Source organism: Cryptomeria japonica, chromosome 5, assembly GCF_030272615.1.
Source record: "Cryptomeria japonica chromosome 5, Sugi_1.0, whole genome shotgun sequence".
Taxonomy (NCBI): Eukaryota; Viridiplantae; Streptophyta; class Pinopsida; order Cupressales; family Cupressaceae; genus Cryptomeria; species Cryptomeria japonica.
The window spans coordinates 88,184,453-88,247,990 of NC_081409.1; the positions used below are offsets into that span (position 1 = coordinate 88,184,453).

Below are 63,538 nucleotides of genomic sequence, written 5' to 3' on the forward strand. Positions count from 1 at the left end.
TGCACCACCTGATAGATGATGAAGCATACTGAGTCTCATGTCTTCAAGACTTGGAACTACTTGATGAAAGGTGACAAGTTGCATACAACCACCTCAAAGCCCATCAACAGCGAATGAGGAGAAGCTATAATCATCAGGTTAGACCACGTACATTTGAGGTAGGTGATATTTTTCTCAAAGATAATCCTCATAATCAACCAGACAAAGAACATTAGGGCAAGTTTGAATCAAACTGGCTGGGTCCATATGTTATCACTACTGTATTTGGGTCTGGGGCATATCAGCTAGCTACTTTAGAAGGCAAACCGCTAGCAGATCCTATCAACAACATGCACCTCAAATGGTTTCATACATAAGCTATATAGAGAATTAGACTCCAATACATATCAGAAAAAACACCAAAAACATTCAGAAAAATGTCCCGAAGAAAATACAAAAAAATCAAAATAGTAAAGAGAAAATCATGCATCAAAACGGTGAACAACCACTCTGGTGGCACCTTGGGTAAGTGCAATGGTGAAAACCTGGCAAACAAGCACCACTCGTAAAGGCTATGGCTTCATTGTCTTTCAGACTTGTTGCGATCACATACATTTATGCATCATTCAAACCATGGCTTGTTATTGATTTGTAAACAGGGTTAGTACTTCATGCGTCTTACATCCCGCTTTTTCATAGTAATATCTAAACTGGGGACAATACTCTTAACCTATTGATGGAAGTGGATTCTGCATTACTTGTGATTCATTAAGTTCTTTATTCAAAAATGGTCTCACAAAATACCAAAAACATTCAAAAAATGGTCTCACAAAATACCAAAAACATTCAAAAAATGGTCTCACAAAATACCAAAAACATTAAAAAACACTCACAAAATCCAAAAACATCATAAAACATCAAAAAATATAAAAAATCAATCCAAAAACATGGCAATGCATAAAAGCCTTTGTACATACACATCAAAACCGACATCAAACAAAATTTTTGAGCTACTCAAACAATGATCACTTATCAAATCAACCAAACAATCAACATCGACACACAACTGTCTTAACAAGGATGCATCCTTCCTTACCAAAACAAAAGACATGATAACATTTTCTTTGACAAGAAAATTTTGTTTAAGCTATCAAGTACTTGGTCGGTTTGTTTAGTTATTCATTCATTTATATCAGGTTCCTACACTACTCTAGGATATCCACAAGTGATTAGAGTAGCCGGGATGGTTCCTATGTATCATTTTGTTTTCTTGTCTGCAATTTGTTCCAATGAAGTTCTAGGGCATGTACTAATGGTGTCTACGTGGGAAGTTCACAGAGCTATGTGATAATATGCAAAAATATCGTCATGAATCACTATGGCTTACTAACTACAACTTATACCTCGACCATCTGCACATGAACCAGAATGGAGGGTGCATATTATTTTATCTATGTTGCTTGCCTATAGGTACAGTGCTCCAAACTTGGTGTGTCAACTTGAATTTCATCATCTAGATGCTACCTGCAACAAGTTAGTTTCACAAAATACAAAGGAAATGCTACAGGAAATCCAAATTCAAACAATGAAACTACATGAAATACATAAAAAATCAAAATACTATTATTACCTTCATGATTTATGTCTCATTGTGTCCTACCTCTAGTCCTAGTTGCAGATGGTGTGCTCTCAAAGAAGCACTAATAGCCTCTAAGATGACATATGAAGAATGGACTAATAACTGATAGCTCACTAATGCTATGATATACAATGCTAAATGACAATGCTAAAATGATTATGCTAAAATGCTAATTGCTTCAAGATTAAAACTCACAGATGCATAAGTTTTCACAAAGGATTAGCTTGGAAATTCACTTGAAGTCTAAATCTTCCTCAAATCAAACTCCTAATTTTATAGACTTTGAGAGGATAAGATGATGTGGCCCAGATCAATGACCATGATCAGATCTACAGATTTTAATGGTTGTGAGAAAAGGTGAAGGTTGAGAGAAAGGGGGAAGGAGAAGACAAGTGTCACTCATCTCACCTTGACTGGGTTGCTGACTGAGGGAATCTAGGGATGGTTGGAGAAAAATATAGGCATGAGAGGACAAGTGGACTCAAGTCCTTCCTAAGATGTAGGTATGTTGGAGAGAATATAGAAGAAGGTTATGAAATATGTGTACGTACACAATATTTCATTAATTTTGGAGGTTGAAGATAAATGAAGAAATATTAATTTCCTTAGCCACATGATGGATGAGTTGGCAAAGGGAAGATGAAGTGGAGATGGAAGGTGAGTTGGATAAGAGATTAAATAATTTAAGAAATCATTTAATATTTGAGACTATAGGATAGGAGAATAACCATTAAATATTAGATATTTAATTGATTGAAGGAGATAATTAAATATTAGATATTTAATTAATTAGATGAATAGAATTGATGAATTAATTAATAAAATATTTCAATTAAATTAATTAATAGAAAGACATGAAATGAATTAAATAAATTAATCTTTTCAAATTAACTATTTAATAGAAGAATATTAAATAAATATAAAATATTTATTTAATCGCTTATAGCCAATTTTTTATGTGTATACATTTTGCCCCACTTTAAAAAAATGTCGAGACAACATTGTTTCAAAGATTAAATCAAGTCTTGATAGTGTGCCTGATGGAGATAAAAGAGAGAGACACAGCTATTAGGAGACAACAAGATACTCAAGGCCTTCTTGATTAGATTCAGCAGGTTGGATCGAGCACTCTCTCAGCTAATACTGTTAGAGCACTAGTTCGGGCAGGGAAGGAGACTTCCCATTGGCGACGACTATATGAGGATTTAGTCATAGAGATCTAGAGAACAAGTAGTTATCATACCACCATGTTGATGGATACTAGCAGTGGTGGAGTCATGGGGCCTCCTGAGAGGAGTGGTGATCATGGGAGACAGGCATCTGGAGGATCTTCTCGCCCATAACCACAGAGACGAACAAAGTCAGGTGGTAGTGGTACAGGACAGCCATGACTTGACTTTGTATTGATGAGGCACTTGTATTTTTTATCTGATATCATTGTATACTTGGACTTTTATTGTTTATGATGATCTATATGTAGGCATGGACTCTATATGATGATATTTTATTATGCATGTTATTCTATATGATGATGTTCTATATGCATTGATGATTCTTTTTCTTTCTTTTCCTTATGATTATGATCTATATGATGTAATGATAAGTGTTTTTAATTTTTGATGACCTTGGATACAACTGAAAATGATTACTAACTTAAATGATGTGTAAATGAAATGACCTATATGGGAATGCAAATGAATGATTATGCAATATGTTATTCAAATGTTTTTGATTTTTTATTTGTAATGCTTATATTGATTATGAATCTAAGTGCAAAGATGCAACTAAATGATCTTTAATGAAATGATAATGCAAATAATAATGATGATTACTACATGATTAATTAAATGCACTTAATTGAATGCAAACTAATGCAATTTTTGAAATGCAACTAAATGAGATAGATGACGATTAAAATGATTCTAAAAATGAACGCACCTATAATGATCAAATGCAATTTTTTTTTATTTGTCCAAGTATACCCAATCTTTATTCATGACTGTTGATCTGTGAATGAAATGAGATGCTTATAATGCAACTGACATTGAATGCTTATAATGCAGATGAATAATGAGCTAATCTAAAATGATCTAACTAAAAATGATATTGCCATTCTCCATATGTTATCTTGTAACAGTGCTTGATTTCATCATTGAGCTTTAAAATGTTGTAAGAAAATACAAACAACTTGACATAATGATTCAAGATGACCTAGGTATTTCTTACATGGATTTTGATATAGCAAGTTAATACAAGCAACTTGATACAATGAATCAAGTTGGCATGAGTATTGCTTGCAGAACAGACAAGGATTATCTCCTTTCATGCATGACTTGGAATGTCCTCCTTGATCTTTTGCCGATTATATCCCAAGACAAGTACATACTTTAGTAAGAGATAAACCACAAACAACAAATAAAGAAAATAATCATGCCCCATCATATCTTCTCTAGTCATGGACATCCTTGAGTCGCATAGAATACATGATTAGCAATAAAATCAATATATAAACATTGAATCTTGTATGTCATTCATATGTTCTTATGGTCATTAACTGATATAATCATCTTGATAAATGATCTTTGATAATCCTTTATTACTTGTTGGTTGATTCTTTGTTTTTTGAGTTTCACGTTTCAGTTGCCATGAAATGCCTTGATCTTTGTTGTTTTGTTGCTTGTTATCTATTTCAAAACCCTAAGTGTTTTTGGTTTTTCTAAGTTTTCCAAATGTTTTAGATTTTCAAAGATTCAAAAGACCACTTTAGAAAAAGGAATTAGGATTTTGCCCCCAGCGGAAATAAAAACTTATTATGGTATATGAATTGATCAAGATCCAAACCATGGCGGGATACAAATGCAGATTGATTGATTCTGATAAAATCTAAGATAGTGACTATGACAAGTGTGTCAAAGATTGATAATTGTTGGTAAGCTACATATTTTCTGCTAATGGTTCAGAGCAATGGATGCAAAAGATGAAATGGATAAGCTAGGAAGTGATAGATTGGATATGATGGAGTGGATAAGTGCGCAAAGAGATCTGATAGATGGAAGAAATCACTTTTTAGATAGTGCATGTTTACCAGGTTTTCACCATCTAAATTTATTGCATTTTTTTTATTTTCATTGTTTTTTTGCTTTTATCTGTTTCATGCTTTTTAGGGATTTTCTGCTTTTATGATTTTTACTGATTTCTTCAGGACTTTATATGCTTTTTATTGATTTTTTCCAGGACTTTATATCTCAAGCATAGAATTTCTTGAGATGAATAGAATTGATAGGTTCATCAAACCAATCACCTTCAGGGGTAGATAACTTGTATGCTCCTGATCCATATGTTGCTACTATGACAAAAGGTCCTAGCCAATTTGGTTCAAATTTTCCCTTCTTTTCTTGGTCTTGCCGATTTCTTGGATTCTCCCTTAGAACTATATCTCCAATCTGAAAAATGTGTGGCTTTACTCTGTGATTATAACTTCTTTCCATTCTTTGTTGATATACTTTCAAATTATCCATTGCATTTTGGCAAAGTTCCTGGATTAGTTCAAGTTCTTGTAGTCGAGACACTCGTTGCTCTTCTTCTGGTATAAGACCTTTCAAGGATGCTCCTAGAGAGGGTATCTCTACTTCTATAGGTAATATGGCTTCTGATCCATAGACCAAACAATATGGAGTTTCTCCTATTGGAATTCGGATGCTGGTTCGGTATTCCCAAAGAGCAGGATTCAGCTGAATGTACCAATCTTTTCTAGCTTCATTGACTATTTTCTTTAAAATTTTCAAGACAGTTTTGTTTGATGCCTCAGTTTGACCATTTCCCTATGGATAATATGGAGTAGAAAACCTATGTTGGATATTAAATTGTTCGCATAGCTCCTTCACATCTTGATTCTTAAATGGTCTTCCATTATCAGTGATAATGGTCATAGGAACTCCATAGCGATAGATTATATAATTCAAAATGAGTGATGATATTTGTTTTCTTGTCACTTTTGTTAGAGGTACTCCTTCAATCCATTTAGTGAAATATTCAGTAGTAGTCAGAATGAACTTATGTCCATTAGAAGATGAGGTATTTATCTTTCCTACCAAATCAAGGCCCCATTGAGAAAATGGCCATGATCCTGTCATAGGATATAATTCTTGTGCTGGTGCATGAATGAGATTCTCATGGATTTGAAATTGTTTGCATTTCTTAGCATATGTGAATTAATATCTCTCCATAGTAGGCCAATAGTAATCCATATGAGGAAGTTTCTTAGCTAGTGTTAAGCCACTTAAGTGTGTGCCACAAATACCTATGTGAACTTGGTTAAGAACTTTCTCAGATTCTTCTTGTTCAAGACATCTCAATAAAGTACTATCTAGACCTTGCCTATATAAGGTATCAACAATAATAGTATAGCGGGATGACTGATGGATAAAATTTATTCTTTGATTGTGAGATAGGTCAGGAGGAAGGATATTCTCTTTTAAGTATTGATAGGTTTGGTTGTATAAGGATTGACTGGTTCCTGATATATGGCAAATTCGGTAGATATGTTGGGATTGAATGGTAGGGGTTAAGATATCTTCCATGAGAAATTCATAATGATGTTGATTGTCCTGATTTTGCAAGAGAGATGCTATTGTAGCCATTGCATCTGCTGCTTTATTCTCATTTCTTGGAATTTGGGTGAATGATATTTCTTTAAAGTGTTCTTTAAACTCCTCTACCAGCTTTTTGTATGGCATGAGCTTATTATCCTTAGTTTGATAATAATCATTTATTTGGTTGATGATAAGCTTTGAATCACCATAGACATGCAATTCTTTGACATTCCATTCAATGGCCATTTTAAGCGCAATAGTCAATGCTTCATATTCTGCAGTATTGTTGGTGCATGGAAACCATAGTCTATATGATTTCAAAATTGTGTGTCCCTGAGGTGTGATGAAAAATATTCCTATGCCTGATCCATATTGTGTGTAAGAACCATCAAAGTACAATTCCCAAAATTTTGTACTTACTATCAAAATGTGTGCATCAGGAAATTCAACGTGCAAAGGCATGTCGTGTTGTAAAGGTGCTTCAACCAATTGATCAACAATGACATGTCCTTTGATAGATTTTTGGTCAGCATACTCTATATCAAATTCACTCAGTATCATAACCCATTTGGCTAGTCTTCCTGTCAAGGTTGAATTTCTCAACAAATACTTTAGTGGATCCATCTTTGCTATTAGTTTCATGGAATGAAACAACATATAATGTGGCAGCTTCTGAGTTGCAAACACAACTACTAGACATGTCTTCTCTATTGAGGAATAATTCAGTTCATATCCAAAAAGTGTTCTACTAATATAATACACTGCTCTTTCTTTTCCTTCTTCATCATGTTGTGCTAGGAGAGCTCCTAATGATACATGTGTCACTGAGATATAGAGCAAAAATGGTTTCCTTTGGTTGGTGATGCCAGTGTTTATGGTAAAAATGGAAACAACAATATTGAAAGACTAAATAGATTCAACCACAAAAACCCTAGCCTAAAAACAACAAATATCCACCATAACGTATGAAGATTACCTAAGACAATGCAAATCAAATGAAATCACAAAGATTATACCATCACATGTCCAATAGGATTTGGATCTCCATTGATCTTGCTTGATATATTTTCTCTCAGATTTTATCTGTGCACAAGAGCTCAACAAAGAATGGAAATGTGGTTTCAAGTAGGCTTGATCGCATATGAAAGTTCAAAAGTGTAGTTGAGGAGTCAACTAATTAGGGTTGATAATGAAGGAATCATATCCTTATATAGAAGACACCTATAAGAAATGGAGGGATAAGATTGAGTGGTGTAAAAGATAAATGGTCGGCTATGATTAGAGGGTAGGTAGAGGAAATAAGAAAATAATGAGAGGGTAGGTAGTGTAGGAATTAAGAGATGAGTGAAATGTGTCATGGGTAGAAAAGGCTAATGAATTAATTAAATAAATAAAGATTTATTTAATTAATAGAAGGAGTGTGATCAATTAAATAAATAAGAGTATTTATTTAATTTAGAAAAGGATAATTTAAATAAATAAATGTATTTATTTAAATGAGAAATAAGGCTAGAAGAGGATAAATGAATTAATTAAATAAATAAGATTTATTCAATTAATAGAAGAATTAGGCTTAAAATAATTAAATAAATAAAGATATTTATTTAATTAGACAGGACAATTTTAGGTGCCTACATTTTGCCCCTCTTTGAGACAATGCAACTTGTCACGTTGTTTCAAAGAAGATAAGATGAACTGATACAAAGTTGCCCCAAGATGGGAATGATATGCCCCCTCGAGAGATTGGATGAAAATGTCTAAAAAGATCATAGACAATCTCTTGATAAGAAAGAAAGGGTAGAATGGACTGACCAGATAGGATCAAGTGACAAAGTCACGGGATAAAGAAGACTGACTTGGGAGACTAGGGCTACGGTAGTCTATAAGATAGACTACGAGGGAAAACATCCTCATTGTCATCCACACATCCAAGAGATCAGAGTGCAGAGAGAGCAAAGAGTAGTCAGCAACGATGGCATTGGTTCACAGATTCGATTGCTTTTGTCGATATCAGAGGCCAACATATGCAGGAGAGCTGATGAGTACCACAAAACCTCTTTGTACTTTGTTGCATTAATTGTTGTCATAAATGCATGTTAGGTAGTGCAATAAATGAGCATTAGGTATGTTGCAAAAAATGTCAAGCGGGTCAAAAAACACTAAGGCGCATCTACATTGGTGCCAAGTGAGTCTTTTTTTGTGCTAGGTGCATCTATGATTGTAATAGCATCCATGTTCAATGCGAGCACATCTATGTATTGCAGGCGCATTTGTGTAGGACATGTGCATTTATGTCTTCAAGGTCGAATTGACAATTCTGTGATAAACATACGTTGTCGATTAGATAAGCTGCTGAGAGGATACACTCAAGCAGGTCCTCTAGGGAAGACTAGGATAACGGATAGGGATGGGATTGACAATTCTATGATAGAACATACGTTGCCAATCAGGAAAGTACTCAAGAGGATACACTCAATCAGAGCCCTAGGATAGGATAGATCGAGGCACTTTGTGATGAACAAGGAGTACCATAGAAATTGACAATTCTGTGATAGAACATACGTTGTCAATTTGATTAGGCTAAAATTGACAATTTTGTGATAGAACATGCGTTGTCAATTGGATTAGGCTAAAATTGACAATTTTGTGATAGAACATACATTGTCAATTGGATAAGCTACTCAAGAGGATACACTCAAGTAGGTGCCCTAAAGACAGGATAAAAACAACACTTTGTGATGAACAGGGAGTACCACTAGGATAGGAAGCAACACTTTGTGATGAATAGGGAGTACCACTAGGATAGGAAGCAACACTTTGTGATGAACAAGGAGTACCACTAGGATAAGAAGCATCACTTTGTGATGAACAAGGAGAACCACTAGGATAAGAAGCAACACTTAGTGATGAATAGGGAATGCCACTAGGATTAGAAGCAACACTTTGTGATGAACAGGGAAAGCCACTAGGATCGACACAGTTGATTTGCTTGACTCCAAGAGGACCTACCGATGTCCAAGTCACGGGAGAGATTCCCTTCAACTCAGAGTTTACGACCAGAGCTGACACTCAAGGATAGAGCAGCAGTTGAGGCCATGGGATTGTGATACATTATGTATATGCCTGAGTTTCGGTCAAACATAGGATTGTTGACTGCATTAGCTGAGAGATGGCACTCAAAGACTTGCATGTTTCATTTGCTGATGGGTGAGATGATAGTCACCTTGGAGGATGTGTATAGGATACTGCGGATACCAATCGATGGGGAGTTAGTTCCTTATGATCAAGAGGGAGACATGGATGCACTGAGACAAGTGTTTCAGGATCTAGGACTGGAGATGAAGATTGGAAACGTAGCTTGGGATACCATGATAATGATAGGATTGGCGCTACCAGCAGTGCTGGGAGGAGTGATCAATGGATTCCTCTGTCCGGATAGGGCGACACGAGGGTTGGCTGTGGGATGGGGGAGGACTCTATAGATATTGGTGATAGAGCACACCAGGTTTGCATGGGCGCAGTGTTTGCTGGCACACTTGTATTATGAGCTGCATCAGTTTGTATATCACGGATCAGCAGGATTGGGATGTGGGGTGACACTATTGCAGGTATGGGCATACGAGAATCTTCTGGTTACATGTCTGATACATTTTAGAGGCAGGGGACATGGGTGCATCTATTTAAATTTATATGATATGATTACATCACAGCCACAGATTGGGAGACTGGAGTATTGGTGAAGGGTTATCGATGAGATAGACAGTGTGGTATGGAGGCCACACTTAGACTATGAGGAGTGTGAGGATGATGCAGTGGAGCTGCCATATGTATTCAAGAGCAGGTATCTAATAGGGAGGACACCATATGTGATTGAGAGGCAGTTGATAGATAGGGTGTGCAGGAAATTTGGTAGGATACAGCAGATGCCAAGGGGTTCAGGGATGTATGCACGGACAGTGAGGGATCAGGTGCATTTGGCGCCATTGCTTTCTTATGATCAGGCTGTGACACAGATGGTAGAGATGGTTCCCATGCCTTGGGATATATGGGCAGATGTAGAGGATGCAAGGATGGATGTAGAGTACACTGCATATTGGGGAGATCATCCCTTACCATGGCTGATGGATCCAAGTGAGCTGATAGAGGGAGACAGTGGAGGTGATGGAGATGATAGTGGGGATGGCGGAGGTAGAGGCCGATGATGAAGGAGAGGTGTAGTGGTAGAGAGGAGAGTGGATCCAAGGAGAGAGGGCAGAGAGGAAGACAGGCTCAGTAGGATCATGTAGTGAGGGGTAGAGGTGGATTGTCATTATAGGTGCCGAAAGCACAGGTTCCCAGACAGGTACAGGCTCCTAGATAGGTACAAGGATGGGGACAAGGATAGGGATAGGGTGAGGGGGGAGAGGAGGAGGATGAGCTACTATCCTTGAGGGAGATATGTCAGGGAAAAGCAGATGAGATCTAGGATCTGGAGAGGGATGCGGCTAGGCTCAGGAGACAGCTAAGGGACACTGAGCGGGAAAGAGATTAGGCTATTCAGAGCTATACAGAGGTTGAGACAACACTGAGGGAAAGGAGATAGACAACAAAGGACACAAGGGTCAGATACACCTATGTTTTGCGGGAAGGGGAGGAGATAGGCTACTGGAGGGACCCGTACTATGCAGCAATGCCAGTAGATTAGCGGGCTAGGAGCTTCCAGATACCATCACGAATGACGATGACCACTGGAGGGAGGAGCAAGAGACAGGCATCTAGTAGTGGGGTTATGGGTCCTCCACCACCACCAGATAGAGGGGGCAGGAGAGATGATCCTAGGACAGGTCCTTCCAGGTCTCAGACTCTATCGAGGCGAGCTAGCAATGAGGGAGGGAGTTCATCATATCCTTAGAGGGCTCCCTATGTATCTGTTTTTGTATGATGATGTAGACACCTTCGGGTGATTGTAGCTATATGTATTTTGATGTCATTGTATCATGACACTTATGATTATATATATGAGATGATTCATCCTTGTGGAAGCTATATGCATGTGTACCTATGTGATGTATGCTTCTATGTGATGCTTGTTTCTATATGATGCTTATGATATGGATGCAAATATGTACATGATGAAATGCAATATTTTTGTTCTTTTATGTCTTTATGTTATGCAAATGCAAATGTGAATGTACGAAATGCATATGAATATGATAAAGCAAATTACTATTTACATGATGAAAAATGTCAAATGTGCTAACATGTGTTGTGTGCAGGATGTGATACAATTTTGATAGATATATTTATGTATGAAATGCTAATATGTGGTAATGCAGGTGCAAAATTACATGAGATGCAAATATTGTTGGTGTTTCATTATACTCAGTCATGTGATAGCAGGCTATGAGGACTCAAGAAGGATGATGGAAGTCAATCAAGAAAGGGGAATGGAAGATAGAAGATATGGAAGTGAAAGAGCTTCTTGTGCTTTATCATCATTGAGCTTTATTATGGAAAATAGGTTATGACAATCTAGGTATATGTTCGACCCAAAAAGTCATTGTACTTGTTTGCATGGAGATCAGACAGTCACAAACAAGGAATGCCCTAATTCACACTAGACTCATAGTGTCCTCATATCCCTGGACAAGTCATACAATTACTAAGAGACAATCCACAGACAACAAAGAAAAATAAATAGGTGATGATACCCCATCCTCACCTTTCTAGTCAAAGACATCCTGGAGATACAATATTTAGTTAGAGACATCTCAGAAAAGCTAAAAGACATGTCACCAAAAGATAAAATCAAAAGAAAACCAAGACTCGACACCAACATCCACTATAGTCCTCAAGTTTAGTGTCTCTTGTCACTTGTATAAGTCTATTTGATTGTGGTCACAATGTTTACTTTCACAAAAGGATAGATAGCACTGAACCATAATGTTGTCTGAGTGTGTTGAAAGATTTGATTTGTTGAAGCCCATTGTTGCTACTATGTCTCATTTGAAACTGACTGAATCCATGCAACTGATACTTTATTGTAGGGAAGATGGAACTTTATTACGGATTGGCGATGCAAATGTTGCTTTATTGTGGATTGTGAATGGATAGACTGAAGAAAACTGGAAGAAACTGTACTCCTCAAAATGTGTGATGCTCTCAGTTCCACACCCATCACTTGACATAGGATTTTCCTTAGCCATAGATAGGAACTAATTTATTATGGATGGAAAGGGGTGAAAAGGAGGGATTATTATGAATGGCTAACCAATCTTGGGTAGATCAATAACAAGCCATGATGGGAATGGGTAAGTTTATTATGAATGGATAGGCTGTGAGTGTGTGCAAAGTGAAAGGATGAAATGGAATCCTGAAGGAGGGAGATGCAATGTCTCTACACATGGCCTCGGTGACCCGATCTTCACCATGGTAATTTCCCAGGGCGCCACCGAAGTGGTTTTCACTATTGGACGAATTTATTTCTCTTTACTTTTTCTTTTTTTTTCAATTTTCTTCTGTCACAAGGTGCCTGTTTACCAAGTTTTCAACAAGTAATGATTTTTTATGTTTATGATTTTTTTTGTATTTTTGAATTAGGATATTCTGAAGAGCTATGTGTAAAACCTACAAAGGTGCATGTTGTTGATAGGATCCTCCAAAGGTTTGCCCTCTACGGTTGAGAGCTGATATACACCGGATCCATAGGCTGTTGTGATGATGTAAGGACCAAGCCAATTAGGTTCGAATTTGCCCTTCTTCTCTCTTTCTTGCTGATTTTCAGGATTTTCTTTTAGAACTAAGTCACCTACCTCAAATGTGTGAGGCTTCACTTTGTGATTGTAACTAGATTGTTCCTTGATTGAATGATGTGAGCTTTAGTGATTGTCTTCCTTGATAAAGGAACTGAGATAGAATTACTAGCCTGTGAACTATGTAGGCCCATATGCATGTCACCTAAATAAGTTTGGGCATCCCTGATAACAAAGTACCTCGAGGAAGCTCCATTAAAGGTCCATGATGTATCGCCAAAAGGGGATGGATGTGTGAAACAAGTGGATGAGTTATGAAGGTTTATGACTATGAAAAAGAAGTGAAATTAGGATAGCATGATGGAGACTTAGGATCAACAAGTATTCTTTTTGACTTAAAATTGTAGAACTTTTGCTCCCAGTTATTTTGATATTAGGGGAGATCATCTCTTGTTCTTTTTCTTTCATAGGATTTTTATCCTTGACCTTGATTTTTTCAGAGTCCAATAGCTTTTGATTTTGATTTGGACTAAAGGCCTTTTCTTTATTTTTGACTTTAAGATTTTTCTTTTCAAGGCTTGATTTTTCATCCCCAATGAATAAGGGATTTTCTGATTCTTGTTCATCCCAGTCTAGGAGAGAAGTGGAAATGGAATGAGTGGATGAAATGGTAAGGCTATGTGAGTTCTCAAGAGGGCTGGCGATACACTTAATAGATTCTTCACTAGAACCACACTTAGGACTATTGATATCAAGAGTTGCTTGCACCACTAGAGGAGATTTGCATTCAGACTTAGTAGCCATAACACTAGGTGGTTCACACCCAATTCCTTAATATTGCAAATTTCTTATAGATTGTTCCTGTCGACAAAATGTGTTAGGAGATAGTGGGAGTTGATCAACATGAAAGATATACTCACCACATCCCATGTCTTTAAACTTGATTTTTTCTTTGATCTCTGCTTGTTTTGATGTAGAAGCTTTCAAGGATTCTGGATCAACATATGTTGATGAAGGAACAACCTCTTGATTGATTGAGATTGTTAGGTCGTAGATTGTTGCAATATATGAATGGATTTGGGTTAGCTTTTGACGGTCAGTTCAACTCCATTGTGTGGGAACTTGATACATCGATGATATGCTGACGAAATAGCTCTCATTTCATGAATCCATGGGTGTCCCAAGAGTATGTTGTATGTGAGATCCAGGTCTAGGACTTGACAAACCACATCCTTCATAACTGGCCCCACTTTGAGAGGTTAGGTGACTATACCATTGGATGAGCGCTCTTCATCATCGTATGATTTTATGGTGATAGCATGTGTAGAATTCATAGCCTTTTTAGAATATCCTAATTTTTTAATAGTGTTCAATGTACAATTTTGAGACCAGCTCCTCCATCTATAAGGACTCATTTTATTTGATGTTTGTGTAGGAAGGCTTCAATGTGTAAAGGTGCATTATGTGGTTGGCTCATGGAGGCGTCATCAGCTTATGTTAATGTAAGCAAGTGCGGAACGGAAAGGTATCCTGCCATGTCTTGAAACTTGTCCATGTTCAGATCAGTGGGGACGAAAGTGTCTCTCAAAGTTTTCTCAAGAATGGCTTTATGTGCGGGGGATATGCGTAAAATTTCAAGGATGGAGATAAGTGCGGGTTTTTTCCCTAACTATTCGACAAGGTCATACTCAGGTTTGGTTGCTGAGGAAGCGATGTTTTTAGCTGGAGCACCTTGTAAAGTGAATTTACCTCGATGAATTGTAACATTATATTCAGAGGTGGGTTCAGAAGAAGGTCCAATGCCTTTTAGGACAACCTTGGGTCTTTGGGTAGAATTTTTAGGCGTTTTGTCCTTTATGATAATGGTAGAGACATAATTGTCCATCCAAATGTGATTGACAATTGAATCATAGTTATAGGAAGCTCTAGTATAGTTGGTTTGGTCATCTGTGGCTTTGGCTTTTCCCTTGTCATGTTTTGGGAATGGTTCTTTAAACATTTCATGTTCTTGGTTAGATGAGTGTCCCTCGATCTCAATGTCACCTCTATCAATAAGATCTTGTATAATGTTCTTCAAACAATGACAATTTCCTATTTTATGTCCTTTTCTCTTGTGATATTCACAGTATTCATCGTCATTCCACCAATTTGGTTTGACCTTTGGCTCATATGGAGGCATATCTGGAATTGTTATTATTTTGTTTGCCACTAGCTTCTTGAAAAATGACTCAAGTGGTTCTCCCAATGCAGTGTATTTCCTTCATGGTTTTGAAGTTGTTTGAGTATTCACTTGATTGTTTGTAGAGCTTGATCCAGAAAAAATGATTTTTGGTCATACTGTATTGGCATCAACAACACCATCATTGATTGTTTTCTTGTTTTTATTCCAGAATCTTGGCTTGTCTTTTCCTTTAAAGTACTCTTTGTTTTCTTTGAATATTTTGATGATGCCTTGCTCAATTAAGACCTTCTCTATTGCTAAATCTTTTTCAATGACGTCCTTAAAAGTGGACAAGCAAGCTTTTCTTAGATCATAACCAATTTCTCTATGGACATTCTAGGTGAACATCTCTACCATTTGTTTTTGTGGAATTTCATAAGAGCATCTGCTAGCTAGATTCCTCCATCTTTGTAAAAATGATGAAAAAGACTCTCCATCCTTTTGCTTGGTGTTGCACAAAGTAGTGACTGATATGTCTGTATCTACATTGTATGAGAAATGTTGGATAAATGCCTCTACTAAGTCACCCCATGACTTAATTCCAGGTGGGAGTTGGGAGAACCATTCCATAGCTTGATCACCTAATCTCTGTGAGAATAATCTCATCAAATATGTCTCTTCTACTACTACCTCAATGCAAGCTATGAAAAATTGTCTTATATGTGCCTTAGGATCCCCTTTTCCTTTGTACTTATCAAACTTAGGAGTCACAAAGTGTGTAGGAAATGGAGGCATTGGAATGATTTTGTCAAATGGATAGGGACATGTCTCTCATTGTGTAAGTTGGCTTTAGTGTATTTATGTCCTCCATTTTCTTTTGTAAGTCCTTAATTTGTTGTTCCAAATTGTTCTTAGGTGGAGAACGACTTCTTGGATCATACCCCATGCTTGAACCATCGGGTGGAGGAGCATGTTGCATATATGGAGGGTATTGATCATACACATGTTCATATGGAGGAGGTCTATAGTGATTTTGCGTATAAGGACCACTTGGTATAGAGTCATGATGAGGAATAGAATATCTGTTGTGTCCATGTATACCATAATCTACAGCCATGTCATGAGTTTGTTCTAATGTGTTGCCCCCAAATTTGACATGAGGTTTCCTTGTGTCCAATTTTTTATCATGCCTTTGGTTATTCAATTGCTTTGATGGTTGGTCCTTAGTATTGGTATGTGATTGAGTATACTTTTCTGCATAAGACTTCCATAATGGTTTGCGAAGGTGAGTATCATATGCTTGACCATGTGTATGTGGGACCTGAGGTTTTTGAAACAAAGATAATGGTGATTTAGGCACCATATTTGGTCCTCTGTTTCCTCCACTATTAGGCCTCCTTTGATCCATGTCGAGGTGAGGTTGTTGCAAAGGTTGATGTTCCATTATTTGAGACATATCAAAATCATGAGGTATCTTGGTTCCACTTTGTGTCGTCGCTTGTAAGAAATATTGTCTATCACTTCTCATGATTTCCTCAACCAATCTATTAAAATGGAGATCCATGATGGAGTCTTCCACTTCTATTGAATGTACGGAAAAGTTGTCCATATTGTCATTGTATGTATCATTGTTGTTTGTAGTGTCCATGTTCTCAATATTTGGAATGTTTCTATAGGCATCCATGTCAGGTAATGTGGTATGATCAGAATTGAAAAAGAAATCATTGTCATACTCATAGGCACTCACGTTTGTGGATTCTTTAGCCTCTTTAGTTTCTCTCCTAGATCTTTGGGAATGGCTTTCAACCATGAACTAGGTATTGACCAAGATGTGGGAGACTAGATGAAAATGGAAAGCAGTATGGAAGACCAAGAGTTGGATGGAATATAAATGAATCTGAGGTGTACTTGCAATGTCCAAAGTGTATGACCAAGTATGTATGTAGTAGAGTAGGTGTGGCTTCCAAAGAGATGATAGTTTCTCTTGATGAGGTAAGTTGACCTTGACTCTAAGTAAGACCAAATGAGACCCAAAGGTGATAGACCTTGATGATGGACCACTTAGAAAAATGTTGTTGTATGTAGTGTGTTGACAAAGCAAGATGAGGACAAGCAAGTGACCTTTTGACTCAAATTTTAGACAAATGTGCATGTAATATAAGGTGTAAAGCAATCATGAACTTTGTGAGACCTAGAAATAGGCTGAATTCTAGATGAAAACCCGAAGGGATAACCTAGGAAGCTCAATAAGTCTGAAATTGACTGCTCTTGTTTGCTGGACTATAAATTTTTCCAATTCTGAACATAGATGTGCCTTTATACTTCACAGATGCAGTTAAATGACACAGACATGCCTTTATACTTCACAGACGTGGTTAAATGACACAGACATGGTTGAACACTACACATACGTGTTTCTTGAAACTGAGTGCAATTTTTCCAATTTGTGAAGTTGTTGTTGTGACCAAATCTTTATTTGTTTGACTGTTTTTCATGACATGAGGACACAATGTTGATGAAGATTCAATGTTTGTAAGTGTTCAGACTCAAAATGACTCAAAGAAAAGTGTGTCGTTTGATGTAAAAATGTTTTGCATACACTTGAAGACACAAAAAACACAATGTTTTGATGTTTGATCTTGAATGTTTGAATGTTCAAAATAAGACAAGCACACTTCTTATGGTTGGCAAGACAATAGTTGTTGATCCCACATGGGGTTTCCCCTGAGGCTATGCTATTCAGAGCAGATACTTAGATTCTTGACCCCACTGGCTCCACCCTTGTCACTCACTTCTCCGGGGCAACCAAGCACCAATCCCCATGAAAACTCCCTGTGGCGAACTTTGTATCTCTATTAAGAACCATATGTGTGTGGGTTGCTTCAGAGGTCCAACCTCCCACCCCAACAACTAGAAGGATTTTGGCTTTCTAAAACAAAAAGGTTCTAGTAAGGGTATCTGCTCATGTGGCCATACATGTAGCACTTTCAGCTCTGTAAATACAGAAGGCTCCCAGCCGGTAGGGGTTACACTGTACAACTGATCAAATAAATTTGATCAAACGGGTTTATGGGGAGACATAGTGTCGGTATGAACTAATCAACACACGTTACCCATGCCTTTCACCATGAATACAATTGTTTATAGTGGTTCAGAAGAGCTGGGTTTTCCTCACTACCACTTGGGTCATTCTCTCCTCACTAGTAGTCCTAATGACCACACGGGGAGATAGGCCCTCTAGAGATTAAACAAAAAGAGCCTATTGCTCAAGACAAAAAAGACACTGGTTCAATTTTAGTGCACCAATTGAAGTGTTTACTAGTCTATGAAAACAAGGCACAAAATAAAGATCAAAAACTCTTGCCAAAGTTCTACAACAAAGATTTGTTAGTAGTTTTGCAATAATACCCCTCCTACAAGCACACAAGTTAGGTAAATTTTAGATCCAAAAGACTTTGTGAGAAAGGGGCCTTCAATAATGCTATTTACTTCAAGGACAAGCTGCACCAACTTGTTAGCTAGATCACAAGATATTAGCCCAAATAAACCAAATCTAAAATAAAATGACGAAATAAAGCCTTGAAACTGGACCAAAGAAAAAAAATAAAAAATTAAAAGATGTAAAATCCAAAACACGAACGTGATTAAACCTAACGCAGATGCGGGAAAAAATCACAAACATGCCTAAATCCGTCGCAGATGTGCCTAGATAACACAAACGCAACTCCCAAACACAAATGTGTCTTAAAGGTGCACAGACGCGATTTGAAAACAGAGACGCAACCCTGCAATCTGCAAAATAAAATAAAATAGTGTCAAACGTAGACACGATTACGAAGGTCACAGATGCGATAGAAAAACAAAAACACAGTTCCAGAATGCGCAGAAGCGAAAATGTCAAAATGTTGTTGTAAATATTGGATCTATAACTTCCAAGACACAAAATCTACAACAAAAGATATTAAATGCAAAAGGGACAAGAGTCCCACTGGGCGTGTTAAAATGTTTATGATAAAATGGAAACAACAATATTGAAAGACTAAATAGATTCAACCACAGAAACCCTAGCCTAACAACAACAAAGATCCACCATAACATATGAAGATTACCTAAGACAATGCAAATCAAATAAAATCACAAAGATTATACCATCACATGTCCAATAGGGTTTGGATCTCCATTCTTCCTATCTCCATTGATCTTGCTTGATATATTTGCTCTCAGATTTTATCTGTGCACAAGAGCTCAACAAAGAACGGAAATGTGGTTGCAAGTAGGCTTGATCACATATGAAAGTTCAAAAGCTTAATTGAGGAGTCAGCTGATTAGGATTGATAATGAAGGAAGCATCTCCTTATATAGAAGACACTATAAGAAATGGAGGGATAAGATTGAGAGGTGTAAAAGTTAAATGGCCGGCTAGGTAGAGGAAATAAGAAAATAATGAGAGGGTAGGTAGTGTAGGAATTAAGAGATGAATGACATGTGTCATGGGTAGAAAAGGTTAATGAATTAATTAAATAAATAAAGATTTATTTAATTAATAGAAGAAGTGTGAACAATTAAATAAATAAGAGTATTTATTTAAGTTAGAAAATGATAATTTAAATAAATAAATGTATTTATTTAAATGAGAAATAAGGCTAGAAGAGGATAAATGAATTAATTAAATAAATAAAGATTTATTCAATTAATAGAAGAATTAAGCTTAAAATAATTAAATAAATAAAGATATTTATTTAATTAGATAGCACAATTTTAGGTGTCTACAACCAGTACTGGAGGATTCATAAGATATTATTTTATTTGCAAGAAAGCTTCTTCACATTTTTTATCCCATTTGAATGGAATATACGACATCTATCTGCTAATTACGAGACAAATCTCTTGATTGATTGCAATCTTCCTTGTAAAGATCTCAATTGACTTATGTTCCTAGGTGACTCCATTTCCATGATGGCTTTGACCTTTTCAGGATCTACTTCAATTCCGCGAGCTAATATAATGTACCCAAGAAGTTTTCTAGAGGTTACTCCAAATGCACATTTCTTTGGATTTAATCTCAACTGATATCTTTCCAATCTGTCAAAAATATTGCTTAAGATATTCAAATGTTCTTGTCTTGTATGATATTTTGCAAGTATATCATCTACATAATCTTTCACAAATGTATGCATCATATCATGGAAAATTGTCGTCATACCCCTTTGATAAGTTGCTCCTGCATTCTTAAGCCCAAATGGCATAACATTCCAACAATAATTTCCCCATGCACAGGTGAATGTTGTATTTTCTTGATCTTCAGGTGCAATTCTTATTTGATTATATCCCGAAAATCCATCCATTAATGAAAACATCTTATGTCCTGCTGATAAGTCCACAATTATATCAATGTTTGGTAGTGGGAAATCATCTTTGGGACATGCTTATTCAGATCTCTGAAATCTGTACAGACTCTTATGCTCTTATCTGACTTTGACACTAGTACAATACTTGAAACCCATTCTGGATAAGCAACAAATCTTATGAAACCCACATCTAATAGTTTCTTCAGCTCGATTTTTACAAGAAGAGCAAAGTGTGGATGCACCTTTCTTAGCTTATGCTCAACTGGTCTTGCTTTTAAATCCACATTAAGATGATGCATGATAAGATCTGGATTAAAACCTAGAAAAGATAGACATGATCATTGGAAAAGACATCTAATTCTGGGTTTTCTAAATTATCCCAATCAATTAGTTCAGGGTGAAGAAGGGGTAAGTCATAATCATTGTCATCGTTAGGTGTTTCAAAGTTCATGACATAATGATCATAATTTGGCATAGAGTAGGTAATGTCATAGATCAAATGATTTTGAAAATTGTCTCTCCCAAGTGTCTTCCAGTTAGTTCTAACAAAATCAATATTAGTATTTTGTAGCTCACACTCAAATGATTCTTCAGCTGACGTTTGTCCCTTAAAAGAATGGATTATATCAACACACATCTTTAATACTGCAAATTTCTTCTTGATTATTTTTAATGACTTCATTTGCATTTTGAAGTTGACATACTTGTGTACATGATAAAGAGGATTCTTTTGCTAGATTTTGTCTTCTTTCAAACTCAACTTCTTCTAGACTAATAGTCAATCCTACTTGACTATTTCTTAATTCTTCTATGGTTCTGCTTGCCACATCTTGATACATCTTGTTCCTTATTTGATAAAAATCTGATATTTCCAGATGCTTGATCTATCTTTGTTTGTACTTCTTTGTCTTTGCCATTCCCTTTCCTTTGTTGTTTTGTATATGTCTCTTTTATCTAAATTCTGATTTCTTCTCATCTTCTTTCTAACTCCATCTTTTGTTTTGTAATAGACAAGTCTTCCTCTGTAATAGTTGTTTGTTCTTCATTGTTTTCTTTACTTGATGTACTAGATAAGACATTTGGACCCCATTCATATTCGTTTGAATCTGTCTTTGAACCATGGTCTAGGACTACCCCATTATACCATACAGGAATGTTGTATGGTGTAAAAAGTTCCCTAATTTCTGCCATCTCTATTTTCATTACTTCTGGAATATCTTGTTCAGATTCTACATTTGCTTGTATTTCTTGAACTTGTTGAGAATATTCTTCTTTTCCTTTAATGGTAATCTCTTCTTCTTTCTTTTCATGTTCTTATTTCTTTTGTTTATTGGTTACTATTTCTACTGCTTGATGTAGCTTTTCTTGCCAATTTTCTTCTTTAGAGACTGATTTCTTTCTCCACTTTGATTGTTGATAATTATGGTGCTTTTGATTTGACTTTAGATATCGAAGTCTTGACTTATCTTCTTTAGATTGTGAGTGGGGACAAATTGGTTCTGAAATACCTTGATGTCATTTACCAATTGGTCATTTTCCTTCATATCCCATTTTTTGCATGATTTCATAACCTTTGCCATATTTTTTTATGGGAATATTAACTTCTTCAGCTGTTGCTATATTTTCATTTTCATCCTTATACAACTAACCAAGAATGTGCTTGTCTTCATTTTCTTCATCAAGAGTTCCAGCTCTAACAAATGTTCTGTTAAACATGTCTTTTGATCTCTCTGAGGTCTTTGATTGGATATTTGTAGGCTTTCCATATGACTTAGGGGAAAGTGGAAAATTATGCAAAGAATATTTTCCCATTCCTTCATCATTTAATTTGAGCTTTTTCTCAAAGGTTTCCCATAACTTTTCTTGAATTTTTTTGGTAGGATATACTGATTTTCTGTTATGTGGAACTCTTGTATCTTGTGTTGGCTTCAAATTATTGCAATATTGACTAGAATCTGCAATTATAGTGATCTCTTGTCCTTCATGAGGAAATTTTACACATTGATGATACATAGAAGGAACTACTTGCATATTGTGAATCCATGGCCTTCCCAGAAGAATGTTGTAAGAGGTTCAAATCTAAAACATGACACAATGTATTCCTTTCCACAGGTCCTATTTTGATTGGTAACACAACCGTTCCTTTAGAAGAACGCTATGCTTCATCATAAGCTTTAATGGTTATTTTCTTCTTTGGTTCCACTGCATTTTCTGAATATCCCAAAGCTTTTATCAAACTTAATGCACAAATGTTTAAGCCGACTCCACCATCTATGAGTACGCATTTGACATGTGTTTTATTAATGGTGACTTCAACATGTAAGGGAGCATTATGAGGATGTTGTAAGGACATGTCATCATTTTCATAAAATGATAAGCAATGAGAGGCTATAAGGTGTCCCACCATGTTTTGGAACTGATCTATATCCAAGTCTTTTGAAACTGTTGTTTCCACTAAATATTTTTCCAAAATTTCCTCATGCATAGGTGAAACTTTGAGAAGTTCCAAAATTAATATTTGAGCGGGTATTCTTTGTAATTTCTCTACTAAATTGTATTGTTGTGAAGTGGATGTTAGGTCTTTTGTTATACCTGGATATGTAACCTTTGCTTTGCTTCTCGTAATAACATTGATTGGCTTCGAAGGTGGATTATCTTTAACAATGATAACATTTACCACATCATCATATGTATAAGTGTAGTTCACTTTGGCTTTTCCTTTGTCATCTTTTAATTGGGATGGTTCACCTTTGTCATAATTTGGAAGTGGAGTTTTGAAAGCTAGGTGTGATTCATTTGTCTTGTGGCTATCCACTATGATAGTTCCATTATCGATTAGATCTTGGATAAGGTGTTTGAATCTTTGACAATCATTTGTTTGGTGTCATTTATTCCGATGGTAATTACAAACATGATTGCCATTCCACCAATTTGGCTTGACTTATGGTTCATAGCCTCTTGCTTCTGGTAACACAATCAGTTTGTTGGCAAGAAGAGTTTTTAAAGCTGATTCCAATGGTTCTCCAATGTTTGTGAATTTCCTCCAAGGATTGGAGGACTTCGTTTTATTGTTTTCTTGATTGTTATTGCTTGGGATTTGACTTGATAGATTAAAAATTTGTTGTTGTTGTTGTTGTTGTTGTTTTGTAGCACTATTATCATCATTTCCTCCATTGCTGACATTCCTATTCTTTGACCAGAAATTGGGTTTGTCATTGTTGCCATTGTTGTTGTTGTTGTTGTTGTTGTTGTTGTAAGAATTATTGTAAAGTTTTAGCTCTCCTTTCTTTACCATTGCATTCTCTATTTTCAGACCATTCTCAATCATCTTGGCAAAGGAGGGAGGACATTGCATTCTTAGTCGATAACTCATTTCACTGATAAGATTATCAATGAATATGTCCATTTTTTCTTCATCAGACAAATCTCTTGGATACCTATTAAACATGTGTTTCCATCGCTGTAAGAAGATCATAAAAGATTCACCATTCTTTTGTTTAACATTGTATAAATCCAGGATTGTTATCTCATTCCTTACATTGTAGGAGTATTGTGAAATAAATCTATACACGAGTTCTTCAAAAGATTTGATTCCAAATGATAATCTTGAAAACCACTCCATTGATTGTCCATTTAAACTCCTAAGAAAAAGATGCATCGGGTAAGTTTCATCGTGGGCAAATTCCATACTCATAGTAAAAAACTCCCTAATGTGATCCCGAGGATCGGATTTTCCATTATATTTGTCCTATTTAGGAATCTCGCAATGTTGTGGAAATGGTACCATATTCAAATTTTTATCGAAAGGATATGGGTAGATATCTTTTAATGAATACTTCTTGGAGCTTATTCCATTTTGCATATCTTGCATCTGTTGTTGTAGAGTTTGCATTTGTTGAGTAAGGTTTAACAACAGATTATCCATATAGCTTCTCTTTATTTCTTCATAAGTTCTTTTATCACTACATTCTTTTCTTGTCTCTTCATGACCTTCTTTGTTTAGATCTTCATTGTTTGAATCATCTATTTTTTGGGTGTTACTTGTCTCCACATCTTGTTTTAAGCTTTCTATGTTAAAATCTTGTGGCAATTTAGCTCCAGATTTTGCCAACATCAAGAGATATTTCTCTTTTTGTTTTTCCAATAATTTTTCCATTAGCCTATCAAATTTGAAATCTTTCTCAAGGTCTCTAATAGTATTATTGACTACTTCTTCATCAACAACGGTATACCCAAAAGTTTGGAATGCAGGATTATCTTCTTCCTCCATTTGTTTTTGTTGTTTTCTAAGTTGTTCATATTGAGCTCTAGTCCAAACTGGCATGTGATTATTTCAATTTTTTTTGAAATTTCCAAAGGACAAAGTCAATAGGTGATTATTGGTTTAGGAAGATATGCTTTGTTGATTTTGCCACTATTGTTTGTTCGTTGTGATAAAGCGTCTCTTTGTTGAAAATCACGTCCTTGCAAAATTTCTTCGTCAAACTCTGTACCGCATCCACGTAAGTAGTGATGAAAGCGATGTAGGAATGTCCTATGTTCTAATAAGATCTTGTGATTTATATACAAGAATCTTATTCTTTTCTGGGTAGCTTTATAACTGGGTTTTATTTTCTTAAGGCGATACTGAAAATTCATATAAGGATTTGACGGTTTACAAGTTTTTTTTATTCCAATGTTGGTGCAATTCTGATTTTGATATGACCTAGGTTCAAAATAGGAAAGATATATCCAAGATAATGAACATAAGATGAATTGATAAATCTTTGTGATAGAGGATTTGATATATCCTGATTTGAGACTTGACAATGATGTTGATCTTTTGCATTTAAGATGTTTGAATCAATAGCTTGTTGAATGTATATGCTTATAGAAACCTTTCAGGAATAGCCTGTTGGATTAGTGACCCAGTCGTTGAACTAGTTTGAAAATGTGTGATGGTTTAGAGACAAATATACTCAAGAAGCGTTTTGATACTGATGTTTTGAATTTTTAGTTTGATCTGGTGTTTAAATGTTGGAAAGCCTTTGTACTATCCTTTTGATCAATTTTTCCAGCAATTGGTTGGATTTTTGCTCACTCTTAGATAATGATTTTCTTCAATTTTTGACCATTTGGAGCATGTCATAGACATAGAGGACACAATGTTTAAGAAACAAAATGCATAAGCAAGTAAAAATCTTATGGCAAGCTGGGGCAATAATTGTTGAATCTCACATGGGGTTTCCCTCGAGGCTATGCTATTCAAAGTGGATATTTAGATGCTTGACCCCACTGGCTCCACCCTTGGCACTCACTTCTCTGGGGCAGCCAAACACACCAGTTTCCATGAAAACTCTCCATGGAAAACTTTATATCTCTACTAAGAACTATATGTGTGTGAGCCGCTTCAGAGGCCCGACCTCCTGTGCCAACAACTAGAAGGATTTTGGCAACTAGTACAAGTGGTTTTTAGTATATGCTTTCGGTCATGTGGCCATACATGCTACTCTTTTAGCTCTGTAAATATAGAAGGTTCCCAACCTATAGAGGTTACGCTCCATAGGGTTTATGGGGAAACATAGTGTCTGTATGAACTTATCAGCATATGTTGTTTGGGACTTTTGTCACAAACACGATTTATTTAGAGTGGATTGGAAGGACTCTGTATTAGCACGTTTCTAGTTTGGGTCGTTCCCCTCTCACTGGCCCCCTCAAGGAAGCTCGGAAAGGAAGGCCCTCTAAAGGTCATACATAAAAGAAAGTAGGTCTGGTTTTCTCATCACCGTATGATGGTGAGAGCACACTTACCTACTACTTCATCAAGCACGGAAAACACAAGTTTATTTTAACCTTTTAAAGTATATGTGCAACTATTTTAAAGATGTCACTCAAAATGCAAGTTGCATGCTGTCAATTTATCCCCTTAGTTAAACTAATTGCGAAAGACATGATGTGTTACTTTCCAAAATAGAGCTCTTAATTAACTAGGTGAGGAAATGCATAAAATTTGCTTTAAATACAATCCTGCACATGCATGTCAGTAGTTTGAAATATTTAAGCTCTTGGACATTCAAACCTACAAGGAATTTCTGCCAGTTGCAAATAAAAGCTCTATTCTAACAAATGCGCTATTTTTCACCTCAAAAGCGCTAATCTACAGGGGAAAAGTGCTAACCTGCACTACAAAAGCGTTGCTCTGTGGACTAAGAAGCGATAATTCTCTAACAGAAGCGTTAACCAAACTGACAAATGCGCTAACCTATAAGACAAAAACGCTAACCTAAAGGACAAAAGCACTAACCTGAAGATTAAATGCATGAATTCTCGTACAAAAATGCTAACCTACATGACAGATACGCTAACCTGAAGGACATATGTGCTAACCTATCAAACAAAATCATTGTCAAAATTCACACGTGTGAATCTGCATTACAAATGCGTTAAATTTTCTTTTGCGAGAATATTAAAAGTATATGCGAGGTCTTGTAGCCCCATTGTGGGTGCCAAAATGTGTTGATTTGAATTTCATCATCCAAATGCTACCTGCAACAAGTTAGTTTCACAAAATATAAAGGAAATGTTACAGGAAATCCAAATTCAACAAATGAAACTACAGGAAATACATATAAAATAAAAATACTATTATTACCTTCATGATTTATGTCTCATTGTGTCCTAACTCCACTATTTTTGGTTGCAGATGGTGTGCCCTCAGACAAGCACTAATAGCCTCCACGATGGCATATGAAGAATGACTGATAACTGATAGTTCACTAATGCTATGATATGCAATGCTAAATGACTATGCTAAAATGTTAATTGCTTCAAGATTAAAACTCACGAATGCATAAGTTTTCACAGATGATTAGCTTGCAAATTCATTTGAAGTCTAACTCTTCTTCAACTCAAACTCCTGATTTTATAGACTTTGAGAGGATAAGATGATGTGGCCCAAATCAACGGCCATGATCAAATCTGCAGATTTTTATGGCTGTGAGCAAAGGTGAAGGTTGAGAGAAAGGGGAAAGGAGAAGACAAGTGTCACTCATCTCACCTTGACTGGGTTGCTGACTAAGGGAATCTAGGGATGGTTGGAGAAAATTTAGGCATGAGAGGACAAGTGGACTCAAGTCCTTCCTAAGATGTAGGGATGTTGGAGAGAATATAGAAGGAGGTTATGAAATATGTGTACGTACACAATATTTCATTAATTTTGGAGGTTGAAGATAAATGATGAATTAATATTTAAGAAATATTAATTTCCTTAGCCACATGATGGATGAGTTGGCAAAGGGAAGATGAAGTGGAGATGGAAGGTGAGTTGGATAAGAGATTAAATAATTTAAGAAATCATTTAATATTTGAGACTATAGGATAGGAGAATAACCTTTAAATATTATATATTTAATTGATTGAAGGAGATAATTAAATATTAGATATTTAATTAATTAGAGGAATAGAATAGAATAGATGAATTAATTAATAAAATATTTCAATTAAATTAATTAATAGAAAGACACGAAATGAATTAAATAAATTAATCTTTTCAAATTAACTATTTAATAGAAGAATATTAAATAAATATAAAATATTTATTTAATCGCTTATAACCAAATTTTATGTGTATACACTTGGTTCCTATTGCCTCGTCCAAGATTGATACTACCATGCTCAATGATGAAAAATAAAGCACTATGGATCATCATTTCATCTCATCTGTGTATATTACATTCTGTTGCATATCACCCATCCATTTGATCATTCATTATTCATATTTTATGGTTTGTATGCAAGTGTGAACAAGTTAAAATACGAGAGGTTCTTTAATATGAATTGATCTTGGATAAATTACGACGGAGTTCTCTGATACATCATCATTGCATCATGCAAAATTCTCACCTACTTGCATCCATATATCATGAACGCATGGCATTTGTTGGCATTTCTTAAGGATATTGAGAAGGTTGTTGATGATTATGGATATAACTGATTAAAGATGTTTTACTATCTTGATATTATTATTTTATCATTGATGTCAAGAAATTGATTTTCTAATTCAGTATGATGTTGCCATATCTTGAGAAGTACGATATGAAGATTATAAAGAAGTCGGTAAAAGACACAGGAAAGAATATGATGAATAAGGGGATGAATAAGGTATTCAATGGGCAACTACTACCGATTCAAACAATGATGAGATCATGATGTTTTAGATTGTTTTAACATCATACATATGTTGTAAAATGTAAAGGTTAATACTATACTATGTTATCAAGCAAAGAACCTAGTCGGTAAACCCTAAGGTTATCGCTATCGGTTAATGAAGGTGGAATATCTACCGAGTGAAGTTTAGTATTCACCGAGTTGTAACCGAGCTATAACAGAAAGCATTAAATGTTTTCATGTGGTATTTAATGAAGGAAGCTGATGATCTGGAGCGGATCAATGATTGGTAAGCCGTGGAAGAAGTTTGTTAACAAATCTAAGGCAATGGGAAGTCGGCATGAAGATCTAAAGCTCAGATTGAACCGCAATACCCTTGCACAAGTTCCAATACTATTACACAAGTTCCAAGGTGGGGTAAAATGTTTTCAGATCGAAAGATGCATTGAACCTAGACAAGATTGAAGATCTGATGGCTATGATTGATCATGGGAAATGTGATCAAGGAGATTAAGCAGTTACCTAATTGTTTATAAATAGGAAACTATTGATAAACAATGTATGTGGGCAAGTGTATGCACAGGGATGCTACATAGTGATTACTGAGCACAGAAGCTTGAAGACCTGTTAGAATAATAGAGTATAGAAGCCCAGCAGATAGACAAGATTAGTTCTATGTCTAGATTGTATTGAACAAATAGGAATCTGCTTTAGCATTTTAGATGTGAAGTTGCAGATAGATTTTTATTACTGTTATTTTGTGAAAGTGATAGAAAATTTCTTAATCGAGTGGACTTAATAGTCTTATATGTAAATCCTCTAGCAAGGTGACATTCTGATTGAGTGTTTGAAATCCTTTGACAAGGTCACTTCTAACAAAGTGAAGATCCTAACAGATCTGAGGGAAATCCCTTAACCGGGTCACATCTAGTGATGTGTTTGTAATCTTTAACAGGATTTTCTTTTAACCGAGCCTACTCTAGAAGAGTATATTTCTTAGTGGGTCTGAAATCCCACAGTGGTTTTTCCCTATTTGGGTTTCCATGTTAAATCTGGTGTTATGAGGTCTATATTGTTCATATGCTTTTGAGTTTGCATGTTTGACAGTTTTGGATATATGACTGATATATATGCTACCGAGGTTGAATTTGATGTTTTTATGGATGATTAAGTTTGTATGATTCACCCCCCCTCTCATCTTGTTGGCTATTGGATCTGTACTTACATTAAGTATCAGAACTATCAGGCATTATCATTCCATTACATTTTAGTTGCATGTAAATGCATCTAGTTCATTATCAGTTACTTGCATTTTAGATTCATTTAGATATTCATCCAAGTACATTGATTAGTTCATCCCATTAAGGCATTTTACATATCATGCATTTATTATCATTTACTTGCATTTCATTTAAGTGCATTTCATTATCATGAACATTCATTCATATAGTGCATTCATTTTCACAAGATTGTTTAGTTCTTCATTATCATATTAATTGCATTAAGGTGTGCAGCTATTCACTATCCTTTTAATTCCATTAAGGTGCAGTTATTCATTATCCCTTAGTTGCATTTATTTGCATTATCATTTCACATTTATCACTTTGTCATATTTTAAGTCATTTAGAATCATAACATAAACATTTGTTTCAACATTTTTTTATATATTTTAAAGTGCATTCATATAAGATCATCACATAAACATTTGCATTTACATTTGTTTATCCATTTTTCATTCATTTTAAACCATCTATAAACATTTTCATAAACCATTCGCTTCATTACATTTCATCTTACAAAAACAAAAAGCATATCATCATATCATCAACATAAACACAAGTACTATCTATCTCATAGTCCTCCTCATTTATTCATCATTATGCATACATAGTCATCATCACATTCATAAAGAATTACAACAGAGCATCATACATGTATAAACTTGCATTCACATGTTAGCATCACATTCATAAACATGCATATAGCCATCATACAATCATCATCATACATATATAGAAAGAAAAATCATGTATAACATCCATCTATAAGTATAAATCATAACCATCATCCTGCATAAATCCATACATATCATCAACATGCATATCATCACAAAATATGAGACCTCCTCATATATCATATCATATATCATCTTGCAAAAGCATACATGTATCAGAGTACAATGGTGTCAAAAATATCCATTACCAAGAGCCATCCAAGTCACAGTCCAAAATGACAATGTAATGAAATACATAATCTCTCTCAAATGGCACTCTGGCCAGATGTTGCACCACCATCACCACCTGCTCCATCGCTACCCCCTGCTCCACCACTACCCCCTGCACCCTCTGCACTATCTCATCGTGGAGGACCCATAACGCCACCACTGTTATGCATCCTTTTAGACCACTCTGATCTTGCCCGACGCATTTGCGAATAACTCAATGCCCATCGACTAGATGGCACCACCTGCTCATATAAACCCTGCCAATAGTCAATCTCTCCCCCTACCCATTAGAGTGCACTCAATAATGCATCTGATAGACCATGTCCCTATGCTCCAGCCAAGACCTGAAATCTCTCCCATAGCTGCATCACCCTATCAACAACATCATCCTGCTCCCACCTCACTACGGTCAACTCTGACTCCAGTGCAAATAGCTGAACATCTCTAGCTACAACCATCTCCTCCAGCTCTACTTGGGTCACTGTCAAATGAGTCTGTAAATATACTAACATATGCTCCTGTAGGTCTCCTCCCCCATCCCCATAGGATCCTCTCCTCCACCAGTAGCTCCCTCTCCCCCACCTATAGCTCCCTCTCCCATCTCCATAGGTGCCTCTCCCTCCCCAATATCCCTGTCGCCTACTCTGACTGCTCCCTGAATCAACGGACCCTATGACAGTCACAATGGTTGCCCACCTCTCCCTCTCCTCTATAATCATCCTCCTCCACCACCTCCACCTCCAAATCCACCCCCACCCCCATCTCCCCCACCGCCACCCCCCTCCACCTCCTCCTCCATTATCTCTACCTCCTCCTCCTACTCCTATCATCCTCAAATGATGGTACCCGGCTCAACTAGATCTAAAATGCACATAATAGGATGCATAGTCTAATACTGTGTGTACTCATCTGTCACCCCTGCATCCAAAATCCCCAGCCTCATATGCCATGGTATCTCCTGTAAGGTCTGGAACTCGGCTAAGGACTAATGATATGGTAATACTGGCCTCCACTTGAATCTCTCTCACATTGCCCATGCATACTCCCCTGATCCCCTCGACAATCCCTACCTCCTACTGAATTGCCTCATCACTCTACCTGGTACTTGTCTCTCTACATTGTAGGATGTCCTACCAATCAAAAACCGTGTCGTAAATACATACGGCAAAGCCTCTACATCATCCTCCCATAGCTCACACTCAATATATGGTCTCCATATCACTGTACCCAAATCATCCAATGCTCGCCACCACCACTCCAACTTCTCCAAGTGGTGTTGACTCATCATACCTTTGTACATTTACACGTAGGGCTGATCTGCTGCCCTAAATCTTAGATACACTAACCGTGTAACTGGCAAGTGCTCCCATGCCCAAATATGTAATGAAGTAATGTCAACCCCCAGAGAGCTCGTATCTCAGTATACCACCTCATGCATCTCCTTGTATAAGTGTGACAACACACATGGTCCCCATGCATAATGGGTCCCATCCGTCACCATGCGCTCAACAACCTAGCCCCAACCCACAACCAATTCATGCAATCCTCAATTGAGGCACAACAAACTCCCGATAATGCCTGATAATACCACTGGTAGTGGCTCATATAAAGTCGCTATCTCCTCCCACGCGATCGAGCCATCTTGAATGAAGACATCCTCTGCGAACATCCATTGTACAACTATTGTACCCAACCCTCGGTCATACATCACCAGCTCCCCTCAGATAGGGATGTGCAAAATCTGCCACACATTCTCTAGTGTAATGGTCATCTCTCCCATCGCTAGATGGAACGTACAGGTCTCACTGTGCCACCACTCAGCTAATGTCGTCACTGGTCCGCGATTCGTCTGAATCACAAGCATCTACATCATGTCATATAACCCAATTGCTGCGACACAATCAATCTCTGCCTCAGTCAACTGATCTTGCAGCTACTGCGTGGCCGGATATCTCTCCCGCATCTATAATATGGGAAGATCCCCCTACACACCCACATCAACATCATCATCAGTTGTTTTGTTTCAAACTTTCTTAAGTTTAAACCTAGACTATCAACAGATACTTTGATCAAGTATCTTCGGGTCTCAACAGGTAAGTGATCATGGCAAACCTAGACTACAACAGACATTTATCATAATGACCTAGTCTCAACGGGGCTGCTATGATTAGAAACAACTTATCCATCCATCCACCTAACACAGGCATCAGGAGATCATTTTCCTAACATCGGGGCATCTATTTTTCGGACAATAGCACCAAAACCACTACACATAAGCGCTAAAACAACAAAAGCACTACATGACCTATACAAAAGTGCCATAACATGACGATAGCGCTACAACATTGACTCAATCGCGCTAAAAATACATTAGTGCTAAATAATACTACACGATTGCACTACACAAGTTGATAGCGCTAAAACCACTAGACAATAGTGCTATAACAGCACAAAAGTGCTATTCTAGGTGACAACTGCGCTAAAACACAACTTTAGCGCTATTGTCTCAGTTGGACTTGGACACTTGCAAAAACATATAAAAAATGCATACAAAACAAAAATTCAAATTTGCGTACCACTAGTCCATAGTCATTGGGCCGCTAGAATCGATGGATCTGCTCTATTCGATGATCTGGTATGGGTACTAGCATGATGACTCTTGCTCGCTCCTTTAGAAATGGTCACTATCAGAGCTCTGAATTGCTACGGAGATGGATGCAAATGAGGTTGTTTTACCCCTTCCCCTCCATATATACCCCTCCAGCCCTAAACCAATTTCACCCCCATCACCGTCGTGGTCGCCGTGAACTTCAAACGTCTCTCATTCTTCCATTTTTACTCCAATTTCTTCTATTCTTCCACCGTTATTGCTATTTTCTTCTCTTCCACCTCCCCGCCAATTCTTGTTCTTTTTTTAGAGATCGCCCGATTTTTTGAAATTTTTCAGCCCATCTCTTGAGGGGGCATACCACCCATTAAATTAACATTTATGGGGCATATTTCTTCATGCCTATTTTTCTTTCTTTGAAACAACGCGATAAACCACACCGTCTCAAAGAGGGGCAAATGTAGTCACATAAATTTGTTCATTTAATTAAATGAATATTTACTATTTATTTGATTAATAAACCTTCAATAATCAATTATTTAATTAATTCATCCTCAACCATTCTCCTATTAATTAAATAAATTATTCAATTTAATTAAATTAATTCATTAAACCAAATTCACAATCAATTAAATGAATAAATCCTATTTATTTAATTTAATCCCCTTTCCTCTTTTAATTAAATAAATAAATCACTAAACTACCCCCCCCCCCACACTTGCATTCTCCGACAAATGCAAGTTGCAACCACAATTGAAATAAATTTATTTTATTTTAATTAAAATCCTATTTTCCCTCACCCACCAAACCCACTTGCAATCTTAAATCCCCTTCTAAACCCTTCTAACCACTTTCTAATAATTCCTAATTAGCCTAATCTCATCCCCTAATTATTGTCACATTCCTAAGCAACTTGAAGTCACTTCTCAAAGCCTCCAAAGTCTTTGAAAAACATTTAATGCCCCTAAAGTCTTCCAAACCACTAATGGCTCTTACATGACCATTTATGGCTCTTACATAACCATTTATGGTTAAATCCACTTGCCCCCATGGTTAGAGACTTTACCTCTAGCTCAACCCTCATTTGATCCATGGGTCTCTTCAAGCATTTATTGCTTTGACCATGGTTATCCTCATTAACTCTTGCACAAGAGTTTATCCATTGGATAAAGACATTATTTATTGGATAATGGCTTTATTCATTCAATTCAACATTAACCTTACCTCCTAAGTTAACCTTCAAGTCATTTCAATCATTTACTGCTTATTCCCTCTCCCCTCAACCCATCTCTTGTTGATATTTGTCATCCTGCGATTGGATTGAAAGCCCTCACATGGATCATAAACCCATCAATCTTGACCCTTGTTGAGATTACTCAATATCAACCATCCATTGCTCCATTTTACCTATAAATAGAGTTCACATTCCTCATTTTCAAATCCCCAAGCATTCTCAAGAACATCTATAATCCTAAAATCTTGTATGTATCTAATTTATAGTGAAATTTAGAGAGCATTTAGCATAATAATCTACATTTGTCTTTTTGGCAAAAATAACATTAGATAATTAGATAATATCTCATTTTATCTCGTTCACGTTTGCATTCTCATAAGCTTTTATTCTACAATCTTGAATCTCCATAAGACATCCAGAATAGTGCAAAACGCTACTGAGAGCTACACTCATTTGGGAACTTGGAGAGGAGAGGAACAAGAGAGGAGTAGCTACAAACATGGTGGAGGGCATTTGGAGATGTCTTATTGTTTTTCTTAGATTTGTTAAGCTATCTATCTTATGTTTTGTGTCTCTCTTGATATGCTTGCTTAGGATAGTATTTGATTTGTGATTTCTAACACTAACACTTGGTTTGTTGCTTGTGTGTTTGTGTTTGTCTTAACAATATCCTAACAATCCTTTTTTGCAGAGCATCACAATCATTAATTGGAGGTTGGTTTAAATAGTATATAGTACGTACCACCCCCATGTTAGTAAATTTGTTTGTAACTATATGATTCAAATTGTAATCGATTAGCAGCTCTTCCTCTACACTTAGTTATTTTATCACACATACGAATACACGATTTCCCTCGCACGCCTCAAATATGCAATTGGGTTGCTTATTAGCTGACCCAGGTCGCGTACTATTTATAAAACCTGTAATATTCCCTGTTGCTTTTGGCCTTCCATCAATGTATACAACCACTCGTTTACTTTGATCATTATCAACAAATTTGTTGTAACAGACCTTTATGTCATCCATGGAAAATAGGCCCAAACCATGTAACAACGAAGGTGCTATGCGATATATCCTCTCATTAACACAAAAGTCAGTGTTTATTAGAGGAAGTTCCTTGGGTACCCATTATTTCTCTGGATGTTTTTACCCCAAGGGCACCTCGATGTCGCCTTTGGTCTCATCATCATAAGAACATGACCCCCCTTGAGCAAGGAAAAATTCCATGTGTTTATTGAATCTTCTTGTAATCTTTTGACCTCTAGTTGATCTCCCTATTTTAGACCTACTACATGTCTCACTTTCGTTGACTATTCCTACATTTCCCTCACTCGAGGAAGACACATATGACAAATACCTATTTGGTGGTACCTGCAATCCATCAAATGAGAGAGTTAGTTGGTAATGAGAGAGATATTTTGCAAATGAGGGTAATGTTGATGAAGAAGTCAGCCCTGAAGTTGACGTTGAGATTAAAAATTGAATAAGTCCAACTGGGGCCTCAAGTGTTGATAACTGTATTAGATTTGCTGCTAATGTCGAGGTTTGAAGAACTAAGGAAGTTTGTTTTCCTACTATTTTTTTTAAAATAAACTATTTCTATAGGGTATATTGACTTATACCTATCGATCCATGAGACTGTGCAGGATCCTCATCAAGGGGTTCAGGTTCCTGCATATGTAATTCAATTATCTTATGTTAGCTAAAAATTACATGATACGTATACTAAAAATTAAATAGTACACAACATTAACAATATGAAATCATCATAATCACTGTATGTTTTTTTATTCCTTACCTTTACTTTATGTAGACTGTGCAGGATCCTCGACTAAAGGGTTGACAATGTCTATATTCAATTACCTGCTTACACCAAGGGTGGCAACATCACACAAAATATATACATGAAATCAGCACCAACAATTGAGGATCATAAGAATTACATTTATAAATTGATAAACAATAAATAAATATGTATCATCATATATGCAATTGAGCATCATAGGCATCACATGTGTATCACATAAACATGTAATCTATCACATATGTATCATAAATCACCATCCATCACATAGCTAATACACGTTCCACATTCCATAAATAAACACAAAGTTCAAAAAATGTCATACATTTCATTCATGCCATTGATCTTCTTCTTCATCTAACTCATCATCATCACCATCATCATCATCGTCATCGTCATCGTCATCGTCATTGTCATTGTCATTGTCATCGTCATCGTCATCGTCATCGTCATCATCATCATCATCATCGTCATCATCATCATCATCATCATCATCATCGCCATCGTTATCGTCATCTTCATCATCATCGCCATCATCATCGTCATTGTCATCGCCATCATCATCGTCATCATCATCGTCATCGCCATCGTCATCGTCATCGTCATCGTCATCATCACCATCACCATCACCATCACCATCACCATCACCATCACCATCACCATCACCATCATCATCATCATCATCATCATCATCATCATCATCATCATCATCATCATCATCATCATCTTCTACTTCTTTGGTATCTTCTTCTTCCATCTCATTATACTTTATCGGCCTTCTTCTTGGATCATGTCTAACAACAAATGACCAACCTAGTTTATGTGGAACCTATGAGTAAAATACCTTCTCACATTGGCTTGGAAGAACATAGGGCTCATCCCCAACTGGTTCAAATGACCTTGTATTAACCATTGTAAATCCATTATCATGTTCAATAACAATTATATCAGGATCATTTTTATTCAGACGTAGCCTAGACCATTTGACAACGAACAAAACTAATTTGAAGGAATTAAAGTCACACTCAAGTATATCATCCAAAATGCCATAGTATCGATTTTGAGACTCTTTAGATGATAACCACCTAGAAGAGATTCAAGACGCAAAAATATATAAACGAGATTTTAAAAGTAATATACAATATATTACATAACAAGTAAAACAAATCGCAAATATATTATCTATACAATAAATTGAACAAAGATCACTACTTACCTCATGTATTTTCCAAGATCATATATGACTTGCTTGACATTATTGTCAAAGTTGTCTGGGAGAGATAGAGGTAGAACGTACTGCAACAATTATGAAATGATCTTTTCATTGTTTTCTAACATAATACAATGAAAAGTACATGCGTTGTATACAAATATTTAGTAAATGCACAAGAACATGAATTACCTTAATGAAGGTATGCCAATCATGTGTTTTCATCCCTGACCCAAATTCACTTTTCTTTGATATGAGATTGTTTATGTTCGCAACAAATCCTATGGGAAATTGAATTTTACGTATCACTTCTTTTATAGAATTGTTTTGCTGGTCCATTAATAACCAAAGAAGGGCACTTATATTAATCTGGTCTCCATTGTTATTTGATTGAATGAAATTTTTCATTGCATGATTGGATTCTTGAATGTCACTACAAATTTTGACAATTTTTTCTTTGTCACGCCTTCCCTCCAATATTTTCCATAATGTCTTTGTTATATTCTTTCCAATATGCATATTATCAAACAAATGCACAATTTGTAGCTTCTCTTAGTAGGGCAACCTACTAAATTGTCTCGGATAACTTTTTAATCCCTTTGGAAGGTGGTCATTAATGCCTTGACAACCTTCATGATCATCAATTACATCATCAGTAAACAAAATACAATAGAAAAATACAAATTCCAAACATAAACCATTAGATGGAATGACATTACCTTGACGATTAATTCTATTATATTCCAACTTCCATAGGCAAGGTGTCATTCTTCGTGGGTTTGATGTAGTCTCTTCTTTCCCATTGAAAAGATGTTTTTCAGTATTTTGATACTTATAATTTATGTGGAGGAAGTGCCTATACTCATCAAACACCTGCTTTCCTAAACTTTGTGAATGATGGGATTTCATCTTTGGACCACAAACTGGACATGCAAATCTTCCCTTTGTTTGAAGACCTACAAGATAATGTATAATTGGATTAAATATGTTAATTTTTATAATTATAATTATAATGCGCAACTTGAACACTATAACATACCACAAAAATGTGTTAGCCCTGGGGCATCATGTATTGTCCATACAAGCATTGCATGGAATTGAAATTGTATTTGTCCTATTGGTCTAGAGATGTCATACATAGTGACACCATTCCATAACTCCAACAAATCATCGATAAGAGGCTCAATATACACATTCATATCTTTAACTTGGTACTTACCTAGTTGAATGAACAAAAACATTACATAATTATTATGACCATTTTACTGCAATATTTATAATTAAATGTAGATGACTATTAAATGATAAAATACCTGGAACAATCATCACCAACATTATGTACTCTCTCTTTATTGATATCCATGGAGGAATGTTATTGTTAATAACAAAAACTGGCCACACCAAGTAAACAGATCTCATCTCTCCAAATGGATTGACACCATCCGCTGGCAATGAAAGCTTGAGATTACAAGGTTCTTCTTTAAAGTGTGGCCACTTTTTCTCTATGTCCATAAATCTTGAACCATCCACAAGAATTCGAATATTGTCATCTCGACTTCTATTGCGTGCATGGTAATCCATAAATTGTGCCAAGCTAGTGCACATGAATAATCGTTGCATACATGGAATAATGAGAATATAACGAAGAACCTTGTGAGACACCTTTTTTGTTATTTGATTTGTTCAATATCTACTAATATGACATTCAGGGCATTCTGTTGCAAATTTATGTTGTTTATGATATATAATATGATCATTGGGACAAGCATATATTGCTTGATACTCCATTCCAAATCTTTCAGAATGGAAGATAATTCTTGGTATGAGTGAGGTAGAATATTTGATGGTGGTAACAAAAATTCACCTATCAATCTACAAAATATTAATTTGTTAATATAAAAAATATTAATGGTACATGATTCACCCTTTACTAACTATAATGACATATACAGCATACCTTAACATACGTGAGATTTTTATGTTGGATAAACCATTCATAACCTTGAAGTTCACCATCAACAATACAACAGAGAGAAGAGTTGTTTGGGATCCTTCATAAAGGGGCTCGTATGCCTTCTCAAGTACAGGTAAATCATGAACAACATCAAAGTCATCTTGATCATCATGATCGGTTGCGCCAGTACTAAATGTGTCATGGATCAATGTATTTGTACCATCATCTTCAATTGTGTTTTCTAGCGCATGATCGTCATCTTCCATGGGATCATTATCTTCAGCTTCAATATTCACACCTCCATATTCCTCGACTTCGAAAAATATATTCTTTGGGTTGTGTTGGTCCATATCATGTGCCCTGGGGAGCTCAACCTATATAAAAATGATTAACATAAATAAACCATGATCATGATCTCATCATGAAGTAATTTCTTATGTATATAAATTGTTAAAATGTTAAAATGAACAACTTATCAGTGCATGATAATCATGTCCCCCTTCAATGTGACCATGCTGCCTACAATGTCTCTTAGTTGTTTTGATTAGAAGTCTTCTAGTCTTTAGGCCCTTACAAATTTTGGAGGGACAATAACATTTTACATCAGCTTTTCTTTTCAAGTTAGACAACAATCTAGCAATTATCTCCTTATTTTGTTCTTCACTGATATTTTCTGACATGGTCTTTCTTCACACGTAAAAAAGTTAGGCTATCAAAACATCCATGCGTAACCTTCACAAACTACGTAAAAGGATATCTCAAATACAAAAGTCTTCTTAGAACTAGTCAACATGAAATCAACTTAGGAATGATGAATTTATGAAGAAGTCAACATGAAACCAACTTCATATGAAAGAGAATTGAATTGACTTTTAGAATCCAAAATATGAAGAAACTTGAGCAGTTGTATTAAGAGTTACAATCAATTCTTTTGTTGCAACCCTATTAACAAGGGTTTTATGACAGTTTTGACAAAAACCATTAGAACTTTCTTTATAATCTATGGATGACCTTCAAACCTGTCTTGAATTAAAGATAAATCTTCATTATACAACCTCAAATAGGTTATTAGGGGCTAGAGTCAATCCAAATCTTATTAGGAAAAACATCTAAAGCAACAAATAATCATGACTATCAAAAACAACAGTTAAAAGTATTGAACAAAATATCAATTTTCTCATTGACTCTTCATCAAAAACATTTTCCAATACATAATTTATAGCAATAAACTTCCTTCAAATTTATCCAACAAACAATTACATGGAAGTTTTACTTTCAAATTGATATACAACCCTGTAACTATCACAACCCTGCAGAATTAAGTGACAGCTAGAGGCTTTATTTGATCTAGCCTTACAAGACTTTCCTCCAACTCTGTCACACACACTTAATCCAAATAAATGATGGATTTTATAGCCTCTCATGGTTCTATAGCTGTTCCAACTGCCCCTAAGACCGAAATGTACAATTTGACAACATTTTATGCATTGTTGCATTACAACTTTTTAGTGACACCTTGACAACTTTTGTCTTTTGACATGAATAACCACTAAACATTACTTAGATACTTTGAACACCTTAGAATAGACTCAAAACAACATATTAAACCTTTATTACCCTTCCATGGGTACATTTACATTATTTGAACAATCATGATCAATCCTCTTCAAAGCACTCTTTGGCTCTGAAGGTTCCTGCATTTAAGAAAAATTCAAACCACAATTGATTAGTTATATTATATAATTTATAATTGAAAAATTAACATTAAAATCAATATACATTGAACTATAATTGAACTCTAAAATTGAATTCTTGATTACCTCAAGTCTACGTCTTCTCTTAGGATGGTCATGAGTCCTAGTATATGTTTATGACAGAGAAGGGATGTCATTGACATTTTCAAAGTCAACCTATATATGTTCATAGACATAAAATTGATACAAGCTAGGATATAATTCTTGATAATAGGAACATATTTACTAAACACATATGTGTTCAGGTATCTCTTCTACTACTTCTTCTTGAGTATTGTGGAAGAAGTCAACAAGGATGTGAAACCAATAATTCTCTGTACATAAAAATGAAAAGTATGTGAAACAATCAATCTATGTAGACATGTATATTCATTATAAGTTCTTTAAACTCTCAATTCCATCAAATTCATACCTGAGGGTGGTAAGTGATTAAAATAAGTTGTAGCAATCAGATATCTGATAATTTTGGAGGCCAGATAGCTAAAAACCTTCAAACCCATGCTCTCCATGGGTGAAGATGACCCACAATGGGCACTATTCAGGTTTATAATACCCGCAGGTATTGAATATATGATAAATTTAGATATCCGATACCTTTTTTGCAATTGTATCTATTATATATTAATAAATAATATATATTACTAATATATAATAATATATATTATATAAATTGATATTATAATATATTATATATTATATAATATATATCATATATTCTTTAATATATGATTAATAATATTAGATATATGATGGTTTTGGATATCCAATAATATCGGATATCGAATATTTCCTGATATCCATTATGATTTGGCTTTTTCCATAGCTACATGTACTGACATCCAAGCCAACCAAAAAGTCAACACATATTTTTTTGCGTTTTTGGGCAAATGGAAAAGGCATTTTTTTTCCATATCACCACTTTTTGGCCCCTCATGATCCTGCACATGCCCACATCAAACAAAGGGAGAGAAAGTCTTAGAGAAAGGGCTTGAGTGACCCTTTTCCGTCGTTGTCAAAAAAGGAGAGAGAAAGCCAAAATCCTTAAGGGATAAAGAATGGAGTGTTAAATCACGGGGTGGGGGGCATTTTTTTTGTTTGCCACCACTAACAAAGGCGGAGATTGTTCAACATAGCACTATCATTGATGTTAAAGATGTCAAAGGCATTTTTATTGATGTCACATAGATTGAGTTATGTCAAAGTATTTGAGAATAGCGAAGGATAGAGTCTAGTTATGTTTAAAAGCTCTTTTCATACTATCATCTTGTACAAGTATTAGTTTTTCCTGATTGTATAGTGCATTTGTAGAAGTTTGGACTTGTGTCTTTGGTAGGTTTATGAGGTTTGTTGCTCAAAGATAGTATGTGTACCTAATTACACTATCATGGTTGGTGGCATTGCATTCTACCATAGTGAGGTTTTATGAATTATTATTTGAAATATAATTAAGGCTACATGTATGAAGATAAATATTCTAGTTTCAAAGGATTTGGTCAAGTGGATAGAAATATATCTAGTTGATAGAGTGTTCGTAGTGCTAGTTCATAGACTATGCAGATGTTCTTGTTGGATGTGCTAGAGAAGGATAGTGTCATCCAACCAAAGGAAGCATGTGAAGGTAGTTTGGGACTAGTTTGAGTTCATGATGGGTAATGCATAGTGTGATCTTACTCTTGGTGTAATGTGTTGGCTTTAGGACAAAGCTGAATACACCTTTGGTTTAAGGAATACATACTCTTGGCCGACTTGGAAGTAGAAGAAGTTGTACAAGATGTATACTCAATAAGGAGAACCTAAAGATGAGATGAAGTGTGTGAATCAAAATGCATATCCTATACACATTGTGAGAGTTCTTTGATGTAGATCAAATTAAACAAAGGATGAGTATTGAGTTTGTAAAGTTTGCATTATATATCATTTGCATTTCCCATTGTATTTAAGGGTGGTTCCTCATATTCCGAATTGGTTCTTAGGTCATTAGAATAGGGTATTAGTATCTTGTATAGGTTGGTGCCTACAAATCTAATTGGGGATTGGTGTCTCCATCTTAGGTTGAATTTATTGTTGTTTTGTGCCTACAAAAAATTGTAAGTTCTTTATTATTTTTGTGAGGCTAGATTTGGGTAGTAGTTCCAAGTAGGTATTCTCACCATGACTTTTCCCTTCTAGGTTTTCACGTATATTTGGTGTTCTCATGTGTTGATGTGTGATTATGTCTATCATTTTGCATAGCTTCTTTAATGATAATGTGAGATGTTGTAATGGATTTAATGTTGTGTTTATTATGAAGTTAAAATTTGTATATATTGATTCACACTCCCCCAACTCTCAGTGTATTAGTGTGCTTAGCACCTATAGCCATAACAAGAGAATCCCAAGAGTCGGGCAAAGAATAGAGAAAAAATTGACCTCTCTCTTCCTTTTTCATTTTCACACCAAATGATATTAATTGAGTCACCAACATATTAAATTTTTTTAGTTAGTTAGTGAAATTTTCACCCTCTTCCATTCCTAAAGAATATAATAGTTTTCTCAAAAGAATTATTAATTAAAGATTTATCTTGGTATATCTCACCTAGTTTCTTGCATAATACTTATTTAGTGGATTCATTTTGGATATTGATTAAAATATATTTTATTGGGAATAATATAATTAGACATTATATTTTATAATCCATATCATCACCCTAAGTGACAAAAGTATCATCTATAGGTTTTAAAAAAAATCATCAACAATATCCCACAAATCATGATCAATTAATGAATCTTTCAACTCCAGCTTCCACATCTCATAGCTATTACCATAAAGTCCATCTACCTCTACTCTCTCTAATGTTCTTGTCATCTTTACTTTATTCAATTAAGACCACAAAGTTCTCTTTTTGCACAAGATCCCACTCAATATAGATTGACTTAAAAAACCTAACAGCTAGAACAAAAAATAGACAAGCTTTAACACCATGAGTCTTAATTAATCCCACTAGTCATTTTAATCTAACTCTAGACTAATCTTAAGGGGTTGATCATACAAATAAATTTAAATAATATGATTTATTACAATAAGAAAATAAACACACATAAAACTAAAATAATCATGAAACCACAACAAATATATTTGCATAGGGAAAACCCTTATAGATAAAAAAAAAAAACCCACACCTCATAACCTACATAATGTATTATGTATCTAATGAAGAATTATAAGACACTTGCAATTCAAGTCTTCACGACATTACAATTTGAATATCCAATGATTAATTTTGATAGCATTTCTATAGTACTTGCAAACTCAATATGATAAACTACTATTCCACAATCTCAATATATAGACAAATGTAATACAAAATACTACAAATAGTATTTTAAACTAAGTGCTAACAGGTCATGGACTAGATGCCAAAAATGACCATATAGACAAAAGAATGCTAAAAGTGAAGTCACAAAATCCAACATCCCTCACACACGTAAAATCTCTAAGAACAGTACGCAACTCCCATCTTGCCATAATTCATCATATATAAGCCATCTTAATACAAGTGTCACATCCAAATTAATCTCCCCTATTTTTAGTCATTACAATTGTCATAGAATATATCATAACATCCTTCAAAATAGTTTTTCCATTATATACTGAGTTAAGATGACATCTTTTGAAAACTAATATATTAATTTTCAATATGATCACATGTAACAAAATTGCCATCTCAAAATCCAATTCCTTTATTTCATAAAGCATAATTATTTTAAAATATACATTATAAATTATTTGACATAATTTTTAGAAAATGTTAAATTACATTACACCACCAACAATTCCATAGCATTCTCATATATCATCTTCATCTTAGCTTAATTAGATCACTTAATCTTTCAATTTGGAAATACACCTCCATCTTGCATATCATATCAATAGTTTTTCATCTCATCACTAGGATCTTAGTTGCATCCATTTTGATCCTAGATCAAATCCTTCAATCTCATTCTTTAGGTTGTCATCTTAAAGATCAAGTTCTCTTCCAAGTGAGGGCCACCTTGAATCTTGAAGATCTTTGGAGATAGTGGACCATGAGAGGGTTTTGAGCAATTTTATTTGATGAATATGTTTTCTTCATTTAGATTTCTTGATATAATGTTTCATGGGTGCATTTGATGTTTGTGTGTTGTCTTGCAGGCCTCCAATAAATCAGGTGCATAAGGACCAAGGTAAATACACCCTTGGTTTAAGGAATACATACTCCTGGTCGACTTGCAAATATTGTAAACATTTTGTAGGCTAACATGAAGATGTAATTGATATTAGACTACATATATAATTCCATGTAGTTCCATTATGATGCATTGTGTGTGAAGAAGAAGAAGTTGTGCAAGATGTATAATCAATAAGGAGAACCTATAGATGAGATAAAGTGTGTGAATCAGAATGCATATCCTACACACATTGTGAGAGTTCTTTGACGTAGATCAAATTAGACAAAGGATGAGCATTGAGTTTTTAAATTTTGTATTATATATTGTTTGCATTTCCCATTGTATTTGAGGGTGGTTCCTCATATTCTGAGTTGGTGCTTAGTTCATTAGAGTAGGGGATTAGAATCTCCTATAGGTTGGTGCCTACAAATCCGATTGGGGATTGGTGTCTCCATCTTAGGTTGAAGTTCTTCTTGTTTTGTGCCTATAAATTTTTTTTTACAAGTTCTTTATTATTTTTGTGAGGCTATATTTCGGTAGTAGTTCCAAGCAGCTATTCTCACCATGACTTTTCCCTTCTAGGTTTTCACATATATTTGGTGTTTTCATGTGTTGATGTGTGATTATGTTTATCATTTTGCATAGCTTCTTTAATGATAATGTGAGATATTATAATGGATTTAATGTTGTGTTTATTATGAAGTTAAAATTGGTATATATTGATTCACACTTCCCCAACTCTCAGTGTATTAGTGTGCCTAGAACCTATAGCCATAACAAGAGAATCCAAAGAGTCAGGCAAAGAGAAGAGAAAAAATTGACATCTCTTTTCCTTTTTCATTTTCACACCAAATGATATTAATTGAGTCACCAACATATTAAATTATTTTAGGTAGTCAGCAAAATTTTCACCCTCTTCCATTCCTAAAGAATATAATGTGTTTCTCAAAAGAATTATTAATTAAAGATTTATCTTGGTATATCTCACTTAGTTTCTTGCATAATACTTATGTAGTGGACTCGTTTTGGATATTGATTAAAATATATTTTCTTCGGCATAATATAATTAAACATTCTATTTTATAATCCATATCATCGTACTAAGTGACAAGAGTAGCATCTATAGGTTTTTGAAAATTTTCATCAGCTCAATATCCCACAAATCATGATCAATTAATGAATCTTTCAACTTCAGCTTCCACATAGATCACAATTATTACCATAAAGTCCATCTACCTCTACTCTCTCTAATGTTCTTGACATCTTTACTTTATTCAATTAAGATCGCAAAGTTCTCTTTTTGCACAAGAGCCCACTCAATATAGATTGACTTTAGAAACCTAACAACTAGAACAAAAAATAGACAAACTCTAACACCATGAGTCTTAATTAATCCCACTAGTCATTTTAATCTAACTCTAGACTAATCTTAAGGGGCTGATCATTCAAATAAATTTAAATAATATGATTTATTACAATAAGAAAATAAACACCCATAAAACTAAAATAATCATGAAACTACAACAAATATATTTACGTAGGGAAAACCCTTTTAGGTGAAAAAACTCCACACCTCAAAACCTACACAATATATTATGTATCTAATAAACAATTATAAGACACTTGCAATGCAAGTCTTCACAAGATTACAATTTGAATATTCAATGAGTAGTTTTGATAGCATTTCTATAGTACTTGCAAACTCAATATGATAAACTACTATTCCACAATCTCAATATATAGACAAATGTAATACAAAATACTACAAATAGTATTTTAAACTAAGTGCTAACAAGTCATGGACTAGATGCAAAAAATGACCATATAGACAAAAGAATGCTAAAAGTGAAGTCACAAAATCCAACATCCCTGGCACATGTAAAATCTCTAAGAATAGTACGCAACTCCCATCTTGCCATAATTCATCATATATAAGCCATCTTAATACAAGTGTCACATCCAAATTAATCTCCCCTATTTTTAGTCATTACAATTGTCATAAAATATATCATAACATCCTTCAAAATAGTTTTTCCATTATATACTAAGTTAAGATGACATCTTTTGAAAAGTAATATATTAATTTTCAATGTGCTCACATATGACAAAATTGCCATCTCAAAATCCAATTCCTTTATTTCATAAAGCATAATTATTTAAAAATATACATTATAATTTATTTGACATAATTTTTAGAAAATGTTAAATTACATTACACCACCAACAATTAAAATAGGCCCTTTAAAATATGTGACAATGATATATTTACTTTAAAATTACTCTATAATTTTATATTTCATAAATTTCCAGCCCTTGTTAGCAATGCCAAAATAGATTAACAACGTGATAATAGTGGAAAGAAAATAAAAAGTTTTAATTGTCATTTTCAAAATTTAAAATTACAATCTCCTTTACATTTTCCATCAAATGTGATCTGCTTAGATATGCTCCTCCATGAAAAAATCATTTAAACAATTAGAAGAATAGCCGTTGACAGTTATCATGTCTTATCCATATGTCCTAAGGAATCCTAAATATTTCTTTACTTCTTTGTATTCCTAAATACTTCATCTCCATCCTCTAATACACAGCTTAAGAATCAGATCTCTCTACTTTTTCTCTTGTGATTTCAATCATGTCTCTTCAAACCAGTGTGGAGAAAATTGATTTCCCTGTTATTGATATTTCACAGTTTCCCTATGAATTTGATGGTGAAGATTTAAATCATCTGGAAGATCTTGAATTGATTTGGAAAGTGAGAGAAGCTTGCAAAGAATGGGGATTTTTCTTCATTGTGAACCATGGAATTCCAGAAGATCTTTTGGAAGATGCCATGTCTCAAATCCAGCAATTATGTGCAATGCCTGCTGAAGTTAAAGCAAGAGTCAGCACCTCTTCTTACAGAGCTCTTCCGCCATGGAATTTAAGCTTTGATCTCCACAACTTGCCTCATTTAGATTCAGTCCAACAAATGTCTAATAAAGTATGGCCTCAAGATGGAAACCCTAATTTCTGGTATGGATTTATTTGTATGTTACAGTATTTCTTGGGTTTTTAACTTGGCAGGCTTCCTAGTATGTATTAGTTTTTAATTTTTATAGATTTCATTGGTTCATAAGTTTTTTCAGCACCTCATTCAATAACATTCAAAGATAATAATCAGTTATCCACTTCAAATTTCACCCATTTAAAAAATTCATTGGAAATCAAATTTTAGCAGTTTACATCAAATCAAAATGAATATTTTGTTTAATAACTTATGGGTATTGCACGACAGCGAGAAGATTGGAACATACGGCATGAGGATGCATGATCTGTCAAGAAAGATTACTAAAATTATTCTTGCCAGCTTGGGCTTAGATTTCAGCACTTTTTTCCATTCTGATTTTGAAAAGTGCACAAGCAGCATACGAATAAACTCCTACTCATCTAATGGAAATTCTATGGAGGAGGAGATTCTGCACTCCCATACAGATACTGGTTGCTTTACAGTCCTCTACAACGATAACCAGGAGGGTCTTCAGGTTCTCTCTAAACAAGGCAAATGGCTAGATGTCAATCCTTTACCCCATTCATTTGTTATCAATGTTGGGGATTCTCTTAAGGTTTGAAATTCTTGTGACCATGGACACCAATATATTTATGTTTATCAGACTAATACCATTTCTTTGTATTCTCTTTTAAAAAAAGATGATTATTTACCAGTTTGACATGAAATGTAGGCTTGGAGCAATGGGAGATGCCACAGTTCAGGGCATAGGGTTGTTTACAAAGGATGGAAGCATCGAATATCCGTGGCTACTGCTTTCTACTTTCCAAATGATTACAAGATTTGGGCTCCAGCAAAGCTTGTGGATGAAAACAACCCACGACTTTACAAACCTTATATCTTCTCTGAGTATAGGCTAAATTATGGTGTTGTTATGTTCTCCAAAGAAGCCAACCTTGTTGAGTTCCTTGATGTGTTTGCAGGTATATAGTTACTTGTTTGCTTGCTTCAAATAAAGGGTATAACCTTTCACCTTCTCCCATGGGTTCTGTGATCTCTAAAGAAATCCAATAGATTAGAATCAGCAGAGGGTAAGCACTTTAATATATGTAAGGTTTCTTCCAAGTACAATACTTCCACTTGAAGTATATGGTAGACTTGCTCTTGCAAGCATAGAAATAAACAATGCTTTGGAATAATAGAAGCATATGTTTGTTCAATGTGGACATTAAGATATTATTATTTGTGTTGACATTGTCAAAGGAAAATAAAGTACCCTTAGGGTTAATGTCGCTATTACACTTTAAGTTAATTCAATTTAATTTGGTCAGATTGGCAATTTGTATATGTATTTATTATTTTAGCAAATATAAATATGATAATTACAGTATTTAGTTTTATGATTAAAGAGAGTATTTTTTAGAAGATTTTGGTATCATATTGATGTATATTTGTTAAAAATAAATCTGTTTTTGTTAGTGAAATAGTTTTGGTTTCTATGTTAGATTTGTATTTTGTTAGAGAAAAAAGTTTATAGATATGCAATATTGTTGTGGTCATAGATTAGTATTCTAAGTTTAGTTCATCCCTTGCTCTTAGTTAGTGATGTTCTACTATTCTACTTGCTTGATGGATGAGTGTCCATTCTTCTCTTTATAAAAAATTGGGGACTTGTGGTATTTAGAATGCCTTAAAGGTCTATCAATTTTTCACAAGGAGACAAGTTTTCCTAGATCAACCTCAAGAAATTGTACAAATATTGAAGACAATTAATAAGGGCCCTAATATATAGATTCATTACTCTTTTTAGTGAAACAAATCAAAGTATGTCATTATTAATTACTACTTCAATACTTGAGGGTGAGATGAAATTCTTGAGAGTTGATGAATGTGAAATAAATGTCTTTAAGTACAAGCACATAGCATTTAATTGCATCAAATATGTACTTAGCTCATGGAGGCAAAATGACTAGGGTTAACTGGCTAAAATTTAAATTTGAATTTTGAAAAAAGGGGACAAGTATACAACCATAGAGTCACCCCCACAACCATGTGAATATCCTAGGGTGGGAAAATAGTTAAATCTAAGTGACTACTAGATAAATGGAGGAAGGTGCATATTTAAACATAATAAATGCTACTATAAGATGAATATATAGATATGCATGGATATAATGATAAGGTAATCATGTCAGCATGTCCTTGGGTATGTGCTCTCCTTGAATCCTATAAAATAAAGAAAAAGTATACAATGAATATCATATGCCTCACAAATGAAAATATGATACAAAACAGAATATTCCCAACTACCTAAGAAATAGGAACAATAAGGAATGAGTAAATTTAGAAGAAAAAAAAATACTTGTTAAAAAATTGATGTGTTTTGCATGGAAGTCATGGAATGTCATAATGCATGGAGAGCAAGACATCTCATTTAGCAATGGTTCATTTATTGTTGGTTATAATTTTGTATATCAATATTCACTACCTATAAACTTAATCATGGGAATTTTAGTGACAATATATATCCCCCTTCACGCGGAGTGGGAAACAAAAAACTGGGGTGGTTTGAACAAACTGGGGGTGTTCGAGCGAACCACCCCCGTGGGTTCGATCGAACCCAAGATGGATTTGGGGGTTCGATCAAACCCAATAAAATATTTATTTTTATGGGGTTCGATCGAACCATTTTAAAATTTATTTTTAAAAAAAACTCTATAAAAGCCAAAAATGACAGTTAAACTATCATTTTCAACTTTGGAGTTTGCTATGGAGAGGGGGTTAGAGCGAACCCGACATCAACATTACGTCACCGTGCCCTATCTGCAATAGCCAGCGCTTCTCATCTTTCAACTTTCGACCTACATTATTTCAGGTACACAAAATAACCTTTTTTTTTGTTTAATAATGTTTTTTTTTTTGTTTTTTTTTTTTTGTTTTTTTTTTAAATTAGTAAATAATTTGTTTGTTAATTTGTATTTATAATTAAATAATTATATATATATATTTTTTTTTAGCATTTTAGAAAAACGTTAACAAAAACTTAGAAAACGTATCTAAACTAAAATTTTAAAACTTAGAAAAACATCTAAAAATTTTTAGAAAAACATTAGCAAAATTAAAACTTATAAAAATGTTAGAAAACTTAATTTAATGTTTTAATTTAACGTCAATTTGTTTTTTTAATTAAATAATTGTATATGTAGTATTTTTTTCAACTTAAAAAAAAACATTATGAAAAACTTAGAAAACTAAGGTAGTAAATTTAAACTTAGAAAAACGTTAAGAAAAACATTAGCAAAATTAAAAATTAGAAAAATGTTAGAGAACTACATATAATAAATTAAAACGTTAGAAAAATTAAATAATAAATTAAAAACTTAGAAAAACATTATAAAACTTAGAAAATAAATTTAAACAAATTAGACAAAATAAAACCTCCATGACCCCTTTTCACATCCTATTACACACACAACATGACCCCTTTGGACCCCATAAGACCACATATGCCCCTGACAACACTTTATGACCCCTTAGGACCATAGAGGATTGCATAGTGTCCTAAGGGGTCATATGTGGTCCTAAGGGGTCACACATGTGTTCTAACACATGCATGACCCCTTATAACATCCTAGTGTGTACGACATACCCCTTAAGATCACAGTGTCCTAAGGGGTCACATGTGGTCCTAAGGGGTCACCATTAATGCATTTGAGCTCAAAATCCGACAAAAGTTTCCAATGAAAGTGAATGAATTTGTTGTTTTGTCAGACTCCTTTTAAATTTTTTTAATTTATGCACGACGTTGTCGAAATTTTGACAAAAGTTTCTGACGAACATTTCTGACAAAATTTCATCGAAATTTCGACAGACTTTCTTCAGAAAAGTTTTTGGATAATTTTTTTAGTTTTTAATTTTTTTTGTACATACCTCACCCCCTTTTGGGATTTGAACTTGTGACCTCTCTTTTAAGAGCACAAGTTCTCTACCACTAGGCCAACTCAAGCTGTACAATTTTTTTACAATTTTTAATTTTATAAAAGCATTGAGAGTTTTTTATTCGATGTCATATATGTATATGTGTGTGTGTGTGTGTGTGTGTGTGTGTGTGTGTGTGTGTGTGTGTGTGTGTGTGTGTGTGTGTGTGTGTGTGTGTGTGTGTGTGTGTGTGTGTAATTAATATGTGTATATAAACATATATATACACACACATACATACATACATATTTAATTTATATATATAATTGTCTCAAAGGTTACATTTTATTTGTTTCAAATACATTATGATTTTAACAATTTCCCCACTAAATTATGTTTAAAAATTACAAAAAAAGTTAGGATTGAATTTTCCCACTAATTTTTCCATTAAATTTTCCCACTAAAAATTACAAAAGAAACAAATTATATATACTATATTTTTCCATTAAATTTTCCCACTAAATTTTCCTACTAATGGGATGTGCATTGAATCTCATCCATAGGATGAATTCAATCTCCACCGTTGGATTCTAGGGCTACAAAGAAACTTAAAATCAAACAACAAAAAGGGAAAGGAGTTCAAACCCTAACTTTATTTTTGCAGGTTGTAGCAACATTCCTCTCCTTAAAGGCATGATTGGGGTTTTGAAGAGGGATTGATCTAAGAAAAGAGTCATGGTAAATTTTTCCTCATGCAAAGTCCATTGGAGATTATTTTTTCACAATTAATTTTCAAATGCATATGCTAATAAAAAAAATTGAGATCTTGTTTTGCAGGTTGCTTGCCTTCTTTGTAGGGTTTTGTTTGCAGTTTGAATATTCTTGTTGTCCTCTTATTAGTTGTAGTTTTCTTTTTATTTCATATGAAGCATCTAGTTTTCCTCTTATTTCCTTTTCTTAAAGAAAACCATAGATCTAATGTGTCTCTTCTTTTTGTTTTATTTTGTTTTTACAAGCATCCAAGTATAGATCCAAAAGAAATGAGATTTGCAAAAAAAATGGTGGAAGAGATGAGATCTGTAGAAAAATGGTGGCTATTTACTTATTTTTCATTTCATTTTTTTTTTTTGAAAGAGTTGTGACATCCCCATGGGGATTCTGCAGTCTAATGGAGGTTGTGTGGTGTTGCAGTCCATGGGGGTGTCGCAATCCCATGGAGGTTGCGACACCACCATGGGGGTGCCGCAGTCCATGGAGGCTGCGACATCCCCCATGTGGGAGTCGCGGTCCCATGGAGGTTGTGACACCCCCATGGGGGTGCCACAGTCCATGGGGGTTGCGACATCCCCCATGGAGGTGTCGTAGTCCCATGGAGGCTGCGACACCACCATGGGGGTGCCGCAGTCCCTCGTTTGCAATTTTTTTACAATATTTTTTATTTTTTATTTTTTTATAGGGCGTGTGCACAAAGATGGTGGTCAGAAAAGTGGACACCACCCAAAAAAAACTTGGAAAAACAGGCAGCACGTACGCGGTTTTAAAATTTTAAATTCTCGTGTACGTGCTTAGGTTTGTTCTTCCTGAGCCTAGAAAAGGTAGCGTGTACGCGCTAAGCTTAGGAAACTGAGTGCGTACGCGCTACGCCTAGGAAAATTAGCACGTATGCGCTGCTTATAGGAAAATGAGCGCGTACCCGCTAATAATCCTAGTAAAACCGCGTACGTGGTGCTTGATGAAAAAAGTTTTTAAAAAAAACTGGGTCCTCATTTACCTGAAAAGCGCATTTTTTACTTTCTTTTTTTCCCATTTTTTAAGCTAAACCGCAAACGGGGTGCGAAATTTTTCCTCAGGTTATGGATCAAGGTTAGTTTTTGTTTTTTTTGTCTTTCTTTCTGGTTTATGCAATTTGTTTTACATTTTGAATTTAATTTCATTAATTTTGATTAGGTTTTTTCATTTTTTGTTTCAAAAACCAGATTCTTCTAATCCAGAACAAGAACAACCAAATGTACCTCCTAAAAACCCACAAGAACAATCAAATGCACCTCCTGAAAACACACAAGAACAACCCCCAATTCCTCCTTTTGACCGCACAGCCGAAACACAGGAAGAATTAATTAATCAGTTAGGGCAAAATACATCCAAAATCAATAGACTGATTGTAAAATTGAAAACTTCTGAACTTGACCATCATCAATCCCTCCCCACTAGCCTAAAAACATTAGCTAGTGGTGCCATAGTTGTTTCCACTGAAATTACCAAATGGAGAAGCTTTAGAGATAGGTGTTGTCAATTCTATGCCAATGGGCTATCATACGATGGAGTTAAAAACAAAAATATTTCTAAACAACAAATATGTGCCCTTTTTGTTGACCCCAAAACTGGTCAGTCATTACCTCCTAATGCAAAGAGGTTTCCCATACATTGGTGTACCAATGTGCAGATGAAGAATCTTTTTTGGCAAAGGTGGTGGATGGTCTTTGACAATCCACCTTGTAATAATTATGAGGTGCCATTATATTTTTTGAGAAAAATATATTGTGAGTTTGTGCTCAATGTGCGTCCAAATTATTTTGACATGAGAGAGTTTCATGGTAGAGGTGGTGGCTCTACCCAAGATAGACCTGGAGACCGTAGGCGATTAGCCACGGAGAGTCGCCGCCCCCTAGCACCCAAACCCAAGGTGCATCAGGCTGTCCCATTAGAGCTGAAAGAGTCGATGGAGCTACAGACTCTTCAGGCGGCCACAACATTAACTGGTGCCATCATCCAGCATGGGACATCATTAGCACACCCTATTATATTGGATGATGAGCCGTTAGAAGACGACAGAGAGCCCATCGAGCATATGTGTGGGGATATGCTTGGGGATAGATGATGCAGCCGGTGCAGATGGATACTCATATCATCTATGCATGATTTGCGGTTGTAGATGTCAGGCTCACACGGTTGAGGATGTCGCGCTAACAGATGAGTTGATGGACATGGTGTTTGCCCATGAGCCACAGACACAGGTGTGTTGATTTGAATTCATAACATTTTATTTATCAGTCACTTTAATTTTGTAATTACATAAATGAATTTTCATTTATACATCGATTTAAATTGAGACAAATAATATGCATTTCAAGATGCAGCAGCGTTATCCCATACACCTCCCCCAGTTACCACAGCTGCAACTTCGACGCCTGAGGTATAAATTTTGTAACATGTTAAAATAGAATAGTACACTTTGAATTCAAAAAAATACAAGATATACTAACTATCTTTAATGCTTGGTCCAATTTCTAGTTTGTAGGTGTTGACAGGGGACGAAATGTCCCAGATTGATGACATCACGCTATCGGCAATCGATTTTGGCCTACAAGGCTATACGGTATCATATTTTGTACAACTCTTTTTATGTATTGTTTTGATGGAATATGCAAGTCATTTCATTTTAGATTTTTAAAATTATGTTTAATTTATTATCTAAACTAATATCTCATGTTAATTTTCTATTTTTAGGGCACCCCCTCCGCGTCTAGGGCTCGTCCGAAGAAAAAGAATATCTCGAAGATGCCAAAACATGTGAAGAAGGTAATTGAACACATTTTTAGTTGTACAATTGTTTGAAAATGTTGAAATCAAGTATTAGTTGGGGTTTGTAGATTGATTAGTGTTTATTGTCTATTTTACATGTACAGCGGCCATTGAGCTTTGTGGATATGTTGAATGCACCTAATTCGCCCGCGAATCAAGAGAGGGCGGAGGTATGTATCTCTACTTTATTTTCTTGATTTCATGATTATATGCATGCATACATGTGAACTTGTGATATATTATAATCTTATATTTTTTTCATACAGCAAATATCCATACCTATTTCATCAATGGAGAACCCTCCTCCTTGCACTAGAGAAGCATATTAGGATCCGGTACAATTTTGTTTGATATGTAAAATTAATTGTTTTCAACCTTCAATACTTATCATTATATTAATTGTATTTAATCTTTGTACATTTTTTGTATAGGTAATAGCGACCATTTATACATCGATGGTGATCCATCCTCAGTCCATTGGAGAAGCATCTGAGGCACAGGTACGTCATTGTTCTCTATATTATAGCTTTTAAGTGTTTTTGATATATTTATGTTAGTACATTGTATTAATTGTACATTTAATCTACAATAGACTCCTTCGTGGTATGGCCATAACGCGGATCCATTTAAGTATGTCTTCAAGAAAACTCATAAGAGTGACAAGGAGAGGAGAGCTAAGACATTAGCTCTTGGATCAGCTGATGAGGTAATCTACATTTAAATTGCAAAGGAATTAAAGTTAAATGCATAGTTATGATGTCAATTGTGAACTATTTTCTACAAAAGAATTCTAACTTGGCTTTTGAATTGTGGTTTTGCAGCCATCTACAGAGCCGCGTACTGCGCCGAAGAGGCTTGATTTTGATGATCCACCAGAAGTTTAGGATCATATAGTGTTAGTTTTGGTCATAGAATGAACAATACATGTAGATATATTCTACATTTTTATTGTATATCGATTTGGACATGGCATATGCCACATTTTTGTAATACTTGTATTGACTTGGCAGACATGCCTTTTTTAATATATATAAATATCGATATTCAATCCAATAAATGTGTAATGAGTTCATTATTTTGTATTCATTGTATTTTGTGGTTGTCCTTTTATAAATTTAAATGAATATTTGTATATGTAATCAACAATATGAATATAAACAACAAAAATATATGATATAAAGCATTGCAATCGTGGAATATGATTTGATAAAATTTCTAAAATGTTGAATTAATTGTACAAAACTCCTTGTATTCAGTTCATTATTGTGTATTCGTTATATTTGGTGGCTGCCCTTTTATAAATTTAAATGAATATTTGCATATGTAATTAACAATATGAATATAAACAACAAAAATTGACAATATGAATTTAAACAACAATGTGTTTGGTGCGAGAGCACCCTCACGCTCGCAATGGTCAAATTTTATTCCTCATGTGCACAAAACGACATCACGAGCATGTCCGGGTGGGCATGTTTACACTAGGCATGCCCCTATCGTGCATCCCAAAGCACCAGAATGTCTATAGTCATACCCTACCGGTGAGATCTCTCAAGTGCCCTGAGTCCAAAAAATTGTCAAAATTTGACGGATTGTTTCTTCCAATCTACGACACATACGGTCGATCTGTTTGATCCCATGGGGTCGTGTGAGGCTCGTCTACAATGACCTATCTCGGTTTTTAACAACTTGAAGCCATTTTCAATTAGTAGCATTTTTTCACCTGCTCAAAAAACTGTCAATTGCTTGCAAGGAAAAGTTGCAAGATTGGCTAGAATTGATTTTGTTCCTCGTGTGCACAAACCGATGTTGCGAGCGCATTCGGGTGGGCATTTTTACGCTAGGCATGCCCCTATCATGCATCCCAAAGCACCAGAACGTCGAGAGTCATACCCTACCGGTGAGATCTCTCAAGTGCCCTGAGTCCAAAAAATTGTCAAAATTTGACGGACTATTTCTTCCAATCCATGACACATACGGTCGATCTGTTTGATCTCATGGGGTCGCGTGAGGCTCATCTACAATGGACTATCTCGGTTTTCGATGACTTGAAGCCATTTTCAATTAGTAGCATTTTTTTGCCTACTCAAAAAATCGTCAGTTGCTTGCAAGGAAAAGTTGCAAGATTGGCTAGAATTGATTATGTTCCTCATGTGCACAAACCAACATCACGAGTGCATCCGGGTGGGAATTTTTACGCTAGGCATGCCCTTGTCATGTATCCCAAAGCACCAGAACGTCGAGAGTCATACCCTATCGGTGAGATGTCTCAAGTGCCCTGAGTCCAAAAAATTGTCAAAATTTGACGGACTATTTCTTCCAATCCACGACACATACGGTCGATTTGTTTAATCTCGTGGGGTTGCGTGAGGCTCTTCTACAATATCCTATCTCAGTTTTTAACGACTCGAAGCCTTTTTCAATTAGTAGCATTTTTTCGCCTGCTCAAAAAACCGTCAGTTGCTTGCAAGGAAAGGTTGCAAGATTGGCTAGAATTGATTCTGTTCCTCGTGTACACAAACCGACATCGCGAGCGCATCCGATTGGGCATGTTTACGCTAGGCATGCCCCTGTCGTGCATCCTAAAGCACCAGAACGTTGAGAGTCATACCCTACCGGTGAGATCTCTCAAGTGCCCTGAGTCCAAAAAATTGTCAAAATTTGACGGACTATTTCTTCCAATCCACGACTCATACGGTCAATCTATTTGATCCCATGGGGTCGCGTGAGGATCCTCTACAATGGCCTATCTCGGTTTTCAATGACTCAAAGCCATTTTCAATTAGTAGCATTTTTTCGCCTGCTCAAAAAACCGTCAGTTGCTTGCAAGGAAAAGTTGCAAGATTGGCTAGAATTGATTTTGTTCCTCGTGTGCACAAACCGATGTCACGAGCGCATCCGGGTGGGCATTTTTATGCTAGGCATGCCCTTGTCGTGCATCCCAAAGCACCAGAACGTTGAGAGTCATACCCTACCGACGCAATGTAGAAGTTGCTTGACAACTTTTTTGACAATTTTTTTGACAATGACAATTTTTGCTCAAATTGTATATAGTCTCAATCTATCACCCCTATGACCCGATAATGACTCAAATAATTATCCATGATTATACAAGAATCAAGAATGCTCATGATTGACCAGGGACACATCACATATACTCAAAACATAGTCACAAAACATTGACACACAAAATAGTCGCAAAACATTGACACACAAAATAGTCACAAAACATTGTCACATATTATTCAAATCAGCTCTTGGCTATTTGATTATACAAAAAATTGTCTTACAAATAATCTCATGGGATTTTATACAAAATTTGGCATTACAATATATGTGATTCAGCTCATCGCCATTTTAATATACAAATCATCTCATGGGCTTTTATACAAAATTTGGCATTACAATATGTGCGATTCAGCTCATCGCCATTTTAATATACAAAATTTGGCATATACATATGTACAAATCAGCTCATTGCCACTTAAATATACAAAATTATGCCCCTAAACATGTAAAAATCAGCTCATGGGCATTTATATATACAAAAAATGAATATAGAACAATTCATCGATGATTTATACAAAATTCTCAAAATCATTCTACTCTGAACCATAGAATCAATCAAGTGAACCTTCAGGATTGGCTCTAGCCCGTATTGTGTCAAGTATTGCCTTGTGGTCAGATTCGCAAACTTTCCATAAAATCTTGTTATGAGGTCTACCACAATACTTCATCAAATGAATATTTGTTACAACAACAAGGTTAGAGAAATGAAGAATATGTCTGTGTGTTTCAAAGTCCTCGAACAACCAAACATCAGAATTCTTGATAGGGTATCTCTGAAGCCATGTTCCTGTCACGACAACAGACCCTATTGGGTACTCAAAACCCTCTCCGTCAATGATTGTGGTTGTCAATTTTCTTTTAGGCTCAACACAACGACACAAATAGTAATCTGTTCCTTCTTCATTGTTCTCTTCTGCAACAACTGCATACACATGACCTGCATTTTATAAAGTGTTAATTAATACCAAAACTAAAGTATGATGTACAACAAAATGAACCAAAAAGAATACTTGCAAAAAAATTAACTCAAAAAATCAACTAAATCCACAAGGTCAGATACATGGTCAAAATCCACTGATGTCTCCATCTGGCTCAATTGTAGTGCTTTGGGAATTTGATATGAATCAATGGGAACCAACGGTCTACAAGACCATTTGTCAACCCACTCTTCTGATTCACATTCTTCCCACAAACAATACATGCATGAAGAGCAAAAACATACCATCTATCTCATATAAATTACCAGTGAACTTGAATTTGAACTCATAAGTGAGTGCATGTCACTCGATCCTGCAACTGTACAACAATCTAGATAGTTTTCGATGTTAGATTCAGTAATCAACTAAAAATATCTATGAACCAATGACGTACCTGGATTACTTGGACCCATCGTAGACTTACACCATCGCACAATTATTTCTGCATCTACCAACTCAGAACCACCTTCGTACTTCAATTCTTCCTTGGCTAGGGCTCTTTTCACACATGCTCATGCACCATCATGCTCTCTCTTACCATGTCCAGCCTCAGTGAAATTCCAAAAATGTTGTACACCGCTTGTCACATGCATCCTTGTCAGCCAATAAAACATCCTTGCATTCTTGAATTGTGTGGTGCAATTATCTGACCATATTAAGTGTCGGTTGTATCATATGTTCCTTTCCCCTAAACTATCATAGAAAACTTTAAAGCATCCTTGTACAAACTCCAATGAATGAGTACGATCATCACTTATGTAGAAGTGATACTCTCTTACAACCTTTCTATCCTCCTTTGTGCTATCATCTGCATGCATGAATTCTATGTGTACAAAAATAGAAACTTGTGTAGAGTGATAATACATGGATTGCACTTCATTTTGAGGTTGTAGAGTATAATTTTCAGTGAAATAAACGATAGAGACAATGGTGCCAAGAGGAAATGTGTCCTTACACAACTTGAATTTCTCATCTAACCATCGAGCTCTATGTGTATGCATTATGTACTCATAAACTAGTTTCTCTTGAAACATTTTCATAAATTGAGCTACACATATATCATTTTTCACTAGCTCACATCTCTTCAAATCTTTTCCATCTTTAACTCCATATGTGACTGTCTTGTATTTTCCAAAAGAAACTAGTTTCGTACCAATTTCATGTGTTCTCTCCAAATGTATGCATCTTGGTAAACATTGCAAACCACCACATATAGCACAAGAACCTTCCAAACAAGGCATCTTATAATAAATGCAACCATCATGTCTATTACATAACACACTTGAAATAAATTCTCTTGCCGACTTAGGAGGTGCTTGTATATTACATTCCTGCAAAACATTGTTAGTGTGCAAAGTAGAACAAATATGACGAAAAATATCATAATGCATGAAAAATTCAATATGCATCCTACAACAACACGTGGTGCGTACATGATTAAGCTTAATATAAAAAGGTTTTGCCATTTCAAAAAATCTTTGAGAAATTTTTATTTGAGGAAACTTTTGAAGGAATCTTTCATAAAATTTAGTTTGAGTCATATCCAAATAGTGTTTCGCATGTGGCTCACGATTTTTAGACCCAATTCTCCTTCTAACAACATCTCTTTTGTTGGGTGATACTCTTATGTTGTCATGCCAAAAATTTTCAATTAATGTTTTTAGTGCATCTACAACAACCTTGTCTTTGCGTGGTAGTCTACTCGAGAATGCCCAAAGAGAATTATTGTTAGGTTCATCTATTTGTTCTCGCCTCTTTAATGCTTTACTTAATGTTATTCTACTAACGTTCAATGACTTACTTGTTTTGCTTATCAAACGATCTTTTTTTATTTTCTTGCTCATTATGGTTGATGTAATGACACGTCGAGTAGCATTAGAATATTTACTACGTGATTTTGAACCAATAGATTGATATGCATCAAATAGATTTCTGACCATAGTTCTTTCACTGTTACTTTCAGATGATCTTAGGCCTAGAATTTTCATTGTCTCTCTAAAATTCAAATTTTTATCATTTGAACAATTAATTGACATCTTGCAGTTTGATTTAAGTTTTTAAAATTGTTTTGCCATATTCTTTTAACCATTCTCCTACAAGTTCATTCATTCATTTTATTGGGCATTGACTTCAATATATTCTCATCAATGTCAATTAGATACTTTGGTTTCCTACGAATGATTCTAGGAGGTGTTAACATCGGTGCATTATGTACATTCAATTCATCAAGTAGAGAAGGTGTAATATGTTCATCATTTAATTGATTATTCAATGCGATATCTTCTTCAATTGCATTAGGTTCAAACAGTAAATTATCAAATGTTTCTTCTTTAATTGCATTAGGTGCATTATATTCGTTTGGTAAATCAAATTGAGATGTTGAGGTTGACATACCTTCTTCTCCCATTGTTCTTATGTCACGCAATTTCTTCATATGCTACCTTTGTCTTTCCTTTTGAGCTTGTCGTTGTTCCATCATTCCTCGCTTGTTCTTTCACATGGTTGAGATCGGTTGACCTAAATAGAATCATATTACATATATATGTAAAGAAAAGTTCAAAAATAAATAAATAACCATAAGTATGCATCTTATCACTATTTTTTGGAATCAAACTATTAAACAATCACGATTTAATCATTTGAAACCATGCAAAAACAAAAAACTAATAAAAACAACAATTCAATTCAATCATTTGAAATCATGCAAAAAACAAAAAATTCACTTACTTTTATGTATACAACAGTGATAGAAGTGCATACACAGTTCCAGTGGGGTCTTCAACGACCTCAAAAACTTCTTTTGAGGCCGTTGAGGCTCTTGGGCAACTAAAACTATGTCTATAAACCGCATACGTGCTACATTGATAACCGCATACGTGTTGTTAGGCCATAAAATGTTGGCAAGCCCAATGGTATTCTTGGCTTATGAGTAATAAGTATCGCATACGTTCTTATGAGTCAAAAGTACCGCGTACGCGCTAATAAGCCTTTAAAAAGTTATGGAAGGGGTATGGAGGAAGGGAGAGGGAGAGAGGGAGAGAAGAGGGGGGAGGGAAGGAGAGAGAAGGAGAGGAGAGGGGAGAGGGAGAGAGAGGGAGAGAGAGGGAGAGAGGGAGAGGAGAGGGGAGAGGGAGAGAGAGGAGAGGAGAGGGGAGAGGGAGAGAGAGGGAGAGAACATGGAGGGAAGGGAGAGGTAGAGGGAGGGAGAGAGGGAGAGAAGAGGGGGAAGGGAAGGGAGAGAGAGAGAGAGAGAGAGAGAGAGAGAGAGAGAGGAGAGATAGGGAGAGATAGGGAGAGAGGGAGAGAGGGAGAGGGAGAGGGAGAGAGAGAGAGGGAGAGAGAGGGAGAGAGAGAGAGAGAGAGAGAGAAGAGGGGGGGTGGGAGAGGGAAAGAGAAGGAGAGAGGGAGAGGAGAGGGGAGAGGGAGAGAGA

The 63,538-nt window shown here is 35.3% G+C and overlaps 1 protein-coding gene across 1 annotated transcript; it reads left to right on the plus strand.

Annotated features, from left to right (window-relative positions):
• Positions 1-48,142: 48,142 nt before the first annotated feature.
• Positions 48,143-49,844, plus strand: LOC131054732 (2-oxoglutarate-dependent dioxygenase DAO-like). The gene is made up of 3 exons (XM_057989318.2): positions 48,143-48,587; positions 48,850-49,177; positions 49,295-49,844. Exons 1-3 carry the CDS (start codon positions 48,208-48,210, stop codon positions 49,550-49,552), a joined length of 966 nt encoding a protein of 321 aa, XP_057845301.2. The 5' UTR covers positions 48,143-48,207; the 3' UTR covers positions 49,553-49,844.
• The last annotated feature ends 13,694 nt before the right edge of the window (positions 49,845-63,538 follow it).

Coding starts and splice junctions, on each gene's coding strand:
- LOC131054732 (XM_057989318.2), top strand. CDS start 48,208: ATGTCTCTTCAAACCAGTGTGGAGAAAATTGATTTCCCTGTTATTGAT. Junction 48,588..48,849: donor GATGGAAACCCTAATTTCTG/GTATGGATTTAT, acceptor ATTGCACGACAG/CGAGAAGATTGGAACATACG. Junction 49,178..49,294: donor ATGTTGGGGATTCTCTTAAG/GTTTGAAATTCT, acceptor CATGAAATGTAG/GCTTGGAGCAATGGGAGATG.